The following is a 72,089-nucleotide window of genomic DNA, read 5'->3' as shown; positions in this document are numbered from 1 at the left end:
TCCAACACGACTCTCATCAGATTCCTCTGAAAACTTTTCATCAACAAAGCTTCCATCTTTATCACTCTTCCTCCTCTTTGAGGATGAACCATCAAGTGAAAGACAACCAATCAAGGGAACATTCTTGCTACGAGTTCCGCTAGAAACACCACCAGTCCCACTTATTGTAATCGGGTTTTCAGTTCCCTAACCACACCTTCCATCCTTGACATCAATCTCCCACTTAACTTAACCCTCAAGGTACCCACCATTCGCATACTCGTCGTATGATCATCACTAGGTTTTCTCACCCTCGACGCACACGTCTTCTCCGTTTCCCAGCAACGGTGTTCACTTAACATTCAATCTGCTCCATCGTTCCCCAATGGCCACATTCTCTCTACGGCTAAACAACTTCATTCCGACTCACTCCGAAATGATCATCTGATACTTCCTCCAAAGTATTCTCCAAATAAGAACTCCACATCGAACAACGCTACTCAATCTTAAACAATCCACTTCAAGAACATCTCTATTCGTCCTTACTTCTCGCGTTCGAAACATCTTGGAGAGACAAAATCTTCTCCCCCACTTATCTCAAACCCACCTTTACACTTCCACTAGAACATTCGGTGTAAGCACCTAACCGTCCTATCGATTCCAATTTTATTCCTCCCAAGAGAAATCTAATACCGACAGCATTCACATGCATGTCGTATGCAAAGGGTAAACATAAGGTAAGATATCTAAGCATCTGCTCAAAACCCCGGTGCAGTCCTCTTGACATACACACCACTACAAAATACATAAACACACTATTCCCATCTATGCTAATGTAACAACCTACGTAACAACTAGCATACATAAACACAACAACATGTCAATACATATATTTATAACTAAAATATATGTAAGACAACAAAACATCCATGTACACAAGACATCGAGTCAAGTACATGCATTACATTTCATTTGCCCGCATACTTACAACATCTACTCAAACATGTATAAAACATAGCATGTTCTAAAACAAGTTCTCATCATGAGAATACATTCACATAGTTCAATTAAAGAACCACACTAAGTACTAGAAATCAATCTACCACATGTTATAAACAAACATATAACAACACACATTAGGATCTACTTACATCCTACTCCTTTCTCACTCTAGTGAAAAATTCATTTTCACTTACTCAAAAGAAAATAATCTTATGTTTTCAACAAAATCTTCATCACATGCAGTTTTACATCATGCTGGATCATTAACAATACAGTTTTACATCATGTCGGATCATCAACTATTAGCAATAAGCATCTACAAACCAAAAGTTCAAACCACACAAATTTGTAAAAACTTTAAGCATAAAAATACTCAACCACTACTTGACTTGATAACTTATAACAATGATAAGTATCAATCGCATCAAGTACACACAACAAGAAAAGACAGACACAACTGGCACACACGCTCACTCGATCTGACTGCACAGAACGGCTCTGATTGACACATAACCTCACAGTCCGAAGACGACCTGCTCTGATACCACTTTGTAACACCCAAACCCGTTATTTAATTAACTCTGCCTTTATAAAATCTTTTTCGAAAATACGCAGCGGAAAAATTGAAAATCTGATTTATAAAGCGCTGGTTTGAATATCACAAACTTCATTCAAAGATAATACTAATACATTTATCTAGTAAAATATTCGAATGAACTAAAAACAAAACCTCGCATCGAACGATGCGTTATTAGTTATACAAAACGGATACTTTTCAAATGAAAGCTTAAGACCAACAGAGTATACTAAGAGGACTACATGCATATACATATAAAAACCCCTTTTTCCCGTGTCTCAATCAGAGCAGAGCTTCACCATTGCACTCGGACGAGGCTAACACATAACCTGTCAACCTGGACCCCCAAAGGTCCAGCAATTAACACAAAGCAGAGAGTTAGAAAACATAAACATAAATATAAGTGTGAGTAGTATACTACACACTTCACACGCTATCATACATTTCTAACTCACGCACATACATCGTCAAATACGACTACCAATTAATCATTCATTTACAAAACACACCAATCATATAGTTTCACGTCTTCTCGGACACTACCAAAGTGTTCATTTTATAGTCATGACGGACTCTACACTTGTTCATTTTATAGTCATGACGGACTCTACACTTGTTCATTTTATAGTCATGACGGACTCTGCTCATATACCAAGACATGGCAACAATCACAGTATTAAACAATTAGTAAATACCAAAGCTTAACACATACGGAAAACACATTACAATCCAATCAGATAATGTCACATAACAATTATCAGATACATGTGCATTTACCCTAATGCATCTAATGCCAATTATCCAATGTCATGTCATCCCTAGACACGACTAATGCATGTGGTACCAATTTACATTGTTCAGATTTCAGTCATGACGGACTGTTCAGTTTTCAGTCATGTACGGACTGTTCAGATTATAGTCATGTACGGACTGTTCAGATTATAGTCATGTACGGACTCTACATTAGCAGTTTTACATCATGCAGGATAAGCGTCTCACCAATGGTGGACCAAACCAGTTTTACATCATGTTGGATGCTGCTATTCACCCCATTTAAGATGAACCCAGTTTTACATCTTGTTGGATGCGTCGGAACTTACCGAACCACCTTATCTCCCTTGGATAAGCTCAATAACAGTTTTATATCATGTAGGATATGGTTATCATCAACCATCTCTCCCATAAAGAGGAGTCACACAGTTTTATATCATGTTTGGATATGGGTTCCAGATCTCGGATAACATGATCCCATCTTCGACCACTTTTCATAAACATAAACCATTTTCATCAATTATTGGAATTCACATGATTCCCATAACACAATTATTCATGAATGCATGATTACTTTTAAACACATCAAATACATGACGCTATCTAGCTCGAAGCTATTCATTCACTGATGCGGAAACACAATTCCAACATCTAACACATTAGGATAACACAATATCCTATCACTCAAATCATAATTATTCAGATGATAATTATCTGCATAACCATTTTTATACACATAAAGTTTCATTTACACTTATGTCATAAAACACACATCATTTCCTTAACATTGCAAATTAATGCTAAAACATCACATTGCTCACTTTAAGCTACAACTTATTGCATACACGTTTATCAATCATATAACGATTAACAATAAGCATTAACAGTATCAACATGTATCAATGATCATGTAAGGATACCCTTAAACCATGTTACAAGTGCCTAATTACACTTATAAACATCAACAAAAATTGCTGTCACAGAGGCCTTCGCTAAGCGAGGGCTTAGCGAGACATGGCGAACCTCACCAGGAAGTCACCTGCTCATGGCGAGCTTTGGCGAGCTTCAGCGAACATGTTCGCTACAGCGAACTCCTGGTCGCTTAGCGAACTATACCAGAAAAATATCTGTTCTTGAGTTTCTCTAAGGCGGTTTAACATTGAATCCACTCAAAAATCCATCTAGACATGTTATAAATTCTTATAAACAGCTAATTCAAGCATATATGGTATCAAGGAACATTAATCATCCCTTCCAAACATCCAAATACCTCAAACAATCAAAATCATGCCAATTTATTGGGTTTTAAGCAAGTTTAACAAAACATACAAATCATTGATCAAACATCTACATATACCCACTTTCAACTCCCCAAAGTTGTTTACCTCATCTACCATGAGTTCACTACACATGTTAGGATCAAAAGAGTCCATTTTCCATTAAGAAAATCACCCACAAAACCCACAAGAAAATAGAGTGGAAAGAGTTTGGGAATGGAGGAATCGACATCCTCCCCTCTTTCGAATCACTCACGAATATGTAATCTAACTCTCGTACCTTAGCTCGACGAATCCACAAGCTTGCTCTTCTCTTTCTCTCCCACGAGCTCCTCTCTTACTCTCATGAGCTCCTCCTCTTGCTCTTTCTCAAGAATTGCAACTTATGAGACTATTCATGGTTTGACTTGGCTACTTATAGAGCTCCCATTTTTCTCATGGATCCAAGCCCGCTTGGCTTAGGCCCAATAACCACTTACACGCCCCAAGGCCCAAACAACATAACTTCTCGCTCAATAACTTACGTTTGCGCTAAATGATTATTCGCCGCTTAATAATTTAATTATAAATCAAGCCCTCGCGTAATAAAATAATTAAACAACGAATACTAAATTTTGGGTCGTTACAGTGTACCTCGCGCAGGATGTAGTCGACTGTCTCCTCGTCGACGCATTTTAGGAGTGGGATTGAGAATCCTCTCCTGTATAATTTTCCGTCGAGGATAACGTAGGCGCATGCTCGGCGTCTAACGATTGCTGCTTCCTTCTGGTCGGCCGGAAGGGTTCCATTTGCGAGGAAGTTGTAAACGGGGGTCATCCAACAATTTTTGTCGCCAATGACGTTTATGTCGAGGATGTTGGCCGACTTTTCGATACTTGGAGGGAGTATTTCCTGAATGACGGATTTGTTCCCGCCTTTCTTTTTTGTGCTCGCCAGGTTGGACAGGATGTCTGCCCGTTTGTTGTGTTCGCGTGGAACGTGTTGCACCTCCACGGACTCGAACTTAGTGATTTTTTCCTTCACTAATGATAAATATTCAGAGAGATTATCATTTTTGGCTTGATACTCTCCCAACACTTGTGACGCGACAAGCTGTGAATCTGTATAGATTTTTATTTCTTTAGCTTCCATGTCCTCGGCCAACCGTAGTCCCGCTAGGAAGGCCTCGTACTCTGCCTGGTTGTTTGATGTCGGGAAGGATAGTGCTAGGGATACTTCGATTATGATCCCGTTCTCGTTTTCCAGGATAATTCCTGCTCCTGCTCCTGCTCCCGTGGCGCTTAATGCTCCGTCGACGAATATTGTCCATTTGTCTGCCTCGCTTGTCGTGGAGGATGGACTCGTCATTTCGGCCACGAAGTCTGCCAGGACTTGTGATTTTAGTGCTTTTCTGCTTTCGTAACGAATGTTAAATTCGGAAAGCTCGAGGGACCATTTAAGCATCCTGCCCGCCATATCTGGTCGACCAAGCAGTGACTTGATGGGTTGGTCGGTTCGGACTACGATTGTGTGTGCTAGGAAGTAGTGACCTAGTCTTCTTGCTGCGTTGATCAAGGCAAGGGCCACCTTCTCGATTTGTTGATATCTGAGTTCGGACCCTTGGAGAGCCTTGCTCGTGAAGTACACTAGTTTTTGTCCTTCCGTTGTTTCACGGACAAGAGCTGCGCTGACGGCCTCAGATGCGACAGAGAGGTAAATGTATAACACTTCCTCGACATCCGGGCGTGAGAGGACTGGGGGTTCGGACAGAGCCTTCTTCAGATGTTGGAGGGTCTGCTTGCACTCGTCCGTCCATTCGAACACAACTTCTTTCCTTAGTAATTTGAAGAGGGGCAATGCGTGTTGAGCAAATTTTGCTACGAAGCGAGATAATGAGGTCAGCATTCCGTTCAGGGTTTGGATCGATTTTTTATTGCTCGGAGTTGGGAGCTCGGTAAAAGCACGACACTTGTCGGGGTTGGCTTCAATTCCTCGTTTTGTTAGGTAGAATCCGAGGAATTTTCCTGCTCGTACCCCGAAGGTGCACTTCTCCGGATTGAATCTCATGTTATGTTTCCTGGCCTGCTCGAAGACCTTACGTAGGTGGGCGGTATGATCGATTTCCTCGTGGGATTTGACGATCATGTCGTCCATGTAAACTTCGAGCATGTCGCCTATTTCTCCCCGGAATACCTTGTTCATCATTCGCTGGTAAGTAGCACCAGCGTTTTTCAGACCGAAGGGCATTACGTTGTAGTAATAGTTGCCCGACTCGGTCATAAAAGCTGTTTTTCCCTGTCGGCCACATCCATTGGGATTTGATTATATCCTGAATATGCATCCATAAAAGACAATAATTTAAAGCCAGAAGAATTATCAACTAATTTATCAATGCAAGGTAAATGATAGGAATCTTTAGGGCAAGCCCTATTAAGATCGGTATAGTCAACACACATTCTCCATTTTCCATTAGATTTTTTAACGAGTACAACGTTGGACAACCAGGTAGTGTATCTGGCTTCAGAAATAAAATTTGCCTCTAAGAGGTCTTTTACAGCTTTTTCAGCAGCCTCCGCTTTTTCGGGAGACTGCCTACGCCTACGTTGCACTACTGCACTAGCAAGTGGGTCGACAGTAAGTTGATGACACGCGATGTTTGGATCCAGCCCGGGCATATCAGCAGCGTGCCATGCAAACATATCAGCATTTTCTCTAAGGCAGACTTTCAGCTGCTTCCTCGCCAGGTCGGGGAGCCCTGTACCAATCTTGACTCCTTTGCCTGGATCTTCGCTGAACTGGACTATCTCGAACTCTCCATCTGGAATGGGGCGGTAATGCTCTTTGCTCGCCTCATCAGACTCCCTCTCCTCCTTCCGCAGCTTTTTCTCCTCCTTGTGCTCTTTTTTGGAGGTGCGGCTGTCAAGATCAACAGAGCTCACGTTTGGTGTGGGCAGCTTTGGTGGTGATTCCGGGGAAGGCTTCGGCTTCTTTAGTTCAGGGGCTTTGCCAACAAAGTTGTTGCCCTTACATGCTGCATCGAAGCACCTCCTCGCAGCTTCAATGTCCCCGTGCAGAGTAGCAACCTGCCCCTTAGAAGTATAGTACTTCATCTTCAGGTGAGCAGTGGAGGGGACAGCGATCAGGTCCGCTATGGCCGTCCTGCCGATGATGCACTGATAGAGGCAGGGGCAGTCCACGACCAAGAATTTGACCCTGATCGACTTGACAGTTTCCTCGGAGCTAAAAGTGACGATGAGGTCGACATAGCCCTAAGGCTTAGTAGTTGCCCCGTTGAATCCTGTGAGATCTGAGCCCATGTATGGAGTAAGGTGGGTCTCGTCCAGCTGCAAGGTTTTGAAAAGGCTGGCGTACATGATGTCGCAGGAGCTCCCCGGATCGATGAGGACCCGACGAACATCCATGTTGGCCATGTCTGCCCGGACGAGGAGGGGAATTTGAAAGTTGGCTGTCCCACCGGGCAGCTCCTCGAGATAGAAGGCTAAAGGCATTGATCGCCCCTTCGCCTTGTCCAGCGTTGCATTCATGTTCGAGGACATGTCGATGAGCTCCTCGAATTTTCTTTTGATTGATCCGATGGTGTGCTTGTCCATTCGACCACCGGATATAACGAATGAGTCTGTAAAATAGTCTCACATGCTAAGCGTAGGACCAGTATAGATGTCCCCGAAACAGCTGGGGATAGCAAAATCTTCGGGCCGGGATACACTCATAGCTATCTGCTTGGTGCTGTTCTGCCCGGCTGGTTGGGGAAGTTCCTCCTCGACCGCGCGAGCTTCCACGGCCTCTGGTCGAGGGTCGTTGTTTCTTTTGACGAACTCTTTCAGCTGTTCGTTCCTTATCATAATTTCAATAGCATCCTTCAGCTGGATGCAGTCGTCGGTTCTGTGACCGTAGCTTTTGTGGTATTTGCAATACCTGTTTTTGTCTTGGCCGGGCTTCAAGGGGGTTGGCTTCGGCCACTTAACCCCTGCTCTGTTGAATTCGGAGGTGTGGAATTCGGAGGGCCACGAGGTTCTCGTCGGTCGTTCCGCCTCTGTCACCGCCCCTATCACCGCCCCTATCGTCGCTCCTGTGAGTGGATTCACGGGCAGGGTGGCTGCTCCCAGGTCGTGATAGGCGGGCAACATCTGCCGCCTGGACTTCCTCGTACTGGATGTACGCTTGAGCTTTTTCGAGGAGGTTGTCCCAGGTGGGTGGCTTTTCAATGCCAACAGCTTTGGCAAAATCGCTGCCCGGGCGAAGGCCCCTCTACAACAAGTACTTCTTCATGTTGTCGGTCGTGTCGACCTGCACGGCTTCCTTATTAAACCTCTCGACAAAGTTGCGGAGAGTTTCTTCCTCAGCTTGGTATATGGCCTCCAGGGCAAGCACAGTTTTTGGATGCTTGCGGGAAGCTGTAAAGTGTCTACAGAACTGGTCTGTAAGGTCCTTCCACGAGTGAATATATTGAGGGGGCAGACTTTGGTACCATGCCATTGCTCCCTTCCTCAGCGTGGTTGGAAAAAGTCTGCACCTAATGGCACCGCTAATATTCCTGAAATCTAAATTAGCGTTGACATTAGCTATGTGATCGTCGGGGTCAGTCAAACCATCGTACGCAGGGAGCGTAGGAGGTCTCTCAAAGCCCTTAGGAATATGCGCTTTCAAGATGCCTTTGGAAAGGGGGCATCGGGGATCGCCCTCGTCACTCCCGTTGGGAGAATGTTCCTCGGATGACCGGGGAGAATAATCGTCGGGCATAGGCGTTGGACTACGAGACTTGTGGTTGCGAGGGTGGTAGCTGCCTGACGCGCCTTGCTTGGTCATCAGCGCCAACCCTTGAGGTGAATGGTGGCGCGGAACCTCTTGTTTCCCTTTCTTGCCCGGGGAGAGCCTACCCTCGCGATGAGGAGGAGTACGCTCTCTCTTCCGAGGAGTGTGTTCGACCCTCTCTAGGTCAGGGCGTCGATGTTTGACAGTCGCCTGACAGGGAGGGGATGGAGTAGCATGGTGTCTCCGCGGGGGAGAGTTGGTCTTTCTGCGGCGCCGACTCTTTTCCAACGCGGCGAGTCTTTCGTTCTGCTCGTCCAGTCGACGACCTTGAGCCTGCATGGACTCAGTTGTTTGTTTTAAGGCAGCGATTAAGGCTACGATATCAGAATTGGCCATGGTGGTGACCTGCCCGGCGTTGTCTGCCGGAGTCTCCTGTTTAAGCTGAGGGCGCTTGCCCGATTGACGTTCGGTCAAGACCTCAACGTCTTCTTCATCGGACGAGACGGAAGTTTCTCGTCCATCACGAGAGTCGTTTTCTGGACCACGTGTTGTGGTATTGTCACGCACCGGTGACAAGACAGTATTGTGCTCTGGCGGAGGAGAGCCTGGAACGTTGAGAACGTTTTCGTCGCCGGTAGTGGCGTTGAATTGCTGTGATGAACTAGCCATGGAGAGAATTGTTTGTTGAAACAGAATTGGTTTTGATCTTTGTTTCTTTGAGAAAGAGTAAAGATGGGGAAGAACTCAGATCCCCACAGACGGCGCCACTGATCTAACCTGATGATCAGAAAGGTTGATGGCTGGTCCGTTGAGCAAATCGTCCACACCGAGGGGGGGTTTGTACTTGGAGGTGCTCCGATGCCTAAGTCAGCAAAGAGTACAAGAGATACAAAGAGAAGAGAGAGAAAGTAGAGTGAGTAATGAATCAGAATACCTGGCTCTCCTGTCTAGGAGAGCTTATATAGTTGCCCCCGGCGCTGGGCCAAAAGTTGGTCTATTGTAGGGGAGGCCGTTATTTGCCTCTATCTTGGTTGGAGCCGTTCCGCTATTTGCGGGTAAGGGATAAGCTCTGTGACTCAAGTGTGGCCGGATGGATGAGCATGTGCTAAACGTGCTGCTTAGCTGTTAAGCCATGGATGGATGGACCTACATGCGTGGATGGATGAGCACGTGCTTAACGTGCAGCCTATCCGTTATGTCGAGCAGGACACGTCATTAGCTGACGTGTCGGGGAAGTCTCCCCTTATTGGGTTGTGCTCCAAATGTCGGGCAGAAAGCGATTGGGCCAGCTCTTGGCCCAGTCCAGAACAGTTTCTATTTCCTGGTTATTTTTTATAATTTTTATCTTTTTTATTTGATTTCACTCTTGATTATAATGCAGACGGCTAACATTGATAATGGCATGATATCTAATTGGTATTTCCTTTGATGACTACAAATGCAGTAAAGAGAGACAAAATTTCAGAAGTGTCATTATGTAAGTGTATGATTTATTGGACCAAATGGAATATTTATGCATCGATCAATTATGCACTAGCACTGCATGATACTATTGAACCAAAACAAATGGGAGAATCAATGCTTCATTTTTCCAACATTTTTTTTTAACATGACTAATATTGATATATTATTACTACCAAAAAAATATTGATATATTATTATCTTCTTGTTTACCCTGATCGAATTCACATCTATCTATATCTATATACATAAATCTTAGATAATTGTACAATTGACTATCTAAATCCTAATTCACACCACCCACTTAAACCAATAAAAATCTTTCATTTAGCCACATCACCCACTTACATTCATTTAATGTGTGGTACTAATTGTTGTTGTTGTTATTATTATTATTATTATTATTATTATTATTATTATTATTATTATTATTATTATTATTATTATTATTATTATTATTATTGTTGTTGTTTTTGGGTTACTATTCAATTAATACTTTTGCTGATAATATTTTGTCCAATCTTTGTACATATAGGGAGTTGGTCGACTGTCAGGACTATTTATTGATAATTTTGGTATGCAAATTCATTGTCACGTTCTTTTGGTTGATCCAAATAAAATTCAATTTGAATTGTTAGTAAAAAAAATAGATAAAATAAAATTTACTGATGGTTTGCATGCTTTGCGTGATTTTTATCATATTCGATTTTGAGTACGAGTTAAGTTGGTTTATCTTTGTCCCAATATGTTTCAAATTAATATAAATGACAGATTCAATAATGTAGTAGTTTATTCAACTCAGAATCCTCCAATGAGATTTATAATACAAAAAAAACTTATTATGTTTCAACATCAATTTTTTCCCATTTAGATAATTTCTATTGTTATTATTATTATTTTGATAATACCTATTGTTTCGATTTTGAAGTATGATGTATGCCCAAGTTTGTACGCGTCTGGATATTGCGTTCATAGTTGGGATGTTAGGCAGGTATTTTGGCAATCCAGGAATGGATCATTGGAAAGCAACCAAAAAGGTTATGAGGTATTTAAAGAGATCTACATGAGGTCAAACCAGTTAGAGATCACTCGATACTCTGACTCAGATTATGCGGGATGCCAAGACAGTAAAAGATCCACTTCGGGCTATATCTACATGTTGGCTGGTGGTGCAGTTTCTTGGCGCAGTGCCAAGCAAACTCTTACGGCTTCATCCACCATGGCAGCAGAGTTCATAGCATGTTATGAGGCATCCAACCATGGGATTTGGCTGAGAAATCTTGTCACTAGGCTGCGAATTGTGGAAGGAATTGAAAGACCACTTAAGTTATACTGTGACAACAAATCAACCGTCCTGTATTCCAACAATAATAGGAGCTCGGCCAAGTCAAAATACATTGACATCAAGTTCCTAGTTGTCAAGGAAATGGTCCACAAATGTCTGTATGTATCAATTCTAAGACATTCGTAGCTCTATATGCACCAAATTTCTTTGTTTTGGTCTGTTTACCTTTAACACATTCAACACAAACATCAAAGTTCGATAGGTCAATGGAATCTAAAATTCCATCAGATATTAGTCGTTCAACTCTATTTTTAGAGATGTGACCAAGACGCTTGTGCCATAATGTCCCTGAATTATTATTATCAATTTTACACTTAGTACCACGTGATTCAACATATAAGGATTCGCCATAGGCAGCTATTGTGTCAAGCAAATATAGATTATCATGACTCATAAGTGAACAGTTCCAACAATATTTGAATTAAAAGACAACTTAAACATATTATTTCCAAATGAACACAAATAACCTGATTTTGTTCAAATAAGAAACTGAAATTAAATTCCGTCTAAATGACGGTACAACAAAAGTGTCTTTTAAATCCAAATAAAACCCAATACACAATAATAATCTAAAATGCCCCACAGCTTCCACCTCCACCGACTTGCCATCTCCAGCATTATGCTTCAATCAACTTATCTTTTGAAATATATACTTTAAACTGTCAATTATTTGAACTAAAATGTAACCAAAGTTGCAAGTATAACTTGCAATTTCCATAATAGTACTTAAGTCTTGTTCCAATTCTTTTACATCCTTAAAAAAAATAGAACAGGTTTCTGTATGACATTTAAAGAAAAGTTTAAACTGAATTGAAACAAGAACATTAGCACACTGTTACCAGAAAAATTGGAATTAAATTAAAATCCAAATCAAAAACACCAATACACTTTACTATACTGTTACGGCATTGGTACTGAGTTTAATTCCAAAATTTTGTTCATATACGTAACAGAATCAAAACAAACCAAATGGAAGATCTTAGCTTTAAAAAAAAATTAGTTTGTTTCATTCTGCAAACTCAAAGGAAAAAGAGTAACGCAAATAACCATATGTCCCTTATTGATATTTTGATCACAAACTACACACACCTTGCAAATTAATTGTGGTCTTTTATTTATCGGCGCAACAATATAAAACCATACAATATGATGAATTAAAATACACCAAACCTTAAAACAAAATCATGATTATCTCACGAACGCCGATGAATAATAGAGCAAGTCTTTCAATTTGTAATCGAAATAAAAATATAGAAACTGAAACTGTATATTGATATTGAATACATGCCGATCAAAAACAATTGGCATACAAAAGTTATTTTCTCAATAATCAAACATGATTCGCTCTGATACTACTTGTAGAATTTCAATATATTTTCTTTAAACCCTAGTGTTGATCATGTTAATCATCAAGAAAATACTTTAGCCATAAGCGGAAGCATACCTGAGTTTGAGTTCGTCATAGGTGATGATCAAAGGTCACGTGTATGTGTGATCTTCCAACCGCAGAATTCTTTATTGGCTCCTGAAACCTCCTCTGATGGGGATGAAGAGAAAACTTTTTGTCTGAGCGCCGTTTTCACGTTATTAACCATAGACTTATGTATTATTAATTAGACCACTGATGCTTTGGCTAATTACATAATGGCCCTAACACATGTAACATTACAATTGTGACCCAAAAATCATAACATATATAACCTCTTTTTTATTTTTCTTTTTTAGAAATTTGGTGATACATTGAGAAAAAGCGACGAGAGACTACAATTTTATTCATATTCCTCATTTTATTCATCAATTTTAACATTCAACATTTTTATACTTATCGCAGGTTTTTCAATTCAAGTTTTGGTGTTTTTAATCTCACTCCTTTTCCCACAATTTGATATTCCATCCCTTTCTTTCCGGAATTAGAAGAACAATTTAAACAAAAATTAAGGGCAAGTAGGGAAGAATGGATCCAAAGTGAGATAATGAGTATGTTGTATTGCAATAAAAGTGGTTAACCATTCATAGTGGTGCTTTATTCTTGTAGGTAATTACAGTAATATCTAATTAAATTTTGATCTCTATGTAATTTCTTTGTTTTGTATCACAAAAAAGTTGAAAATTAACATATATATATATATATATATATATATATATATATATATATATATATGATCAAATTACACCGGTGTAACATTTGAGTAATGTTACACCGCTCAATAACGCTTTAACGAATACAAATTTTACAAAATCCACCGTTGAATTGAAAGCTTATATCATATAGATCATCTATGTTGAATTGTATAAAAATCTAAAATCTAACAACGCATAAACCATTAATCTTCATCGGTCTCAATAACATATCAAACGATTTTAGATTTTTGTAAAATTTAATATGGATGATCTATACGATATAAGCTTTCAATCCAACGGTGGATTTTGTAAAATTTGTATTCGTTAAAGCGTTATTGAACGGTGTAATATTACTTAAATGTTACACCGGTGTAATTTGATCCCTCCCCATATATATATATATATATATATATATATATATATATTCAAGTTAAGATTTTGTAACCACAATTTTTGGCTAATATTTTTCCAATAATTTCACTTTTGGTTATTTTTTGAAAAATACTGCAGTTTCCACATAAATAAAAAAATAAAAATACTGGAAAAATGAAATAGTGTTATTTGGCAATATATCTTCCTCTCATTCATGTCTCTCTTGCTTCTCTTTGCATACCATCTTACTTTGGACATTAATTCAAGTTCCTTTTTTTTTATTTAAAAAAGTCCTTTTTAATTAATTTGGGTTTTAATTTGGTTAAATTTTGCACTTTTAATTTTACCGCTTCTAAACTTTCAATGGAGAAGTTACTGCACAATGAGGGTGCATGGGTTGACAATGTAAGGGTACGGTGCATGTTCTTTTTTGTTGTTTTGCATAAAAAAAAAAAAAATTATTTTGTCGGTGCAAACCATAAAATTCAACTTATTTGCAAGCAATTAACATTGTGCTACATGATATTTTTTATTTGCCTTCTTTTTTTAATTCAAAGTTTATTTCCTCTTTTTGTTTAGATGTCAATATGTCATTGTGCATGCATTTAACATGTGTTTCATGTTACCGAAAAAAAAAAAGAATGAAAGAAATGAAAGTCACAATGAAGAGAAAAATAGTAAAGCATTTAATTTGGTAAGTTAAAATTGATACACATCCTTATAATTTTTATTTTTTTTTTGACAAAAACCTCATAATGTTATGAATTCAATTCATGTTTGGATTATAAGAATGAATTATGAAAAAGATTTTGCTCTTATTTAATGTAACCAAACTTCTACTATATAATCTACTATATAAGAAAATAACATACATCTAGTATATAAGAAAATAACATGCATATGAAATTAATTTTTATCGGTTCGGTTACCCATGCATGGATGAGAAAAACTAAACCGGACCCGTCCGTTTCTATCCACAATAAACCGAGTTTTTGGACATTTGGACCCGTTTTGCAGGTTGAATCCGAACCGTTTCGGGTTTATAATATCATTTATGGCGGACTGGAGCGGTTTTCGGGTCTTTGTCCACCCCTAGTTGCGGGAATCGAACTGTGTTCATTCCTACCAAATTCAGCGTCAATCACCACTAAACTAACTAACTATTGGTTATTGTATTTTTACTTTAACCCAAACTAGTTTAAAGACCCGTGCATCTGCACGAGTCAATTGATTTTTATTTGATATTTGAGTTTGTCATGTAGAAAATTAATTTAAAAGTAAATATTTAAAAATTTGTTATCTATATTTATAACAATAATAAAGGGAAAATATTTCTTTTGGTGTAGTCTTTTTTTATTCCAAATATACCCTTTTCAATTTTTTTTGTATTTTATTTAAAATTTAACTTTATAACACCTCATGTCAATTTATCTAGAATATCAACAAGAGTGTACATAACTGAACCGGAAAACTTTAAATTTTCATTACATATCGTCCGAATACATAAATAGGATTACAAAAATCCAAGTGATTGATACTAAATTGAGCTAACAACTGAAAACATAAAGAAACTAAATCTTATTCACAATATAAGATAACATGACGTCAACTCAACTAGCATAATCCAAGCATCTGAACTTCATGCATGCAAACCATGATATCTCGATCAACCTGTTTATCTGAAATCTATAACAATAATAAAGGGAAAACATTTCTTTTGGTGTAGCCTTTTTTTATTCCAAATATACCCTTTTCAATTTTTTTTTTGTATTTTATTTAAAATTTAACTTTATAACACCTCATGTCAATTTATCTAGAATATCAACAAGAGTGTACATAACTGAACCGGGAAACTTTAAATTTTCATTACATATCGTCCGAATACATAAATAGGATTACAAAAATCCAAGTGATTAATATTAAATTGAGCTAACAACTGAAAACATAAAGAAACTAAATCTTATTCACAATATAAGATAACATGACGTCAACTCAACTAGCATAATCCAAGCATCTGAACTTCATGCATGCAGACCATGATATCTCGATCAACCTGTTTATCTGAAATCAAATAAGCGGGGGATGAGACAGTCACTTCGTCTCAGTGGATTCCTACTACCCAATTACTATTGGTGTCTATACCGGGGGCAACTGATGAACTAATGTTCCTTGATCCTGATAGTCAATCTCTAAACATGATTTACATAACATAATTTCATAACATAATACATAAAGGTGTAACACAAATTATTTATCTTGTTCGTTTTATTCATAACAAAGACACTCTGAGGTGAGCAGGTCTTAGAGGTCTGACATATCCGTCTGCGATAATAATGTACATCGACACGGCTGAAGCTCACAATCATAACATGATTGGATTCTAACGAATCCCATAACGTGGTACATAAGTAACCACCATAATTGATTGACTTTCTTGACTTAACTTAATAATCCTGATTGTTATCCTACCCATGAATTCCCTCCCGGGGTAATACTAACTTGTCCTGATTTCCTGATTATCATGTACCTAACGTGTAATTAACATTCTAATTATTTAATGTACTTGCAGTATCCACAGAAAATATCTAGAAGGGTCAGAGATCTAAAAGGAGTGAAAGCATCACATTTTAAAAGATTGTGCAGGATACTGATTTGCTATTATCGCTTAGCGAGGATACCAATTCAACACTCTGTTTTATATAAACAATGCATAAATTCACCTACAATCCCTCTTTCTAATAGTTGTGCACACTATAATGGATTAAATGATTAAAATGGAGAAGAACTTTGGGATTAAGCTCTTCTCATACACTAATCCATCCTAAACCTTAATGTTATCATACTTTTTATCATAAATTGGAGATACTATTATCATATCTAGACTAATGTTATGATGCATAAATTTTGGGAAAACTAATGGAGTTAAACTAACTAGAGTTTAAGGCTCTAAGGGAACCACCTGAGTTGACGCTTGAACAATACAATCGATATTTCTGGAACTCGCCGAAATGCAGAATTTGCAGCAAAAGCAGTTTAAACCGGTAAACAGAATTTTCTGCACAATTTCCATATCAGACCCTCAACTTCAAACTGGTCTCCAGATCTCAATTCTCAGTCAAATTCCACGAATTTGACACCATAACGAAGGTAATTCTGTCAGCTTTCCAAACATGTAAATACCATTCAAAATAAAGTTACGATTTGACAGATACAGATTAATTACTGAATACAGGTCCTACGAAAATTATGCAAAATTTCTTACCTTTCTAATTCTAACTTTCTCCAATTCTATTTCCACAGTCTTTCATTCATTCCTCAACCAACAATGATTCTTTATAATAACCTCAACTTGATTTTCCAAACATCCACAGTTTGCAATTACTCAATCCATCACATGCAATCAAAGTAAATGAAGAGGTAAACATCTATTCATGTGTGGGGTTAAGATTAAATGTTTGGATTCAACAAGAGAAAACTCATGTATACTTTTGTAAATGAAGAGTGAGTTCCTTACCTTACTTTCTGCACAACAACAACTCAAACCAAATACTAAGTACTAATAGTTCATGAGGGAAGTGATGACCACCATACATGCAAGTTTTCTCATAGATGATGAAGAAATTGAATTTGGGTTTAGACACCATGGAAAAGGGTTTGCGGCCAAACAAAAAGGAAGAGAGAAATAAAAATGTCTTTTATTTCCATGGGTTGTTGTCCTCACAATCTAACTTCATGATTTATGCAAGAGGTGTTCACATGCAATTAACTTAAAGAAATGAGTTGGTGTTTGCTCCTTGAAGAAATGAAGAAACGAGAGAGAGAAAGAAAAAGGAGTGAGATTTGTGTTGCTTAGGCGTGAGAGAGAGAAAGATGTAAATGGAGTGTCTTTTCTTTACTGAAAATGGATCAATGAATATGAAAGAGAGTTGTCCAAAGGTCTTAGATAGCCATAACAAGGTAATTACCCTTCACCTTTAGTATTATTACTATTTTGTCATGCTTCCACTTACTACCAAAATGTACTTGTGTTCTCTAATTATTCCTTCATACCTATTCACTTATTTCCATTTAGTTTCCAATAATTATCTTTAATTAATATTTCTCTATTAGTTAAAGTCGGGATGTTACAAACTTCCCTTCAACTTACTATTTCATTGGTAGTTTTTTTCATATCTCTCTGTTATCTTTAACCCTTTCATTGTATATCTTCAACACAAACTTCAAAATAACTGATACATTATCAATTATGCTTCTCTTCATCTCTTTTCCATGTTTCTCTAATATCTATTTTGCTTCACAACGAGGGTACATGTGTTGCAATGTATAGGCACTTGGTACGTGCTCTTTTATTTTCCTTTCTTTTCATCGAAACAAATTTAATTAATTACTTTGTCAAAGGAAACCATAAAATTTCACTTACTTGCAAGCAATCATTTTTATTTCAAAGTTTTTCTTTTTCCTTTTGTTTGGATGTCATGTCATTGTGTATGCATTTAAGATTTCCTTTAATTGTTTTGTAGGCATATTCTATGGACATGTTTCAAATCAAAGATAAAGATTGAAGTAAAGAACTATGTTAAATTTTTTATTTCTTAACTATTTATGTGAATTTGTTCATGGTGCACTTATGTGACTTTGATTTCTTAAGTTCTTTTTTTTTTTTTTTTTTTTACAGAATTTCTAGAAGAAAACTTAATAAACATAGATATGGTTATCCTCCTCCAAACTAACTCTCATGCATTACTGATTTGCCAAAAGAAATTGACCCAATAAAATAGTACGTAACTGTATCAAAAGAAATTGTTTTGTTACTTTTTTGATTGATTTTGCATTTTTTTCTATGTTATTCTTATATGCATATTCACTTCAATTTCATTGTTTTGCATTTTTTATTTCTTTGCAATTTTTGTTCAAATGCTCTGAAGATTCATAGGTAAAAACTTATTCAAATTGTTTTTTTTACCAAAAGTTTATTCATAAAAAACATAGACACGCACTATATCATCTATTCATCTCTATCTTTCCCAAAACTTTATTCAAATTGTTTTTTTACCAAAAAAATATTTTGAGAGAAAAGTCAGAAAAGAAAGAAATAAGATGATGTCTTGAGAGTGTAGAATCCCAACCCCAATTTGCTATTGAGTTTTAACATTTACCATTAAAAAAAAACAATATTTTATCTAGCTCTTTCGTTAATTTTTATTGTGTTTTGTTGATGTTTTGCTATTGTTTTGTCTACCATGGTTCTATAGGGAGTTTTAAGTGTGGATGAATGGTGTTACTTTGCACAAGATCTTTGACAACAAAAATTAATGATACAAAATGTTACTACACATGTAATGAAAGGGATGTACACACCCTTTACTACAATGTAACTCATTGAAAGATCCCCTTAATTGAAAAGGAAATTGTATATTCATAGTAGAGAGGAGATCCTCTCATGTCCAAATTCCCTAATGTTGGATCTCAGCCTTTCATTTCTTTTTTGTTGTTTATTGTTCATTCAAATAAAAAAAATGGATAGTGGAGGATTAAACTGCACCCCCTGCAATCCAATTTGGACATGAGAGGATCTGCTCTCATTCATAGTAAACACCAAGTATGTGTTTCTCTTATTTATTTTTCATCAAAACAAATTCAATTAAATTTGTCAAAGAAAAGTTTAAAATTCTAATATTTTGCAAGCAATAAAGTATGAACCACTTAATTTATGTACTTATTTTTTATTTTTGTCAAGAAACCACTCGATTTCTAAAGACCTATTACATTATTGTGAACATCGACTAATTGATTAAATCATATTCTTTCTTGCCTTTTTTTAAATAAAAAAAAATATATTTTTGTATAGATGTCATTAATTTGTGTTTACATTTATCATTCCTTAATTTTTTTGTTAACATCTTCTCTAAATATGGTTCAATGGTAGTTTATAATTTATATGGATTGTTTATAATTTACATACATTAACACAATAGAAAACCGCGTATCACACAAACGGGCACGAAACGTGCCCGTTTGGCCACTAGTATAATATTGTTAAAATATAAATGAATTATTGTGTTATTTATTTCTTGTAAACTTATTTATTCAATTTTTTATGTTTCGGTGACAAATAATGGTCAATGTATATTCTTAATAAAAAATTATAAATTTTATTATGAATATTTATTGTAATTTAGTAAGTTTGATACTAATTAACTTAATTATATTATTATTAATGGTTAGTAGTAAACTCTGTAATAATATTGTGTATGTTTCGTTTATAAAAAAAATTGTTTATGTTTTGTTTATATATTTTTTTTTATTTCTATAATCCTATTTTAATGTGTTTTATTCTTATTTTTTTATATTCTTTCTATAATTTTTTTTATCGGCAAAATTTTCTAAATTTTTTTATTGTTTTTTTTTTTTTCTATTTTTATGTATAGATCGTTCTGTTTTGTTTCTATCTATAATCTATTTTGTTATTTTTTTTAATAGGGAAATTATAATGAAGTATATAAAACTTGCAACGTAGTTAAAAATAATAAGAATAAATTAGTAGCTTCGGTGGTAATTGATTTTTTTTTTTTGTAAACCAAAAGTATCATCCGCGCGCAACTGCAAAGACCAATCCCCTCGAGTTAACTGAGATCTATTTAATACGCACCAGCCGAGGATCGAACCCAAGACCAAATAGTTAAGGAACCCAAGTATCTACCACTTGTGTCGCACTATGTTGGTATGGTAATTGATTTTAATGAGGAGGGATCCGCTGACTCCAGGAGTAAGTTTCCATTGACTTACTCCGCTTAATAACTCGATATCGGCATTATGTTTCTTCAATCCAACCGTTGAATTCAAAGATCTTATTGAGTAGATCAACTACACAAATTTTTATAAAAATACAAAAAATGTAGTTATGTATTCAGACTATTAAAATTCAACGTTTTTTTTTTAAGTTTGTGGTACAGTTATCAGAAAAAGTATCAAACGATTTTGAATTTTTATAAAAATTTGCGGAGTTGATTTACTCAATGAGATCTTTAAATTCAACGGTTGGATTGAAAAAATATAATAGCGATATCAAATTATTAAACGTCCCGAAATCAACGAATCTCTTATCGATTTTATTATGTTAATAATAACGTGGAAAAAAAAGTATAGCTCGTTTAAATAACGGTACAGAACCAAAACCCAAACAAACCCTACCGCTCAAACCAATCCTGCCCTAAAATAAATTCTGTTGCTCTAGAGTCAAACAGAGCAACCATAACCATGGGCACCTCTTCTGAAAACGCCGCCTGTGGTGGCCGAGGCAACGCCGTCCCCAAAGAAGTCGACTACGCGAACTACTTCTGCACCTATTCCTTTCTCTACCATCAAAAAGAGATGCTCTCAGATCGTGTTCGAATGGACGCTTACTTCAATGCCGTTTTTGAAAACAAACATCACTTTAAGGATAAGGTTATTCTTCTTCTTCTTCTTCTTCTTGACATCAGCCATGTTTGGTTATAACATTAAAAATATTGGTATTTAGTTTTGAAACTGTAATAAAAAGTATTAGATTTATGATATATGAACTGTGTTTGGATGCTGTGATGAAATTTGTGAAAGAATGAAAAGAGAAATTCTAATTTCTAACTTATGGTTTTGTGAAGGTTGTTTTGGATGTGGGAGCTGGAAGTGGTATTCTTGCTATATGGTCAGCTCAGGCAGGTGCTAAGAAGGTTTATGCAGTGGAAGCTACTAAGATGTCAGAACACGCCCGTGCACTTGTTAAAGCAAATAATCTTGAGCAAGTAGTCGAAGTTATTGAGGGATCTGTGGAGGATGTTTCATTGCCAGAGAAAGGTTAGTTAGTGTGCATTAATTTAAGCTTTAAGGTTTTTAACTAAATGGTGGTCATGATATTTGATAGTGCTAAAAACTTTTAAAACAAGATCAACAAAAAAAAAAAAAAAATTTAAAACTGCGGAGTAACTGTACGGTCCTCGGTTTTTTCTCCTGAAGCATGGGTACTTGTAAAATGGTGAAGGCTTCAACTACCCGGTATGTGTACGGTACTCCATTTTTTACTAATGAAACATGGCACACTACTTGTAAAACACTGATGTACATTTTTGAGTGAGATTTGTGGTTTTCTCGTACATATTAATATAATAATTATAATATAGTATTATTTGTGTATCTGAGTTTCTTTGTAACCAAAGACAATTTTTAACTTTTTAAACTTTTATTGTGATGTTTTTGTTGTAAATTAAACCCATGTTTTTATTGGCAATACCTGAATTGTAAATTAAACAAATGATCAAAAACCTTGATTTTGAGAGCTGCAATTACCGACTGTTTTTAAAAACCTTGATGACTTGCAGTTGATGTCATCATATCTGAATGGATGGGTTATTTTCTTCTGCGAGAATCTATGTTTGATTCAGTTATATGTGCTCGTGACCGCTGGCTCAAACCAACAGGAGTAATGTAAGTATTATTTCCTTCACATAAATGAAAAAGAAGAGGGTTATTTTTCTACTTTATTCTTGTAAATGAATTGATGTTTTGTTTTGGTAGCATGCTTCTTGATATGTGCCGACTCCTTAGTCACTATCTAAATATTAGATTTTGTTTCTAATCCATGTACTATATTTGAAAAATGGTGGTAATAGTTCAGTTAAGAAAGTTTAACTTTATTATCATTTTTTTTTGTCTGCACACAAGGCAGCAGAATGTTTTGTTAGTTAGAGCATATTCTTTTGCTTTCAACCAATGTTGCCAAAACTGGGCCGGAGATCAAACTGATGAGACTTCCAAGTCATGCTTCAATTGGTTCAACAGGATCAAACTGATGAGACTTCCGAGTCATGGTTCAACTGGTTGAACCAACTGCAGTTCAATAGGACTTTGAACCAATCGATTGGCTTGATGATTTCTGATTGAACTGGTCATTCTAGTCTGGTTTTGAAAACATTGCTTTCAACCTAAAAGGGTGAATCACAAAATCAGCAGTTAGTCAACAGAGATACTTACATGTATTGATGAGTTGGTTAACTTTGAATGTATCAGTTTCATACAAATGTAATGGTTATGACATGATATGAAAAATCATTTTGTTAATGAGTAAATCTTTGGTGGCTATTGGTGTTACATTAGCAAATCACATGGTGATTTAAGAATATTTATTTTGTAGGTATCCTAGTCATGCTCGCATGTGGATGGCACCTATCAGAACTGGGATAGTAGAACAAAAATTGGGTGATTACCAGTCAGCTATGGGTGATTGGCACAACTTCGTCGACGAAACAAAAGCTTTCTATGGTGTTGATATGAGCACTTTGGCTAAGCCTTTTGCAGAGGAGCAAAGGAAGTACTATCTACAGGCAAGTTATATATTTAGTACACCTTAAGTGAACTGTATAGTTTCAGGTACATGGAATTTTTGTTATGGTTGGAATTATGTCAGCTCCAGATCATGTGCTGGCTTGTAGAGACAGGATTGACATGTTCTACAGGGTTGAACAATCCAAATCCTCACATGGAAATCATTTTGGTTTGATTGCGGGTTGATCCATGCTGGAGTGTAAAACCATGTAGGCGTGCATTCCCAAGAACATTAACATGTGCTTGAAAAATACGTAACTACAGTACTTTGTGCACTGTTTGTACTACAAACTGCCAAAACCTTGCGTCAGCCAATGCTTTTTAAAATCATTTAAACGATGCCGTTTAGCAATATTTATGTTATGAACAGGTTGAACTGTGTCTTAGGCACTGTTGGTAAGTATTCTCCCTTGATCCAAAAGTCCTTGCTTCCATGAAGTCATTCACGTTGCTGTGTCTGTGGACCTGTGTACGTTGCTTTGGAATTGTATTGATATTGTTGTCAAATAGTGGCACTATAGCACTATTTCTTAGGGGATTGAATTTTGATGAATTTGCTATGAAAACCTAAATTCTAATCCTTGTTCCACCGTAAGGGCTATAGCAGCCACTATAGCATTTTTGGTCAGGATGTAACAGAAAAGAGACAATTTCAGGGTTTTCCTTTTCCTTTCAATAATAAAAACTAAAGAGCTAGCATGTCTGCTGCACATGACTCGTTTTTAGAATAGTAAAACTGAAGATGTGTGGTGAAACCACAACCTTTCAATACATTAGTGGATTTTTCTCTACCTCAATTTTGTATCAACACCCCTTCCATCTTAACTCCCTTTCATCATGTCCTCCTCCATCTCCAGTGAGTCTCTAACATATCTCCTTTAGTATATATTTTGTCAAGCCCTTAAAATTTTCTTTTTCCACTATTGCTGCTACATCTGCTAGTTGAAACTGGAATAGTAGCCACAATTTCACTAATAACGAAACTTGGATAGCTTTAAGGTTTTCATAGCGGGTTCCTTAACATTTCGCTATGCTATAGTACCACTATTCGACAACATTGAATTTTCTTCAGCATAAAACAACAAAATCATTTTCCCATTAGGTGGAGCATGTTATGCGGATCAAACAACCCCCTAACCCCAAAATTGATTTAGCTGGACAGTGATTAGTTGGTATTATGGTGACTGTTATACTAAAGTAAAGACAGTAATTTAAGTTTATTTATACTATTCTTATATAAATGCAAAAAAGTTGAAGTTCACATAAAACTAAATAAATATTTATGATTAATAATCAGCAGTCATACTCTTAAGCTAAATACACAAGTCAATGACAACAAAAGTCAAGGAATAAAAGTTTAAGCCTGTGAGAGACTGAATGATGCCATGGCTGCAAAAATTGTATTGTTAAAAAAACAACAATCACAACAGAACACAGATAGAGCAGAATGGTGATTAGGTAGAACACTGCAGAGATTAGAACAGTATGCGAAAGAACCACAAATTTGAGCAACAGGTCGACAACAGAATGTCACAGTTTTTCCTTCTACTTAAAGGACTACTAAAAACTGAAAAAAGCAGTAGACAACATGTGGAAAATAAACAGAATAGAGTATGCGCAGAACCGAGAAATGGGTGTGCCCTAGCTCAGCTGGAAAATACTGTGATTTGATGGGTGCATTGCAAGCAAGCAGTAGGTGTAGGTAATTTGTAAGAGAGTGGTTGGTGTTGCATGTGTAGAGCTTTGAACAAGAATTCTAACACATCCTGATGAGAAAAACTCATTAGTTTACCCATATCCAACTCTCTTCAGATGAGACCATATTATTATCTTCCCTGTCTACAATGAAAGTTATCAAATTTTATCTCCGATTATTTCATTACTAATCCTATTGAGATTTCTGTTGCGTGACACTAATTTAGCTTGTTTTAATTCCTGTAGACATCGTTGTGGAGCAATCTTCATCCACATCAAGTCATAGGAACTGCTGGTATAATTAAGGAAATTGACTGTTTGACTGCCACTGTGGCAGACATAGAGAATGTTAGATCCAAATTTACTCTGTCAATAACCATGGAAAACACAAAATTGTGTGGATTTGGAGGGTGGTTTGATGTACATTTCCGGGTAAGATGCTCCGATGTTTTTAATGGCATTATATATCTATAAAATATCTTAAATAGTTAAATCTTATTGTTTTCTGTTTATGCTTACCAGGGACGAAGTGAGGATCCAGCTGAACATGAGATCGAGTTAACTACCGCTCCTAGTGTAGATTACTGTACACACTGGGGCCAGCAGGTTTGTACAACATCAATTAATTAGTTGATACTAGTTGATTTGGCTATGAAATGAATTTTTGTTATTATTATTATTATTATTATTATTATTATTCATATATTTTACTATGAGACAATTTGAATATCACCGAAGGAGCATATGGTACTTCAAATAAGTTCCATAAAGTGTTTCTTCTATTGTTAAATTATAAGCTTGAAATTTTTATAGATAGTAAGAGAGACAGATGTAACATTCATACTTTCTTTGATGAATTGGGTATTTGTTATTTCTGACTTTCATTCTAGTACAACTGTATGTTAATGTTAGTGTCATATGTTTTAATCACGGACAGGTTTTCCTCTTAAATCCTCCTACACATGTTAGTGAAGGTGATGAATTAAGTGTTAATTTTCTAATGAGTCGCTCGAAGGAGAACCATCGTTTGATGGAGGTTGAGCTTGGGTGTGAGATTCAAAAGCATTCTGGCAAGCTTGTTGCACCTTTCAAAAATAAGTACTACATCGAATGATAGTTTAGATTCCTTTGTTTGTGGAGCTTCAAGCAGTATCCCAGGTATGCTCTAAAGACTATGATGGTTCTTGAATGATAATATTATATAGTTACAATGAATGTCTTTCTTGATCTATCCTTCTGTTTGAATGTTCTTCAACAGATAACTAACCGAAGACCTTAACTATAAACTTTAACCATTAAACACTTTTCCACTTTGCTTTTAATAAACAGCGATATACATTATTGACTTCAGTATAAATAAAATAAAATACTTTGATTATACTTATCAATGGAAACCAATTGTTCATGTGAAAATTGTATACTTAACCAATTGTTCTTAAGCTCTCACTTTTTTCTTGGTAATAATTAATTAAATAAAGTTCCTTGTAATTATTTAGAATAGAAGTTGAAATCCTTGGTACTATATAGAAGAATGCCATCAAACTCTATTTTAAGCACACTTTAATGTTGAGTGTATAAAGGTTCATTATCCATATGTTTTAGAAATATAGGCCTTTATACACCAAAAACTTCATCCATTTCTTTTAAGAAATCAAAAGGATACCTACACCACTTTAATATGCTTTTAAATTTGTCTAATAGAGGAAGTGTTAAAGAGTATGTTGGTAACATTTTTTTCCTTGGAATGTTTAAGTCCTTAACTGATTCTCAACTAGCTATCCTCATTTAGTGTTTGATTATTTTTTTTCTCATCAGGAAGCACTATTGCATGATTTGTAATCTTATGGAACTTACGGTTATTAAGGTTTGTATGAGTTCAATTTTGTATACAGAATAAAGCAGTTGGCGTTGCTTACTTGCTTATAATACTTGGTTCTTCTAATCATTTCGTTGTGTGTGACATTTAACTCATAAAGGATATTGTTCAGCATTATTCGGTGATGATTGGATAAACCTCGTATTGTTACTTGTTCCCAACTTTCAAGCGAAGCTTTTGGCTTTTTTTTGTTATATATATATATATATATATATATATATATATATATATATATATATATATATATATATATATATATATATATGACGTTATTTATTGAAGTTTGTATTTATTTGTTATTTAATTGTGGCACGCCTAAATTTTTGGCAATCCTTAAACCTTATTATAGGATTAGAGTAGAAATGTTGCATTTGTTGGAGATATTTCCTTGTTTGCATAAAATGGTTTAGGATTTGGCAGTGTAGTAATCACTAGAATTGTCAGGAAGTTATGATAAGATTAGTTATCCTATACCCTTTACAAATCTGTTTATTGAGCCTAGAAAATATGATAAGCTTATTCAGGCATCATCATCCTCTTCAGCATTGTAGGTTTTATATTCAGCCTTCAATAGGGTTTGGAATTAACAAGATATGATTGGATCCTTTTTTGGATCTATATCCTCTTCAGTCATGTCTCATTTTCCTCATCTTTTGCTTATCTTAGCCGTCCATCCACCAATTAATATCATTGATTGCATATGGTAGACTGAAATGAATGGTTGATATCGCACATCATTCTGCCACTAGAGAGGATCTAGATCTCCTTTATTTATTTTTTCTCTTTTTCTTGTTACTCGTGACCTTTTTTTCCCCCTTCTAATCTTCCCTATGGCAGCTGCCACCTGCACTTGACAATGTCCACCATCTATTATCGCTCTATTCCCATCCCATTGCTACCTTACACCATCACAACTTCACATCCTCCTTGTCCTTACCATCTCTGATATCGTTTTGTCACTACTCTCTGGTTTTTGTTCTGGGTTGGTGGTAACTAAAAATTAACATGTAAGGTGGGGAAAAGTCTTTCACTTATAAACATATTTTCACTCTAAATTTGAACATCCCCTTCATGCTTGTGGTCGTATATCTAGAATGTGACCTTGAGTAGTTCAATAAAAATTGTACAGTCCCAAGACATTCAAAGAATCAAACATACCTTGCAGTTTCTAAATGTTTGACGTTCTTCTAAGTTCTAACAAAGCAAAGCAACACACTCTTTTACCCCATTTACTCATTTTACTCGTACGTTACAAAAACATTATTTTTTAGTCCCTAACAAACATTATTTTTCCCTGAACTTTTGTTGCCTTATTTTATTTTATTTTGAACGATTGTTCCCCTATTTTAGTTTTTTTATGAATTTTAGTCCCCCAAACCCATTTTGGTCAAATTTTTTATGATGTGTCAAGCTTATTAATGACGTTGTAGTATCCATGTAATCAACTTGTATTCCATGTCATTATTTTTTTTTAAAAAATCAAATATTGCATTTTAAAAATATCAAAACAATAAAATAATTAAATAAATAGTTAATAATAATTAAAAAAAAACTGTATATAATTATATGAAATAAAAAAACGCAGAAGAAACAGAGAAATTGAAACCCAATTCCCAAATTGTAAATATTTGATTTACTCAATTTTTAATACAATTTTTCTACAGCAATAAAAACATAGACAATTTTGTTAATATACGAGTAAAAATATAGATGCCACAGAAATCACAAGAAAAAAAATTGGGTCTTCATATTAATATATTAGTATAAATTACATTCATTATTATAATTATTATACTCTACTACACATTGCTTTTATATTTTATTTTTACTATTTATATGGAACCGATATTTTTACTCATATATTAATAAGGTTGTCTATTTTTTTTTATAATTTCTACGAGACCTATATTTATATTCATATATTAACTAGTGACCATACTCGTGCGTTCGCGCGGATCAAAAACTGTAGATCAATTATATTATATCTCTTTGGGCTGATAAACAAATTAATTCCCACGCGTAGAAACTAAAAATATTTATTGTCTAATTTATTTCCACCAACTTACATAAACAGTAAAATACAAACAATCCTACAAATTACGGAAAATTTCTTTATAAACTACATTTGAAGTGGTATTTGTAAGGTTGTCATTATCATGAACGACTAAAATCTTCAAACCATTTCTCGATGCGACTATTGACACAATAACGTATAAGTGGTGGATGAGAAAATATTGTGAAATGTATAAATGGAAATTGAAAATATGTTTTTTGCATTGCTAAAAATCAATGACTAAAATCTTCAAACAATTTGTCGATGCGACTCTTGAGCTTTTTGGTAAGCTTTTTTTTATTTATAGTTTTCAATACTGTGAAAGGTGTTGGTATGAGTGGTGGATGAGAATATATATATATATACTATATGAGGAGTGCCGGTCACACTCTCTAACACACCCCTTAAACACACTTAAATCCTATTAAGCCACATCATCCATCTTCTTTTATTCTTTACCTGAAAACCGGTTGTACCAGTTTTTAAGTGGACAATTTTATTTTATTTTTTTAACTTGAATACAAAACAAAAGCTATGACATTGTTGTCTTCAAGAGCTCCATGAATCTACCCATCTCTCCATTAGCCGCCGGCAACCACCACTGTCTCTGTTCCTCAACTAGCCAATCACTTTCCTCTTCCCCATCACCCCTCTTACTCCTTTTTCTATACCCATACCATATTCAACCCATTTCGTTTTCATTCCTTTTTTACCCTTTAATTGCATCTGATCTGTGTTTTCAACCACATGTTTAAGAAAAAAATAGTTCTTTTTCAAATTTTTATGTGTTTTTAGCTTGATATAAATTCTGCATTTTGTGTTCTTCATTTTAGAGATAGAGATTCCATTTTCTATGACAGCTTGAGTTTGTTTTTTTAATGACAAATTGTGTGTTGTATTGGATAATTTTTTGTGGGTTTGTTAGATTTCAATTGAAAACAAGTTTAGAGATAGAGATTCCTTCTGAGAAAAAAGATTGTTGATCCATCATTGAGTGAAAGAAAATTGTTTTAGATTTCAATGGATGAAAGAAAAAAAACTGCAAAACGATAAACATAGAAGATGAAGAGTAAATGTAAAAGAAAAGAAGATGAACAGTTAATGTGTATCAAAATAATTATTATAATAATAAAAGTAAAATAAATGGTTACAAAGTGAAATGGTGACAGGTAATAGAAACAAAAAGGAGAGATAATGTGGCTTAAAAAAATTGGAGTGTGTTTAATGAGTGTGTTAAAGGATGTGACCCTAATATTACTCTATATATATATAAATATATATATATATATATATATATATATATATATATGAGGAGTGCTAGCAACACACTCTTTAACAAACACACTCTAACACACTATCTTCTATTAGTTAAAATTTATATGGGTCCCATAAAAGTTATATGGGTCCACATTTTTTTATGGGACCCATGTGAATTTCAACCAATAAAAGAGAGTGTGTTAGAGTGTGTTTGTTAAAGAGTGTATTGCTAGCATTATTCATATATATATATATATATATATATATATATATATATATATATATATATATATATATATATATATATATATATATGTTGTGAAAGGTGCACTTTGCATGTTTATTTGTGGGTTTTATTCGATCTTTTCCCCTTCCCTTGGAAAAATTAAAATTTGGTGGTGACTTATTATTTTACGAGTCAAAGTTAATCAATAGCTTTGATCTCCGAAAATCATCGCGACAAAATTGAATAAAAAATAAAATGAATAAAAAAAATAAAATAGATGAATAAAAAAAAGTTTATTGTTAGAAAAATGATCTTATTTTTTTTCGGTGTCAAAAAAAAAGTTTCTGAAAAATAAAATGAATAAAAAATGTTTTTATTGTCTCAAACACAAAGAGAAACACGTTTAGCTTCTCCTTCTTCGTTTCACTGCTAGAAGGAATTTTTTTTTTAAGTAGTTAGAAGATATTTTTGTTAGTATTGATTATAATATGACTATTTTTTATATTACTTAATTATATTATTTACATTTTAAAAGGATATTATTCTTTCTGAATTTTTTGTTTTTTTCATTAAGATGTCCACTTTTAATATTCAAATTCGGGCCTCTATATTTTCGGGACCGGCTCTGCTCATGATGCTTAGGCACATGATGAACAGTCTCAAGTGCAGAGGTACCCTTGCGTGCCCGCTTCTTAGGAGGATTCCTAGCTGCATTTTTTCTTCGAGCAGATACAGTTACCTTAGTTGGTCATTTATCTTTGTCTCCCTTCTTAGATGTAGATTACATGGCTAAACATAAATAAAAAGCAAACAAACTTATTCATACAATACAATGATCAACCAAAACAACAAAAACGAAAACAACATAAGTAACGTTCGCTTTCTGGAAGGCGAACACCTTACCTGTTCGCCAACCAGAAAGCGAACAACCCTAGTCGTAAAAAAAAAACACGCAAAAACAATCCATGAAACGTTCAAATGCATGCTTACCTTAGGTTAATCCTAACTTCGTTTATGATTTCGACCACGAATTAGCAAGAATGAAGCGATTTTGACGAATTTTGCACCAAATGGGTTTTTTGAAGGGTTTTATTTTATTTTTTCGTTTTTTTTTTGTAACCGCAGGAAATGGGGGGAAGAAGATGAAGACACATTAGTGCCCGTTTGATCCTACTTATTTATGACTTAAAAACTACTTTAATAATAAAGTCGAAAATAAAAACTTTAAGGGTTCGTTTAGTGCATATGATAAGAGATATGATATGATAACTGTATCATATCTTGTCTTAATCCAGTGTTTGGTAACACAACAAGATATGATGAGTTAATCCTGAAGCTTATCATATCCTGTCTCTCTAGTTAAAATTTTTATCCTGAATTTGAGCTAGGTTACCAGCAAGGTAAGATAAGAAATTTTTTTACTGATTTATTTTAAAAAATATATTTTAAAATAAAACATGAAAATTAATAAAATATAAACAGTAAAATAATTTTATAGTAAATTAATAATAAAATAATTAATTTTTAAATATATGTGACTTTCTCACAGGGGTAATTTTGTAATTTACATAATTAACAATCAAAATTCTACTAAAATTACAATTTTTTAAAGTAAAATAATTATTAAACAAGTGCAAAATAGGGATATTAATTTAATTTTATAACAAATTAAATATAAATTCTTTTGCAATGGTTGTTTTATTATTTACGTATGAGATATATCATAAATTATTTAGCTTATCTAACATGTATAATTGAGTTATTTATTTGATCATGATTCATATAAAAAATTAAATTTGTTTATTTTCTCATGATTTTTATTTAAAATTATATAAAGTTATTTGATTACTTATTTATATTTTTATATATAAAATTCAAAGTATTGCAATATAATTTTTAAAAAATAACAATTGTTTTACAAGGATAATTTTGTCGTTTGGTGTACACGATAGAGAAACAAAATATGATAAAATTATTTTATCCTACTCAAATCCTTTTGTTTGGTGCATCATTAAAAATGATAAAACAAACCTATTATTTATCCTATCCTATTGAGCCTATATTCTTTTAATCATTCATTTTGCTGAATATTTTATTATTTATTCACCATATGTTGCCTATGATATGCATATATATTTTTATTTTTTATTTTTCCGACGGTAGCATATATATATATATATATATATATATATATATATATATATTACTGTTTTTGTTGACAAAATATATATTTTACTATTGATCCACACTTGTTGCTTCACTGCTCAAACATATACTATTTTTTATTTTTTTTACTAATCTTTGTATGTTTAAACATAAAGTAGTTGAAGTTGTTTGGTAATTTTTTTTAAACTTAATTATCACTTTTAAGGTAAATCTGTTTGGTAAATTTTTTGTTGATATTTTAATACAAATTTATCATAAATAATAGGCTTATGAAATTCATGTTTTATTTTTTAATAAAAAAAATTACACTACGTAGAGACGTGGCTTTTTTTTACGTAAGATGTGATTTTCTTATAATGCAAATACAACAAAATTATAGAAAATGTGAATTCTAAGAGCTTAAGAAATAATCCATAATTAAAAATATAAATCATCACAAACTTAAACAATTATGTTTTCCAACAACCTAGTGGTTATTTTATGATAAACGATAATTCAATTTACTTTATTTCAAACCGAATGCCTTTAAGCACACAATAGAAATCGTAGTTACAATAAGTTAATAACCAACTTATCATAAATTCATTATCATCTAAACTTAAAAGATATTTATGATAATAATAACAAACTTAAAAAATAAAAAATAACAACTAATAATAACAACTTAAAAAAAAAAAATTATCATAAATTGTTTTTTTTTTACAAAATAAATTGTTTTTTTTTAAGTCACTTATGTTGTTTTTTTTCATTAAAAAAAGACACTTCTTATTTTAAGAATTTTATCTTAATTGTGTTTGACCCTACTTCTTCTTAAACAAAGTAGAGAAGTAAAAAATACGTAGGGTCAAACGGGTACTTAGGCATGTTCGCATCTTAGGATGCGATTACTAAAGACGTGTTTCACTTTTAGGATGCGAAAATTGTGTTTTCGAATTTACCATTGGGTGGAAGATTCCAAACATTCACATTACTTGCAAACTCGCTTTCTATAATGCAAATTAGGGTTCGCTTACCAGAATGCGAGAGGGGCAGTTTGATCTTTTCAAGAGGTGACCGAGATATTTTCCGGGATGCAAAAGTAATTCTCTAACATAAAATCCCCGCAGAAGGAGTTTTTACTTTTTACCCTCTTCTTATACATATTGAGTTGTCCGACTTATCATAAAGTCACAGTATAAGAGGGCAGGTCCTAAGGCAAACCCATCCCCGCGCCCTGGCCCTTCCTCTCCCAGCTCTGTGTTCTACCCCTTTTTTCTTTTTTAACCATTTTCTTTTATCAATATACCTATTTTTTTTGTTAGGTTTTCAATCTTTTTACCAATTTTCTTGTTTTTAATCCAAAATATCCCAGAGCTTCAAGGGTTAGGAGGTGTTGATTCAGTCCAATATTAACCTTCTCGTGTAATTTCAATCCTTTCTTGTTATTACTGTTGTTGTTTTGCTTTTCTTGCCATAGATTTAGGGTTTCGAGTATATTTTCATACTTTCTATCAATTAATAGTGATTTCGTTTAAGAACCAAGAAAATAGCATAAAAATTTGTCAGATTTTAGAAATGGAAAAGAAAAAAGTTACGGTACCTCTTGTTTGTCACGGTCACTCTCGTCCAGTTGTTGATCTCTTCTACAGTCCTGTTACTCCCGATGGTTTCTTCCTCATAAGCGCAAGCAAAGGTATGATTTAGGAATTGTAGATTTTGATTTTGATTGGGTAATTTGTTTTTTTTTTTTATTTCGTAATTTATGGATCTGAATTTTATGTAAGCAATATACCCTAGATCAATGTTAGGATCTTTGTTATTTTGAAATGTGATGCTGTGGTGATGTGTGAATTTTGTTTGTGTGAATAGATGCTAGTCCTATGCTGAGGAATGGAGAGACTGGAGATTGGATTGGAACATTTGAAGGGCACAAAGGTGCGGTTTGGAGTTGTTGCTTGGATGCTAATGCTTTGCGGGCAGCAACCGCTTCGGCTGATTTCTCAACGTATGTAATCGTCTTTTATTATTATTTTTTTTAAACAAAGTTGTTTGGTGATTAAGATTACTAAATGCCCTATTATAATAGTTATTGTTCTTTTTGGTCATGTTTGTTTTGCATTTATCTCATAGTGTCTTGCTTTCAAATAAAATGTATGTTTAATGAGGTATTTGTTACTTCGGGTACATCCCATTTAGGTGTGCTGCTTTGATCCTTTGAACATGTTTTTGACAGTACGTTCACTCATATCCATATGGCGTGCGTACACGCGCACACACACACACACACACACATCTAATATAAATAGGAAAAATAACCCTAAAATCTCCAATTGAAATTGTGGAAAAAAAGTTCGCAGACAATGTTGAAAAACTTACGAGTTGTTGTGGGGTCATCTATAAACTCAGTTCTTCAATTAGTATGAGTTTGCCTAATACTACAGGGGATTCTACCATCATAGATGGTCCATTGTGCACTATCTTTTTCAACCATCGGATCGAGTAATGCCACCATATCTTGCCATAGTCTCTCTGTTCTGGGTTGCACTTGAGATCATGCACGATTTTCAAACTCACAAATTGACTTTGGATATAGACTCGTTTTTGTGTACACTTGGGTAGACTCGCATAACTTTGAGTGATACCTCTTCCACTCTTTGACACTTCACCAAGGGTTTCCTTCGAGCAAACTTCTCCAAGAAGTTGTTGTGTAATCTCCAGCAAATATCTTTTCCATCTTTTAACGTTCATCTAGACCCTGCTACTAAGGTGTGATAAGGTGGCTTGATGGTTTGTGGGAGGGACAATGGGTTAGAGTGATAAGGAGGTGTTTGTTAAGAAATTAACATTTGTCATTTCAAAAAATTAACATTTGTCATTTCAAAAAATAAATGTAAAACCTTCTGCTGCACAGATAAAGGTGCTGCGGATCTAAATTTGTAGTCTCTACTGTTTTCAGTCTCAGCAGTTAACATTTTATTGTCTGTGCTATTATTTTATTCTTTCGGTTTCACAATACAATTTTATTTTTCATTCTTACATATATTTTTTTCATCTGGATTCACCTTTTAACATTTCATGCTTTCAGTTTCAGCATTTAATCTGAATCACTTCTGTTCAGATTTATATCCTTCACTTGACTTTTGTTTTGCGGCTGTTAGTCTGTTACTTAATTTTACCAGATTTATAAAGTTGAAATGTTGAATTATAGTGTCAATGGTGTTCTATTATGTATATATGCCGTTTAGAGGTTTTTTCATGTTATTCTTTATATTAGGAAAACAAATTGAATCTACAAGTTTTGTCTACAAATGCTCCATGAATTTGCATAAACTCTTGAGTTTGACACCTTGACCATATACATAATGGACCTAATCTTAAGTTTACAAGGCTGGAATGTAAAACAAAACTCAAGGTCATATGTTGAAGATGAAGAATAAACAGTAAATATAGGAAAATTGGTTATTTTTGAAACTTAAAAGCATGTTTGTCAAACTCACGAGTAAACTCTTAAACTCGTACGAGTTTACATATCTAGGAAGCAAAAACGAATTGAATCGCGCATAGAATCGATTTTTGATAAACTCGCGTAGACTCGCATAGACTCGTATAGACTCGCGAGTCTATGGCGAGTTTACGAGTCTATAAATTTTTCTAAAAAAAATATTTTGTTTTTTTTTAATAAAAAATCCCCAAAAAAATGCCAAAATACAAAACTTAAAAAAAATTGAAACCCTTTTTCTACTATATATATGATGGTGATGACGGATGATTATATTGGTGGTGATGATTTCGCTGGAGCATTGGATGTTTGAAGCCATTATGATATATGTTTTATGATTTTTTTTTTTATGTAGTAGCTAGCTAGTACATTATTTACATTCTTTGCTGATTTTTTTTTTTGTTTTATTATGGAGTTTTTTTGTTAAAGAGTTTGTTTGGAGTTTGAAATTTGAATTTTTATGTTAAGTGGTGTTCTATTATATATATGTGTGTGTGTGTGTCATTTATGAGTAATTTATAGGCTTTTGAAATTCATTTTTAAGTTTTCATAGACTCGTACGAGTCTACGAATCGAGTCTACTGCCCTGACAACCTTGCTTAAAAGCACAGAACAGATTTGCAGAAAACTATTTTATCGTGCAGCTTAGTTCAATAGTTATGTCCTGAATTTGTAGATAGATAGTTTTTTTTTTATCTTTCTTGAGGCATAACCTGGATTGGTCAGGCCATGGTTAATAAAAAATCAATTTGTTCATATGGCTGGGATAGAATTGCTGAAAGCTATGGTCAAGCTAATTGCCAGGTTTTCAGGGTGAGGGCTTTTGTGCATTTACTTTAATGAATCATTAAACAGTCAGCCAAAACCAGTCATTTTGGACAATTTGGGGATAAAATTATTTCCTCACCTAAGACTGTTTGGGCCGGTTTTGGACTCTCAATTGCAAGTCTGAACAAGTCCTCTCAATTATCTATACCTATATATAAAGAGGATACAAAAAAAATTTGGTGTGAAATTTTCATAATACTAACAATACCCTTGACTTTTTTTTTTGAGCAGCAAAAATCTTTTATTAACAGACTCACCATAACATAAGACTTTTTTTTTGGACATAAATTTGCATAATAAAACATGGATCACACAGACAGGCGCCGAACACGCATGTCTAGCCGCTAGTATGAATAAAGAGCTTTAGAGAAAATGAACATGGTATGCCTATCTAGTATTTATGATCATAAACTCATAGGATTCTACTACTTGATTCACAAGTTTGATAATCATGCTCACAGCTTGATAGGATACCTAGAAATATTCTAGAAGAAAGTGGAGCTATGTGGGAGAGAATGTGTTAGTTAATGGCGTGGAGCTTTGATTCTAAAAGATTTTGTTAGAGTATGAGAATATATTGAGTAGAGAGTGGGGAATGGTCATTGAGAAATATTGTTAAAATTGTTTGGAGGTTTTCTCTCTGGTTAGGAGTCTTTTGACTTTGGTTTATCCTTTCTTTCATTACTTTAAGTGAGCTTTGCTCCATTTTCATACTTTTCCATTATGAATTCACAGGTTCTACCACAACTCAAGTTAAATTTTAGATCTCATAATATAAAATGAAAGAAGATTATAATGCTAAAAAAGGTTATATAGCTTCTGAAGTAGGGCTGAGTTGTTGTAACACCTAAAATATCCAAGGTTTACATTTTTACTTGTAATACACTTTTGGATTTTGCAATCCCACAATGGTTCCACCCAAATGAGTTCTGAACTGTTACTGAGTTGTTCAACACCTAAAACATGTAAAAGTGCATGAATCCACAAGATTGCAAAATCAATAACTTTGTATGCGTTGGGATGTAGAATTAAGGAGAATTAGTCAGAGAAGTTGGTTAGTTAGTTATTTGATTAGTTAGAGAGTATCATGTATAAATTGGAGAATTTAAGGATGGTGGCATTTAGTATGGGGAAGTAATAAACTTCCCCAGCATGGTCCAGTTTGTTTTTTAGCCATTAGATTTAATAAAGAGCATAGTTTTATCATACACTCTCAACACTAGATTTTTTTCACCCTATCTTCCACCACTATTTTGCTTTACTTCTATCAAGAATTGCTTCTCTCAACACTTCTTGGGGTTGTTGTTGAACCTAATTTGATTTTAGTGGTTGTTGATAATGCCATCAATTGTTTAGGATAATTCATTTTTGTTTCTCCTAAAAAATTGGGTTGTTAAGTGTTCTCCTAAACAAACATTTGTTTAAGAAGAAGAAAAACAAGGGTCATGGGAAGAATGTACAGGTGATGAGTTGCTATCTGATACTTCATTTCCGACGGGGCAGGGACCTTAGGGTGAGGTTCATAGTGTTGAGAGAAGCAAATCTTGCAATTGATTCTTTGGGGATTTTGGTTTTTGAGAAAAAACATAAAGTAAAGAAGAATGGTGGTCGAAGATAGAGTGAAAAAAATCTAGTGTTGAGAGTGTATGATAAAACTATGCTCTTTATTTATTTATTTAATCTAATGGCTAAAAACCAACTGGACCATGGTGGGGAAGTTTATTACTTTCCCATACTAAATGCCACCTGCAAGGATAGAGAAGATTCATCGAGTATTTTTAAAATTTAGTGGATATAGTGACTCTATTGTAGAAGGGGAAAGCCTTGGAGGATAGCTTTCTTTCTTATTTTCTCTCTTACTCTATATCATTCTTTTCAATAAAATCGTTCTTTGGCTTCTTTATTTTGAATTCAGTTTCTTGGTTACTAACAGTATGTGAATTGAATACATTTAAATTCCTAAAACAAAAATGCATTCTAGGTGATCCAAACATGAAAGTTGATACTTATTCTTGCATTAATCTTTTAGTAACAGTCTCTTATATGCTTTTATTTGGACATTTTATATTGAAGTAATTGCAGTGTTATATATTGAAGTAATTGCACTTAGTATGCATTTTATATTGAAGTAATTGCAGCGTTATAAAAATTGACGTCATATTCTTTGGTTTGTGTGCAGCAAAGTTTGGGATGCATTAACGGGCGACGAGTTACATTCTTTCGAGCATAAGCACATTGTTAGAGCATGTGCTTTTTCTGAGGTAGAATTGATGCTTGTGTTTCTGTCACTATTCACATTATTGATTTCTGTTAATATCCATTTTTGGTTGATGGGATAAAGTTACTAATTACATAAGCACAAAATGGGCCTTCCTGTAAACAGAAAATAAAAACCATATAAGTATATGCATGCCTAGAATTTACCAAGTGATAATAGTATTTTCATGTTCCAGGTTGCTGACTTCATCCCACGATTCAGGATCTACTTTTTTATGTTTATGAATGTCACATAGTTCTATTATACTGTAGTTATTGCTTTGGCTTTTTAGTTTTTTATTTAATACTTTTTGTCTTGATTTTTTTTCCGATAAATTAAGTGCATCTAGATATCAAGGTAGTGATAGACATCTCAACGTTGTTGGTACCCCTATCCTTCGCATCCTTCACCTTAGAGGACATATCACATGAGAATGATTATCTTTTATGAGAATGATGAGAATAATTATTGGCCTTTAGATTAAAATAGATGGTTGAGATTAAAACATTTTTTAAGTGTGTCCTTTCCACTCAATCACATTCCCTCAACTTCTCTCTCTCTTCCTTCCTTCCTTCCCTGAATCTTTCTTTCTCAACGCCTACCATCGCCGTGGATATTCATCTCGTTCAGACCATCACCCCTACCTCCTCTGTTCAGTTTCATCCCCTCCTGAGTGAACATAAACTCCTCTTCTTCCTCCCGCCCCAGCCTTCCACCATTACCGCCGCCAATGAATCGCCGAATTTCGTCATCTGCACTCCGTCGTTCGCGCCTCTCCGCCGCTAAGTCACCATTGTTTCCCTTAGATCCGCGGAATCGCGACAATTATTGATTAAGCAGCTTGGAATCTCCGATATTCTAAATTTTGCCCAAGTTTGTTTGATTTATTGATTTAATCGGTTCTTTTTTAAGTGATTTAATGAGTGAAGTTTGAAATTTCATTTAATGAGTGAGTTTGACACTGATTTTGTAAATCCAAATTAACTTGCCCTTTATTCAATGTGTAGTAAAGCATTTCAGATCCGGTATAACTCGCCCCCTTTTCAATTTGTTGTGTTTGTACTCCATTAATATGAATATGAGTTTGCTGAAGCTGTCGATGAAGAAAATTATGAAGGGAGGACAATTTGCCATAAAAGTTGTAAAGAAAATACATGACGATGGAATCGTCGGAGAAAAGAGAAGAGAAGGTGAATAGGTTTAGGAGATAGAGTGTGGAAAAGCACATGTATTAGCTTTTACATATATTTTAATCTAATGGTTGAGATTTATTCTCATCATTCTCACATAAGATAGTCATTCTCATGTGATATATATATATGGGTCATGCTAAACAGTGCCCCCGGGGCACTTGTTAAGCATACCTAAAAAGGAAATAAAAAATAAAATTTATATTGAAAAGACAATTTTTTATACTTTTGAGGCATTGAATGCACGCATTTCGAGACAAAATTTCTATTTTAACATGCTTAACTAGTGCCCCGGGGGCACTGTTTAGCATTTTCCTATATATATATATATATATATACACACACAAAAGCGCGTAGGACAAAAAGATATACCAACTTCTAGTTAATTCCTAACAGACACAACAAAAGTTTAGAAAGTCGAGGTGTATGAACCGACCGTCAACACGAAACAGTCCACGTACCTGCTACTCCCTGCAACAAGCAACAAGCGATGATGGCTTTTTCAAGCTAGACAGTCTGAAATAAAAAATGATAGGGATATTTTAATACACTGTAGCTCTCTATCAACATCTAGCGAAACAAGTCTTGTTGAAAGCCCAAAGCAACCGAGAATCAATCGAAAGCCAGATCGAGGGATGATCATTCAATGGTATTGAGCACCCCAAACACAGGATTCGCCAAACAGATCAGCAAGCTCGTTAGCACTTACCTCTTTCGAACAAGAACTGGCCAAATCAAGTCTTGGTGAATCCATATTGTGGAAAGCTTCCAACAAAACCTTGTACGGAGATGAAATAAGCCACTAAACATGGATAACTTCCCTGCTTCTGTCGATCACAAACCAGGAGAATGAAATTTCTGAAGTTTGTGACTGAGATGAAAGCTGTGATTAAAAGCATCTGTGATTCTGCAATTCTGAAGTCTTGTGGGAAGCTTCCAACAAAACCTTGTGCAGAGATGAAATTTGTGACTGATCAAAAGTTCTGCAAACTGTGATTTACGAATCCGAGAGACCATTGATTATGCAACCCTTGCGGTGCGCGTCTCTTTCTTTCCTGTGCCTCCGATCGGAAACTGTTAGTTCAATCTGAGCAACCGACGGCAGATGATGAAGCTACTCCAAGGTAGTCGATCGCACCACCGTCATCCCAGGCTACATCGTGACTGAAGGGTATGGGGTGAAAGGAGGTGTGACCGATGGAGGGACGGCGGCTGTGTTGCAGGGTAGTGGTCGGAAAGTGAAGGAGGCCAAGGGTGGCGGCGGGTGTGTTTGGCAAACCCTCTTTTTTTTTTTTTTTTTGACTTTTTGTCTTGATTCTGTGAGCAAGGACTTTGAGTATATGGGATCTCTTTAGAAATTCTCTTTGCAATTCTCAATTTCTACCTCTACTTTGATTTCTGTCGTATTTTCTCAGCAAACTTTTAATTATGAGTTATTTTAAATACAAAACAAGCTAATTCCAATATAGATTTAGATAAATTGATAATGTATAATATAGATTCTGTTCAAATTTGGATACCTTGTTGATGCTTGTTATTTATCCGAGGCTTGCTGGAAAGCTCTCCTTTGTTCATACGAATTGATTGATGATTGTATACTTGGGAGCAGGATACTCACCTTTTGCTCACTGGGGGAGCTGAGAAAATTCTCCGAATTTATGATTTGAATCGGCCCGATGCACCACCCAAAGAAGTGGATAAATCCCCCGGTTCAGTCAGGAGTGTTGCATGGCTTCATAGTGACCAGACAATATTGAGTTCATGTACTGATATGGGAGGCGTCAGGTATAGCTTATTTAGCCCTGTGATTACAGTTGTCAATTTTTGTGGTTTTTGTGCTTCCTTATTTTTTATTTTAAACTTGTTATATAAATAAGAAGCTTCAATGCAATTTTGTACTGAATCTAGTTGATAATTCACAGGCTATGGGATGTAAGAACTGGTAACATAGTTCAGACACTTGACACCAAGTCGCCTATGACTAGTGCTGAAGTAAGTCAGGATGGTCGTTATATTACAACTGCCGATGGTTCAACTGTTAAGTTTTGGGATGCAAATCAGTAAGTAACAATAAGCTTAGTTGGCAAAAGTTTTTTTTGTAAGATTGTTTCTGCCGTTTTGGTTCTCAACATAACCTGTGATTTCCAGCTATGGGTTGGTGAAGAGCTATGATATGCCGTGCAATGTGGAATCAGCTTCATTGGAGCCCAAGTTTGGGAACAAGTTTGTTGCTGGGGGAGAAGACTTGTGGGTTCATGTGTTTGATTTCCATACTGGCAATGAGATTGGTAAGTTACGTAACATTTTTTTTTTGTTATAATGAGTTGGAGATTGAACCTTGAACCTATAGCGTACTACCAAATCCCTCACCACTAGACCAAACATAGTGGCTTAGTTACGTAACATTTAACTACATGTATATGTTCAAATTAAAGCTTAAATGACATTTTAGTCCTTGTAGCTAGGGGTGTACATGGATTGGGCAAATCCGGTCAACCCGGTCAAACCCACCCAACCCAAAAAAGTGGGTTGGGTCGGGCAATTGGGTGGATATGGATTTTAAAAGTGAAAAACCCATAAAAAAAAATGGGTTACGGGTAAAACCAGACCTAATCCGAAAAACCCACAGATCCACTAGTGTTATGGTTTTTTGAAATATTTTTTATAAAAATACTAAAGGTTTTGTCATTTGATTGTTAAAAATTTTTATAGTGAAAATAAGTTATACTATTTTTTAAGAAAATAAAAATATTGAATAATTTTTATAAACAAATATGATAATTCATTGCACTCAGTGGCAGAACCAGAAAAAATATTGTGGGTGGGCCGAAAAATAGTCAATCTATTTTAAAATTGAATTTTTTGTCCTCTATTTTCATATGTTACAATTTTGGTACCAATAATCTATATTTTTACTCTAAAAATTGTGATTTTTGGCCATAAAGGTGATTTATTGTCTCCAATATTGAATCTAAAGATGAAATATCAAATGTTTAAAAAAAAAAAATGAAATATCAAATTTGATACCAAGATTCATATTTTTTTGGCATTAAAATTCGCTATTTTTACGGCAAAAAAGAAAAAAAAATGAAATAGGATTAAAATTACAACAAATGTGAAAATATGGGACTTAAAAAATTAAATGTTAAACATTTTTTTATGTCATTTCATATTTATATATGCAAGTTGTAGCATACACCAGTATACCAATTTCAACTCTAGTCCCTACAATGCATTTGAGTTGGTTTGAATCCTTGAAAAACAGGAAAAGTTTCTTCTGGTTGTTTTTGTTTTAGTCCGTGTATAATATATTTGTTCATATTGTAATTAATCCATGTAAATAATTGAGGGTCATATTGAACTTAGTCCCTGGAACAGAAAAGAATATGTAAAGACTAATTGAGGGTCATATAGGCTAATATAGGAACTAAAACCAAAACAAGGACCAAATCATATTTCCTATGTTTAGGGATTTATACCAACTAAAATTTTATTCATGCAGAGGAACCACACCGATCCATCCCGAACTTGGTGGTTAAACTCTGTTGTGGTGACGATACTGTAGGGGAGGTCCCGAGGAAAAATAGCTCGGCACCAGGATGTTAAAAAGCTCAATACTTTTCATTGTTATTCCCCTATTGCTATTGGAAAGGGGAATAACAATGAAAAGGTCGTCTTATTTAAAACCTCGATTATCAAATAAAATCTCCCCCACTTCACATCTTGGAATGCACAATTCTGACACATACTGTTTTTTTTTTAACAGCAAATATATTATTATTAATAACCGGTCTCTGATTCAGACACATACTACTAGATAAATTATCTAAGTAATTTTACACTTCTGACCTGGCATCCTTTGATAACTAAACTGATTTTTTTTTTGTTTGTTTTAATTTGTTGTGTGGTATATTGATGAATCTTGTGATGTTCTGGTGATGACAGCATGCAACAAAGGCCATCATGGTCCTGTTCACTGTGTCCGTTTTTCTCCTGGTGGAGAATCATATGCATCAGGATCTGAGGATGGAACCATCAGAATATGGCAGACAGGATCAGAGGGTTTATCACCAAATGGATCCCTGGAAAAGGAGAAGGCAAATGCCGAGGAGGATATTTCACGCAGGATTGAGGGTTTTCATATTGCAGAGGAGGCAAAATCTAAAGGAAAGGAAGAGGCTGGGGAGGAATTATGATACTAATAATTGCGCCCTTTTGCCTCCAATTGTTTTGCAATTTTAGCATGTTATGTGAACCATGTGCCTTCTGATATACATCATAATTAGTAGTATAAACTAAATTTTTGTAAGTTTTAGTCTGTATTGGACATCTACTGAATTGACGAGCTGGTTAAGGATAGTGAAGTTTTATGTTTGCTTTAATTTCAGAGTTTTTGTGGGAACTTGAGGTAACTAGATATTGTTCTTAAATAAATACTCCCTCCATCTTAAAATTATTGTCACAATTTGACTATGTGGACTATTCATACAAGCTATTTTGACCATATTTTTTTACTAATATATAAAGATAAATATTAACATATGGATTCTTGACGTATATCTCATAGTTCGGATAATCGTCATTCTCCAAATACCTTCTAATACACTAAAAATAATTTCAACCCACCAAACATTATTTTCAATTATTTTTCTTAAGCAGATACCATTGCCCAAGTCCAAGTGTGAGTCTGTCTTCTCAATCAAGCAAACTTTTTTGGCCAAAGCGCAACCAAAACACTTCATAAATAAAATCAACCAACCAACAAATATTTTCTATCACGAACTACGATCCTTTGAGTTTTTCATCGCACCAGAAAATACGTAGGAGCAAAATTTAACATCTTGTCAAGCACAATAAAATAGCAGTTTAGAGAAAGAGATTATTACCCGTCAATGGCTAAATGGACATTGTGGATAAAATTAAGATGTGTTGGAAGGTTTTAAGCAGACCTCAACTATAATAAGCAGAATTAAATGAAAATTAGTATAGAAATGCCGGCAAGTGCTACTACCATGGACGGGTTTGTCAAATGGTTCATGATGGACCATGACATTTTATCACATGTTCACGTAACACCATCCACACCTAATCTAAATCTGCCATATCCTCCCTCTCTCCAACTTTCCACAATATTTTTTTTGTACAACTTTTTCACAAAAATTCATTCCTTTTATTGGTCACTAGTGGGTCAGGCGCGTCTGCGTGTGTCTAACTTATGTCTAAAAAAATTTCAAAAAAAACTTATGTCAAAAAAAAATGTCTTATGTTATGTAGAATTTGTTAATAAAAGATTTTTGCTGCTAAAAAAAAAAGACTTGTCTTATGTTATGGTGAGTTTGTTAATAAAATATTATTGTTGCTACTAAAAAAATATCAAGGGTATTGTTGGTATTATGAAACTCTCTCTATATATATATATATAGTATAAATATAGATAATTTAATTTTTAGATCATAATTTTCTTACAACTTCAAGAAAAAACGAGCTCAAATTTTAATTTTTAGATCATAATTTTCGCTACTTTTATCTTGAATTTTTACTGTTTAAAACATTCATATTTAATTCATAACATGTTAAAAAAATATAAATTTTAGTAAATAAATTTTATATGATATTTTAAACATGCCTATAAAAAATCATTCAAAAATTTAAGCGTTTGATCTCAACTAAACAAATTTAGTATTAGTAGGGACTAAAACTATGTGCAAGAAAATTTTTATAGGGACTGGAAATATAACAAAAAATGTCTCCGTAAACTTAGTTCAGTTGTCAGGGACATCGCATTTTATATGCAAGGGTCAGAGTTCGAACCCCGAACATCCCACTTATCCACTTTAAGAGGGAAATTTTAGTCACGAGACTACTTGATCAAAGAAAGAAATAACAAAAAAAATAAGTAAAAATTAAACTTAGAAGGTCTTCATTTTAAGGACAAAAATATATTTAATCTTTTTTTTTTATATGTGATATATATTTGTCATGTGATTGATTCTATGTTTTTTGTATTTTTTCTATAATTATAGGTGATAAATATATTGGTGCAATATATTTTTTTATGAGTCAATGATAAATATTTGTCTTGGATTTTTTTATAGAGATTTTAGTCCAATTATGAGAGTTTGAACGAATTGATTGAAAATTTTTAAATTCTTTAATCGTAGTTAGCATAATTAGGTGTGGCAAGACGATCATTTCCTATAAACTAAATTTCTTAAGTATAGTTAGTCCAGTAAGATGAGATTGAATCATCAAATTGTTGAAGTTCAATTTTCTTAAGTGACTGCTAGTCTAATTAAGTAAGGTTGGACGATTTGAAAATATGAATTCCTTATAGATAACATAGTTAGCAAAGTTTGAATTCCTTTTTATAATTGTCATTAATAATTATAATTTATATAAAAATATACATGTGGCATATTTATCACTAATCAATAAGTTAAATATATTTATTTATAAAAAAATTAAATTTATTGAAATTAATATAATATAGTTAATAACACAATGAAAACATTATTCACATAAAAATATTAATAATCAACTATAAATTTAAGAAAATAATACAATATAGATACAATTTTTATCCTCCAATTTTTCCAAAAAACAACAACATTTTTATTGCGTGCAAAACACAATTTTATATTTTTCAATTCTACTCTATTTTTGTTTACTCTTATGTGAAAAATATATTAATAAATATATTAAAAATGCACAATAACTTTAATAAAACAATTTTAGTTAACCTTAAAATTAAAAATAAATAAATAAGAACTATAAGTTAATTTTTTACAAAATACGTGTTAGTCTAAAAGAATGGATGTGAGAATGACTTGCTTAAGCAGAATATCAAATATGCAGACATATATGGTTTTAAAAAAATTTAAAAATAAAATAAATAATTAATATAAGATTATGTGATTAAATTATTTAATATTTATTTTTTCTATTTTGTGTATGTGTGCCTAAATGTATTTTATTCGAGGTTGTGTCCAAGTAAAATTTTACTACTTGACCAATAAAACTTGAATTTTGAACGAGGGATTTATCCATATTTTGTGTCCATCAAAGTTTGACTAGAATTACCTTTGGTTGACGATGTCTCACCTTATTAAATGATATGGAGTGCTTATGTGGTTGTCATAATTTTTTATTTTTTTTATTAAGTAATTCAGTGACTAGAAATTTCACCTTAAAGGTGAATAAGTGGAGTGTTCGGGGTTCGAACCCCAACTCCTGCATATATAATGCGATACCAACTGAACTTTATGACACTCATTTTTTTATTATTTAAGGCTAATGTTTTTTATTATTTCTTAAATTAAAATGATAATAAGAAAATTAAACCCAGAAGAAAAAAAATCATCTTCATCATGTGAAGGAAGCAAACCCACGACCCATTTAGTATGGTAGTATGCTCCTGTCAGTGTTTCAACACAATCAACTATGGTATTCAAGCTATATCTAGCGGTGACTCAAAGTTGCAACTTTTTTATCCTTCATTGTAATTTTACTAAAATAAATATAAAAAAATATAGAAAGATCATATCCTTAAAAATAAGAACAAAATATATATAAAAAAGAATAAAATAGATTATTGCTTAAAAATAGGGACAAAATATATATATAAAAAAGAAACGAAATAGATTATAGATAAAAACAAAACATAACAAGTTATACATAAAAATAGGGAAAAAAAACAATAATTAATAATAATATAATAAAGTTAATTAGTATCAAACTTACTAAATTACCCTAAATTTCCTAATACAATTTCTAATTTTTTATTAAAAATATATACAGGACCATTTTTTGTCACTAAAACATAAAAAATTGAATAAATAAGTTTACAAGAAATAATTAACACAATAATTCCACTTTATATTTTAACAATATTATATAAAAAATTAAATATTTAATTTAAAATAAATTTTCTACATTAATATAGTGACAAACTAAAATATCAAATAAAAATCAATGTACCCGTGCGAATGCACAGGTCTTTAAATTAGTTTTATAGAGATAAAATTGCTGATTTACCAAAATAGATGACCAAAACTACATTTAAGCCATCAAAATAAGCTCATAGGTACTATTTAACTTTTTGTTAACAATTTTTTATTAAAAGATAAATTGTTAAAATTATTAATTTCAGTTATGTGAATTTAACTCAGTTAGCAGGGACATCGCATTATATGGTGGTGTGTGTTGAGGACAAAATCCTTATTTGATGTTTTAAAGATAACAAACATGTTAATTAATTTTAATTATGATTATCTTGTTATCTACTAATGTGTTTTGTGAGAAATGTTTCAACGATAATGATATCATCTGTCAACGGTAACGTTATGGATGAGCAACTAACGGACAAGCAAAACATTACACGCATGAGTAGAAACAAAGGTCTTGACTTAAATGATGAAGTGCTTCACAAAGATATTATTCCTTTGCCTCATCAAAAGTGATAGTATTTTAAGGAAACACTTATGTAAGGAATATGCCAAACATGGCATAAATTAAATCATGGGCCATAAAGCCTTTTTGGACTAAAGTAATTAAAGGCCCCATTGAACAAACAAAGGAAGCTTCCATCAATGATTGACAAAGATTTGAAATTCAAATGAAAGCCACATCACACAAGATGGCTTGGACGAAAATTGGCCAACAAGGTGAAGTCACACCATAAGCCAAGTTGTAGCTAGTCTCTTTCTCTTCAAGGGAACATAGAGGGGACAAGAAAACAACAAAGGACAATGAGTCACCAAAACAAGTACAATAATTACATGATATTTTTTCCCACTTGCATACAAGTTGTCCAACCCTAAATTAGGAAAGATTCCTTCTTATGGACATATATGTGCCACGTAAATGCAATGGTTGCCATTGGATTAAAAGTGAAGTGCAGATTGCCATAACGGTAATGTTACTGAAGCAACGATAACGCACTATGTTGGAACAAAATTGATTTAAAAAGTTAGCCCCTAAACCTCTTAAGGTTTTGATGATAACAAAGTATTAATAAACAATTGGAAGGACTAAAAATTTATTTTAAGTGTGCAGATATAATGCTCTGAATAAACCTTCAGAAGATGTGTGTTCAGAAGTTCACGCACTCAGAAGATGTTAGACTTCAGAAGTTACAACATTCAGAGGATGAAGACTTCAGAACTTCTTGACTGACTACAAGCTTCATCAAACTCTGAAGAGCTTCTTGAAATCTGTGAAGATTCTCTCTTCAAGTCAACTCTTCTACCAATGAAGAAAAGGACCTTTCAAGCCTGATCAGTTCAGCTACTCTTGTTTTGTCTGTTCTCTTTTGAGAACGTGGGTCTTCAGTTTTGTTAGCTGAATAAGGAAAGTCCACTCTGCAGTAGTCAAAGTAGCTGAAACTCTTACTCAGTTTTGGATACAAACAAACTGCATCAAGACAGGCTGCTTGAAGACAAAAGTTCTCTACTCCAACGGTTCTTTTTGCAACGACTCTTTTCTAGTGGTATATATACTAGAAGGATCAGCTGCATTAAAAAGAATTATTATCAAGGATTGAACTCGTGCTGAACAAACTCTGAACTCTGTGATATACAAGCTCTGAACCTCTGTTAAGTGTTTTTGCACTTTAGTCTAATACTCTGTACTCTTTGTATTGGCTCTCATTAGGTTCTGTTAAGAGCATTTGTATATTGTTATATACTTTTCTGTTACTTGAGAAACTTAAGCTTGTGTGCTTGAGTAAGTTGTCTTAAGCTTGTGTGCTTAAGAAGTTTTGAGAAGTCTCTTGCTTGTGTGCTTGAGCAAGTGTAATCTTGTGTGATTATAGTGAACTCCCTTGGAAGTGCAAGGGGACTGGACTACTCTCGTTTTGTGAGAGGAACCAGTATAAATTGCTTGTGTGATCTCTCTCTCTCTCTCTTGTTATTATTTGTGTTATTTATCCGCTGCCAACGTAGTTGAGTTAAGAACTTGAAAAAGTTTTAACTTAGCTAAAACACAATTCAACCCCCCCCCTTCTTGTGTTTTCACACCTTCAATTGGTATCTAGAGCTCTGGTCTGTTACTTTCACTTAACAGTGAGACAGTAAAGATCTTGTGAGAACACTATGTCTGGAGGAGACGATAGTAGTACTAGAACAACCGGTGAAGCCGGTGAGGCCAGTGGTGCTGGTGGTGGTTCAAGAAATGCTTTTGGTTTTGACTACTTAAGTAATGAATCACATGAACATAGTGGCAATAGAAAAGCCCCTATATTCAATGGTGATGCATCATTATTTGAGTGGTGGAAGGAAAGATTGTATAGCAATATTACTGCTATTGATCATGAGTTGTGGGATTTGGTTGAGCTGGGAGTAACTTTTGAAAACTTAAATGAACATGGAAGATTGTCCATTGAGCATAGAAAGTTACTCACACCAGCTAACTTAAAAACCTACACTAAGCATCATAGAGTAAAGGACATTGTTGTTGGTGCTATTAGACATGAGGATTATGTCAGAATAGAGAACAAGTCTACTGCTAAATCTATCTTTGACTCTATGTGTGCTACCTATGATGGTAATGAAAAGGTTCAAGAGGCTAAGGCTAGTCTCTTGATAAGGCAATATGAACTATTCACTATGCAACAAGATGAAAACATTGAAACTATGTTTACAAGGTTTCAAATCCTTGTATCTGGTCTTAAAGCTCTTAAGAGAAGTTATTCCACCTATGATCATGTTCAGAAGATTCTGAGAAGTCTTCCTATTGCTTGGAGACCTAAGGTCACTGCAATAGAGGAAGCTCAAAATCTCAAGACTCTGAGTCTTGAGGCTCTGATAAGCAATCTCAGAAGCCATGAGATGGTTCTGAATGCTGACTCAGAAGCTAAGAAGAAGTCCAAGTCTGTAGCTTTACAGTCAACTAGGACTCCTTCTAAAGCTCTTAAGACTCAGCTTGTTGACATTGAGGAGGAATCTTCTGCAGATGGTCAAGAGGAGGAAATGGGTGAAGATGAGTTTGCTTTATTCACCAAGTTTCAGCAATGGAACAGATTTAACAAAAGAAATTTCAGAGGTAACAGCTCTAGAAATTTTGTCAGCAAAAAGGATGATCAGAAGAACTGCTTCAACTGTAAGAAGCCAGGACACTTTATTGCTGATTGTCCAGAAATGTCTGCTAAAGACAAAAGCAAAAGATACAGCTCAAAGAAGCAACAATTCAAGAGCAAATTGAAAAAGAGTCTGATGGCTACTTTTGAAGAGCTATCATCTGAGGAAGAAGTTGAGGAAGAAGAAGAGACAAATCTAGCCCTGATGGCTTCAACTGACTCAGATGCAGACTCAGAGGATGAATCAGAATCAGATTCAGAAGTAACTGATGAGGTATTTTCTGATTGCTCTAAATCTCAACTTATAACTGCACTTAACAAGGTCATTGAGAAACATCTCAGAGTGTTAAGTAAACAAAAAGTTTTACAAGAAAAGCTTAACACTCTGACTGAACAAGCAGAACACTTTCAAGGTCTGTATCAAGAAACTCTGAATAGAGTAAATGACTTTGAAAAGGGTTGTGCTGTTTGTCACAAACCTATTGATGAGCAGGAAATAGCTCTTCATCAGTTTGTGCATCTCAACCTTGGTAAGAGCAAAGCTGCTAATCTTGTTTACAATGTCATGAGACATAGAGGAGAGGGACTTGGCTATGAATATGGTAGAACATATTCAAAGCTGAAGACCTCTGCCAAAAAGGTTGGAAAATCTTGGGTTTATTATGTTGTTCCACAAAGTGAAGAGGGAAAGAATCCTGGTAGTGTTGAAAATGACAAAGATGATCTGAGTGATTTAGAAGCTGACAGCTCAGAGGAACCCAGTTCCTCAGGATTTGGAGAAAGAAGTTCAGAAGATAGAAGTTGTTCAGAACCTGAGAATATCAGTTCAGAAGTTCTGAAAGCTTCAACATCTGAGACTTCAAATTCTGGACCCAAAGGAACTTCAGTACCTGAAGCTAGTCAATCTAAAAGATCAGAAGTTTTTAAAAGAAAAAATTCTAAATCTCAGAGGGAGTACAGGACTCAGATTATTTATGATTCTAGAGTCAGTAGATATAATCAATCAGAACATGGGATTGGTGATAAATACAAACCCTGGAATCATAAACAATCCAAATCCTGGAATAATAACAGATTTCAAAAGAAAAAGTTTCAAAAAGGTCATTATTCCAAACCAAGATTTTTCTCTAACACTAGACAACATAGTAAGCATGTATGGACTAACAAGCGTGGACCCAGAAGATGGGTACCAAAAGCTGAAATAATGTATCATTCAGATTTACCAACTAGGAAAGGATATGTCCTACCTAAAGTGTGGAAACAAGTCTTATGCAAAGGAAGAAGGGCTTATGTCCTAGACCAATGGCTGACAAGTTCTCAAGTTAACAAACAGAACTTGATAAATGAAGAGGAAGAATATTGGGATGACTTTATCATTAACCTTGATGAAGAGTTCTATCGCAATGATTAAAGTTGTTTCTCATACAGCCTGCCACTCAAAGAAGTATCATGAAACACTCATGGTATCTGGATAGTGGATGTTCAAGGCACATGACTGGTGACAAACAACTATTTTCTAAGCTGACTATGAAAGAAGGAGGATCTGTTGGCTTTGGAGGCAATCAAAAAGGAAAGATAATAGGTACATGTACAGTAGGTAATTCTTCCCTATCTATTAATGATGTTTGGTTAGTAGATGGACTCAAACATAACTTATTGAGCATAAGTCAATTTTGCGACAATGGTTATGTAGTTGTCTTTAATAAGGAATCATGTACTGTATCTAAACAATCTGATAACTCCATTATATTCAAAGGTCTGAGAAAGAACAATGTTTATAAAATTAATCTTTCTGATTTGAATGAACAAAAAGTGATGTGTCTTTTGACCTTGAGTGAGGAAAAATGGATCTGGCATAAGAGGTTAGGCCATGCTAACTGGAGGTTAATCTCTAAGCTTAGCAAGCTTGACCTTGTCAGAGGTTTACCTAAAATCAAATATCACTCAAACACACTTTGTGGTTCTTGTCAAAAAGGAAAAATTACAAAATCATCTTTTAAACCTAAGAACATTGTCTCTACCTCAAGACCATTGGAACTTCTTCACATTGATCTTTTTGGGCCAGTTCACACTGCCTCTATCAATGGAAAGAAGTATGGATTAGTAATTGTTGATGATTACAGTAGATGGACTTGGGTAAAATTCCTAAGAACAAAAGATGAAGCTTATGATGAGTTTAGCATCTTCTGCAAACAAATTCAAAATGAAAAAGGCTACACTATTTTAAAAGTTAGAAGTGATCATGGTGGAGAATTTGAAAATGAACCTTTTGAAAACTTTTGTGAAAAATATGGCATTCTGCATGAATTCTCTTCCCCTAGAACTCCTCAACAAAATGGGGTTGTAGAAAGGAAGAATAGAACTCTGCAAGAAATGGCCAGAACCATGATGCATGAAACAAATGTAGCAAAGTTTTTATGGGCAGAAGCTGTAAACACAGCATGTTATGTTCAAAATAGAATCTATATCAGATCTAAGTTGAACAAAACTGCTTATGAATTGTTCAAAGGAAGAAAACCTGATATTTCTTATTTTCATCAGTTTGGATGTACATGTTACATCCTAAACAACAAAGTCCATCTAAAGAAATTTGATGCTAGAGGTTATAAGGGTATTTTTATAGGATACTCTGAACGCTCAAAAGCATACAGACTGTATATTTCTGAAACACATACTGTGGAAGAAACTATGCACGTCAAATTTGATGACAAAGAGCCTGACCAAGTGTCAGAGCTTGTGGAAGGTTTGTCTAGATTTCAGGTATCAGAGGATCAATATTCAGATATTCCAAACTACTCAGAACATCCATTCTCTGAAGAACCTCTGAACATAACAGTTCCTACAGACTCTGAACAACAAAGAACTGAAACAACTACTGAACCTGATGTTGTTGAGTTTGAAGATGATGAGCCCCCAAGAAATACCTTCAAATACAAATCATCACATCCAGAGGAACTGATATTAGGCAACAAGGATAGTCCAAGGAAGACAAGATCTCAACTGAGAAATGAGGAATCATTAGTTGGTCTTATCTCAATGATGGAACCTTCAAAGATTGATGAAGCTCTGAAAGATGATGCTTGGATAGTAGCAATGCAAGAAGAGCTGAATCAATTTCAAAGGAATGATGTATGGACTCTAGTGCCTAAACCTTCACACAAGAACATTATTGGAACAAAATGGGTATTCAGAAACAAGCTGAATGAACAAGGTGAAGTGGTAAGAAACAAGGCTAGATTGGTTGCACAAGGTTATAGTCAACAAGAGGGGATTGACTATACTGAAACCTTTGCACCAGTTGCTAGACTTGAAGCTATCAGGTTACTTCTATCCTATGCTGTTAATCATGGAATAACCTTGTATCAGATGGATGTTAAAAGTGCCTTCTTAAATGGTTTTATTTCTGAAGAAGTGTATGTTAAGCAACCTCCTGGTTTTGAAGATGTCTCAAACCCAGAACATGTTTTTAGATTGAAGAAATCACTGTATGGTCTGAAACAAGCTCCAAGAGCTTGGTATGATAGACTCAGTAATTTCCTTCTTGAAAAGGGTTTTGAAAAAGGAAAGGTTGACTGCACACTCTTTAGAAAAACAACCAAAGAAGACATTTTAATCATTCAAATTTATGTTGATGATATTATCTTTGGTTCAACTAATGCTTCTTTGTGCAAGAATTTTTCTAAGATAATGCAGGATGAATTTGAAATGAGCATGATGGGAGAATTGAAGTTCTTCCTTGGAATTCAAATCAATCAGAAGAAGGAAGGAACTTATGTTCATCAATCAAAATACACCAAAGAACTTCTGAAGAAATTCAACCTAGATGATTGCAAGATAATGAACACTCCTATGCACTCAACTACCAACATGAGCAAGTCAGAAGATGAAGGAAAAGTAGACCAAAAGGTCTACAGAGGTATGATTGGTTCCTTACTCTATCTGACTGCGTCTAGACCAGATATTTTATTCAGTGTTTGTTTATGTGCAAGATTCCAGTCAGATCCCAGAGAATCTCATCTTACAGCTGTAAAGAGAATCTTTAGGTATCTGAAAGGAACAACTAATCTTGGACTTCTCTATAAGAAATCCAATGATTATGTACTGAATGGATTCTGTGATGCTGACTATGCTGGAGATAAAATTGAAAGAAAATCCACAAGTGGCAATTGTCAATTTGTTGGTGAAAACCTTATCTCCTGGGCTAGTAAGAGACAAACTACTATAGCTTTGTCCACAGCAGAAGCAGAATACATTTCAGCAGCAAAATGTTGCACACAACTACTCTGGTTAAAATATCAGTTAGAAGATTATCAAGTAAGCAGTCACAATATTCCTTTATATTGTGATAACACTGCAGCCATTCATTTATCAAAAAACCCTATCCTACACTCTAGAGCCAAACATATTGAAATTAAACATCATTTTATCAGAGATTATGTTCAGAGAGGCATTATAGATATTAAGTTTGTTGATACTGAAAATCAATGGGCTGACATATTTACTAAAGCCTTACCTGTTGAAAGATTTGATTTTATAAAGAAACATCTGAACATGTTTTCAATCTCTGAATAAATTTTTTTTTTTTTTTTTTTGGCAATTAAAGTGTAAGAAGTTATGTAATCAGAACTTACGATTCAGATCATCTGAAGCACAAGTTCTGAAATACTTAACTCTGATAAGATATTTTTAAAACCTCAGTGGCTCTGAACTATTTAAATGGAAACGTTTGGTATTTGATACTGAACAGCTGTCCATAAAAATAGCAGTTACCGAGTAATTTTCTGCACGTGGTTTAACGTGTGTCAGGTAGTGGGTGGTTAATGATGACCTTTTGTATTCATAATTTCTTGTCTATTTGCGTAACTTTCCAAATTTGCCATTTTCGTGTTAACTGTACTCATTTAAATAAACTTACACAATACACTTGCACACTATTCACTTTCACAACCTACACTTTCATATTCTCTCTAAACCTCCAACACATTTTCTTTCTCTCTCGTTAGTTTTCCAAACCCTACCCTAATCTCCAACAATGGCCGGACCTTCGTCATCTTCTTCATCAAAGATTCCACCGTTCATGTTCAAGAATCTTCAGATCGTTGGGAACGAAATGGAGTTTCCTGAATCTGAACTCTGCCTTCTGTCTGAGAAGATTGTGGACTTTGATAGTTTGTCTGCTAACGGCTTTGAAGTTAAACAGTACTTTACATCACAAGGATGGGATAAGTATTTCGACATGCTTAACGGTCCTATCTATCCAGATTTGCTTAAGAAGTTCTGGATGAAAGCAAAGGTTTTTGACAAGCATGAAGCTAAGAAGGAAGAGCTTGCTGCTATTGAGAGGGATCCTAGTCTGAAGGGTAAAACTAGGAAGGAGATGGGCTTACTGGAATTTACAGGTGTTCAGATTAGGTCTAACATCTGTGGGATGAATATGGCTTTCTCACCAATTCATTTCAATGCTCTCCTTGGTCTACCTAACTCTGGGATAGAGTTAGATGCTTTTGAAAAGGATACCAGATTCAGAGAAGATCTTCTGCATCTCATCTGCACTGACTTGAAGCTGAAAGGGAAAGTCAAAGGATTGACTGACGAGTGCAGAGTGATGTTCAAGATAATCCTTGCTGCTATCAGTCCAAGAGTTGGAGGGACTGATACAATCTCCTGGACGCATCGTCATCTGCTTTATTTCCTTCTGACAAGGAAGAGAGTTAATCTTGGAGATTACTTCTTTGAAAGGATCTGTGAAGCAATCTTTGCAAGTAAGTCTAAGAGGCAAACCACCATAGTCTATCCCAGGCTATTATCAGATCTTCTGTATCAAGGTCATGTGGTTCATAACCTTAAGAAGTTTCATCCTGAATTGGTTCAGAAGAAGTTCTATCCTGAGATTCTGAATGCTAGTTTTCTGTCCAAGATGCGTTTGATTGCATCTAAGCCTGTTGCTCCTCCTCAAGAATTCTCTGTTAGGCTTGAAGATCGTCTGTACATAGAAGGCTACCCAGTTATATCTGAAGCTGATGCTGAGCATGTAATTCAAGGCTATTTGGAAGTGCTCAGAAAAGAAGGATTCATTGTTGATAGGAGTATGATTCCTCCTGCTCCTGCAAATTTGTATAATCCTTCCAGGAAGCAAAAGAGAAAGGCTGGAACTCAAGAGGATCTACCCAAGCCAGATCTTTTGGCTCAAAAGAAAGTTAAGGTTGAACAATCCATGGCTGAGCTAAGGACGAAGAGAAAGCATGAAGAATCTGCTACCAAGACTACTGAAGAAGCTTCGAAAGAGCCTGTTTTTGTTGAAGTATCCAGCTCATCTGAAGAGACTGGTTCAGAAGATGAGACTGAATCTGATGAAGAGACTCTGGCTACAAGATTGAAGAGAAGACCTGCTCCTATTCCCAAAGATAAAGGTAAGTCTACTAAGTATGTCTTTAATGCAAAAGAGATTGGAATAGGTTACACCAAACCTCTCAGAACTGTTTTACCAGCCTCTGAAACTCCAACCTCTGATAACCCCCTATCAGAATTAGAAAAACATCTTAGTCCAGACCCTCTTAACAATCAAACCTTCAACCAGAAACCTTCATCACCTCCCAAACCTAAATCACCTCAAACTCAACCACAAAAAGAAACACCTATCATATCACCATCTGAACCTATATCACACACTCCAAACCCTGTCAAAGCTTCTCCCACTAAACAACCATCTCCAATTCAATCATCTGAACCTGCATCCCCACAACATCAAACATCTGAACCACCTAACTCTGAACCAACAGATACTCCAATTCCTGAAACAATTCCTGAACCTCAACCAAGTGCTGAATATGCTTCTCCTGAGCGTATTCATACTTGTGCCCCCACGCCTTCAGAGGCAGAAGTTGTCATTATTGACAATCCTGCTAATGAATCAACCAACCTCTCTACCATTCCCAATCCTTCACCCTCATCATCTAACCCCTTCAGTAACCTATCCACTCAGTTGCATAATGACTTAGTTAGATTATCTTTGCTAAAGGACAGGTTTCTAGTTTGTCCTTCTGATGTGGATATGGAAGTTTCAAGCATTAAGGCAAGAATTTGCAATGCTTTGGATGGTGCTGCTGAGAAAATTAAGGCTGTGGTTGGAAGAAGAGACTTGGATGTGATAAGCTTCATGAGGAAAAGTCTGGCTAGGGCTGAGTTGAAGAGGATTACAACTTTCAATCATGCTGAGTCTGAACGTGCTAAGCTGGAAGCACTTGCTGCTGCTGAACAACGTCTGAACGCTTTCAAAGTCATCTGGGTAGACTCCAAGCTGTTTCAGAGTCTTGAAGCTCAGAGGTCTGAGTCTGAAAGGTTAGAAGAAGCTGCTGCAAGAGTTGCCCAGTTGGCAAATGAGTTGCAACCAGAGGATTTTCCAGAGGATGATGTGCTTACTATTCAGAATCAAGAGGGTGTGCTGATGATTGACTATCCAGAAGAAGGTGAACCCTCCTTTGTTCAAGAACAAGCTCCTCAAGTTCAAGAACAGATATTAAATCTGCAACAAGCCTTAAGGGAACAGCAAGAAGGTTTAGAACGTCAAAGAGCTGCTCAAGAGACATTGGAAACCAAGGTGGATGGTTTAGTTTCCAATGTGGGATCCTTGAATGATAAATTCGACCAACTCTTAGCCTTTCTTAAGAAACCTTAGGATTCTATGCACTTATGTTTTTTTATGTTTGTCTGAACAATTTCTTTTCTTGTTTGGTTTATAAAATTTCAAGTTATTTTGGTTATATTCTTGCCTGATTGTCGATTTATATTTCTATTTTATCATTTGACGATTTGAATCTTAAGATGGAAAAGAAAAATAACACAAGAACTTTATTCAAAATTAAAATTTTTTTTTGTTGATAAAGAGGATGTAGAGTACATGATAGCAGAAAAAGAAATACATCAACCTAAATCTACTCAGACTGATCCTCAGAAGAAATCTCAGATTTCTCCTCAGAATCATCTGAAGATAGCTCAATGAGTTCTGGGTTGTGTTCTTCTTCTTCTTCTTCAGCTTCTTGTTCTTCTTCAGGAACTAAGTCAGCAAGATACTCTATATAGTCTTCATCCATATAATCTTCATCTCCCTCAGACTCTGAGTCTGAAGAGATGTCAATGATCTCCGTTTCTTGTGGTAGTTTTTCTTCTTTTTCGTACTTCTGATCTTCTTTCTCGTGTTTTTCTTCTTTCTTATTTGCTAAACGCGCACTGAATCTTCTCATTCTTAATTCTTGTTTTTGATAAAATGTTTTGTTGTGAAGAACCCGTGGTTTTCGTATTCCTTTTATAGCGTGTTTTGTGCTTTGATTTTTGTCTTTTGACATTAATTCACCTTTGTAACTGCCAATTCTTTTCCTTGACTGTCTTGGTTTTCTAAACTTCTCACTTTTTGATAATGACAAAAGGGGGAGTAGGTTTACGCATTAATTGATAAGTTACAAAAGCTGAAACCACAATTTATTGCTTAAGTTAAAAGTTAATTTTTATATGTTGCGTATTTTCAATGTGGAGACTAAGTTAGTTGAAACTGAACTAAATTTCATAAGTAAGGATAAGTTAAGAGTGCAATTTTAACTTAGACTTATGAGACTCAGGGGGAGAGCTTGCAAACCTCTCACTCTGAAGAAAGATATGAAATTTATCTCATTTCAGACCATCTTAATCTTATACTAAATTAAAATATCATGGATAAAACATAAAGTTCAGACTTTATGGAATATCAATCTTAGGGGGAGCTTGCAAACCTCATAAACCTAAGAGAAACATGATAAGTTAATTTAATAACAATTGTCAATTAATACTGATGTTTGTCATCATCAAAAAGGGGGAGATTGTTGGAACAAAATTGATTTAAAAAGTTAGCCCCTAAACTTCTTAAGGTTTTGATGATAACAAAGTATTAATAAACAATTGGAAGGACTAAAAATTTATTTTAAGTGTGCAGATATAATGCTCTGAATAAACCTTCAGAAGATGTGTGTTCAGAAGTTCACGCACTCAGAAGATGTTAGACTTCAGAAGTTACAACATTCAGAGGATGAAGACTTCAGAACTTCTTGACTGACTACAAGCTTCATCAAACTCTGAAGAGCTTCTTGAAATCTGTGAAGATTCTCTCTTCAAGTCAACTCTTCTACCAATGAAGAAAAGGACCTTTCAAGCCTGATCAGTTCAGCTACTCTTGTTTTGTCTGTTCTCTTTTGAGAACGTGGGTCTTCAGTTTTGTTAGCTGAATAAGGAAAGTCCACTCTGCAGTAGTCAAAGTAGCTGAAACTCTTACTCAGTTTTGGATACAAACAAACTGCATCAAGACAGGCTGCTTGAAGACAAAAGTTCTCTACTCCAACGGTTCTTTTTGCAACGACTCTTTTCTAGTGGTATATATACTAGAAGGATCAGCTGCATTAAAAAGAATTATTATCAAGGATTGAACTCGTGCTGAACAAACTCTGAACTCTGTGATATACAAGCTCTGAACCTCTGTTAAGTGTTTTTGCACTTTAGTCTAATACTCTGTACTCTTTGTATTGGCTCTCATTAGGTTCTGTTAAGAGCATTTGTATATTGTTATATACTTTTCTGTTACTTGAGAAACTTAAGCTTGTGTGCTTGAGTAAGTTGTCTTAAGCTTGTGTGCTTAAGAAGTTTTGAGAAGTCTCTTGCTTGTGTGCTTGAGCAAGTGTAATCTTGTGTGATTATAGTGAACTCCCTTGGAAGTGCAAGGGGACTGGACTACTCTCGTTTTGTGAGAGGAACCAGTATAAATTGCTTGTGTGATCTCTCTCTCTCTCTTGTTATTATTTGTGTTATTTATCCGCTGCCAACGTAGTTGAGTTAAGAACTTGAAAAAGTTTTAACTTAGCTAAAACACAATTCAACCCCCCCCTTCTTGTGTTTTCACACCTTCACACTATTCACAGCAAAAAGACAGCACAACATTGTGACATGTCAAGTTGGATTTGAAATTCAGATCCCTCTCTCATACGCTCCTCCAAAGGTTATATTTGCCTATAAATACAATGGAGCTACATGAAGGAAAGATTAAGAGTTTGCAAAAAGAATCAATCATATACTTAGTTGAAGCAAAAATCAACAAGTCATAAACTCTTCAAAAGCAAAGCAAAGCATCAAAGATATCATTCATAAATTTGTGAAAAACAAATAGATAAAGCTTGCTATTATCAATCTCTCACTTGAGTTGATTTAAACCATATTCCCCACAAATATTGTAACCCTCTCAAGTCTTTCTTTCATGTTAGATTGAGTGTTTGTGAGAAAGTCTTTTCGAGTGAAGAAAATCATTTGTGAGAAAGTCTTTTCGAGTGAAGAAAAGCATTTTGAGTGAAAGTCTTTTCGAGTGAAGAAAAGCATTTGTGTAAAAGTCTTTTCGAGTGAAGAAAAGCAGATTGTATTGATCCAGTTGTGATCAAATTTTTGATGCGAAGCAGAAGGTTCTGATCTTAGCATTTTTAGTGGACAATCTCACAAGGACTGTGAGGACTGGACTAGCCCAAGTTGGGTGAACCAGGATAACTTTTGTGTGTTTTTCTCTTGGACTCTAAAAACCTTAAAACATACTAAACTAACTAACTGAGTAATACCAGAGTGCTCTGGGCCTTAAACATTTATCTATTCAGCAACTAACTCAGTATTTATATTGTTCAGTTATATTTTATTGTTGCTACCTATATTTCTCTTTATATTGTTAATTGTTAACTAACCAATTAAGAGAAATATTGTCTTGAGTTATATTAAACTAACTTAAAAGATTTTTAAAAAGGGTCACAATTCAAACCCCCCCTTTCTTGTGACATTTATTGCTACTTCAGTGTGTGTTTAAGATGATGATGGAGAGAACCCAATTTTATTTTATTTTTTATAGGGAGAGCGAATCCAGTTAACCATTATAATGAGGATCGAATTTAAGAACTCATATATACTACCTAAATTTTTCATGCTCAAACCTAAAGGTTTAAAATTAGATTGATTTTCTTAAGTCACATTTAGGGCCCATTTTAAAAAGGTGATTTTCTTAAGTCTAATTCCTTAAAAAAAATGATAAATATTTATATCGTGTTTTTATATATTTGTGATAAATATTTATTTTGTATTTTTTGTCAAATAGCATAGCAACTATAAATTTCACTATCAAAGTGGATAAGTGAGGTGTTCGAGATTTGAATCTTGACTTTTGTATATAAAATGTGATGTTCCTACCAACTGAGATAAGCTTGCAGCGATTATTTTGAATTTTCATATAAAGTAAAAGAAAATAGAATAAAGGTGAGTGGAAAATAAATAAATAAATAAAAGAATGAGAATATAGTTATTGGAATAGAGAACATGAAGAGAAAAATAATTTATTTTTTAAAAAATAAAAATAATGTAGATAGTGAAGAAAAAAAAGAACGTCAGAGATAAAAATGACAATTTAACATATTTTATGAGTTAACTCAACCATTAATTTTACTAAGCACTTTAAATTCAGTTAATTAACTTATCTGTTGTATTTGTGTGCATGTTATTGTCACAAGTTTATGACTCTTTTTGTGTTCATTTTTTTTCACCACTAGTATTCGGCCCACTAGACCGACTAATCTGCTTCGGATGTCAGTTCTGACATCAAGTGATTACAGTTCCCTCACGATCACAATTGCGGAGGATCGAACTGTGATCTTTACTACCAAATCCTGCACCAATCATCATTAGACCAACTAACGATTAATTTTTTGTGTGTTCATTTTACGTTCATCTATTATGTCAAATCTTTGTATGTCCTTAATATGTTAAAAAAATGTCAAGTCAAAATTATGTTCATCAAGGATAAAAAAATATAAATAAAAAAATTTAAGAGATGAATATATATAATTTTTTATTTTTAGGGACTAAAATTAAAATTCATTATAGTTTTAGATACAAAAATTTATTTAACCCTTTTGGTTAATGTATTAACCTTTTATCTTAAAATAATTTTAAAAATAAAAATGTAAATTCCAAACTTAAAATTCACAGTTTTTTTTTGGTACAAAGTTCACAGTTTTTTTAATAAAATAAATTATAAAATTTCAGTTTATGAAAATAAAAAGAGAGAGAAAAAAAGAGACGGGTGATGTTATGAGGGAGAAAGTTAAGAAAACTAATCATATATGAAAGGTGCATGATATTATAGTGGTCTATAGATTCATCTAAAGGTAATTAGTCCTTGTCCATCATGGACCATTTCCTAGCCTAGTCCATTTTAGAATTAGTCTAGAAATGCCACAGAAACAACTAGGAATTCAACATTGAAAGGGGTAATCGATTTGGGGATTTAGGGTTCATATAAATGACAATCAAATTTTTTATTTTTGTTTTATACATTTTAAATTTTGTTATTTTAATTTGTGTTATTTTTAACATGGAAATGGCTAACACACGTGGAGTTTGACACACTACCAATATTTTGCCACGTCATTAAAAAAGTGACATATGAGAGAGAGAGAGAGAGGGGGGGGGGGGGGTAACAATAACAAACAAACAAACTCCCTCGGCCGAGTTTCATAACTTTCATTCAGTCTTCCCTTCGCTTTCTCTCTCCAAACTCAACCAACCAACCACTACCACCACAAAAATCGTAGTAATTCTTTTTGGCAGTGAAACATGTCGGGGAAAGGTGCGAAAGGGTTAATCACTTCTGCGAAAACCTCAGCGGCGAACAAAGACAAGGATAAGAAAAAACCCACTTCTCGTTCTTCTCGTGCCGGTCTTCAGGTCCTTTTTCCCAGATCTCCAATTTCTTTACCTTCCTTATCGATATGCTTTTTATTCTTCTGCTTGTGCAATGTCACTCATTTATTTCCGGAGGAATTACTTACTACTGTATTATTATTATTATTATTAATATGGATTTATGTCAAATGTGTTTGTTATCTTTTGAACTTGTTTATTGCTGCTAATGAGAGGTTTGTAGGTTCTTCTGCCTTCTGTGTAATTTGTTTGCAATACAAAATTGAATGCACCCCATGTTGCTGGATTGTTGATTAAACCTAATTGCTATTAAAATTCACCATTAATATAATGAATGATTATTGTCTATTAGACTGAAGAACCACTTAAAATTCACCTTTGTAGTATTTTAAAATGAAACTTTTCATTTGTCAAAAAAAAAAAATGAAACTTTTCATATTTATTTTTCCCCAGTAATTTTATTCTAACACAATATGGTATAACATGTAATCTGCATTAACCATTGATAAATGATACCTTAGGCAAGTATCACGTTCTTGTCTTACACGAGCTTCTTCTTTAACGCAATTTGCAGTTCCCAGTTGGCCGTATCCACAGGCTACTGAAGACAAGGACAACAGCTCATGGTAGAGTTGGAGCCACAGCTGCTGTCTACTCTGCTGCTATCTTGGAGTATCTTACCGCTGAAGTATTGGAGCTTGCAGGGAATGCTAGCAAGGATCTCAAGGTTAAGCGTATTACTCCAAGGCATTTACAGCTTGCGATCCGTGGTGATGAAGAGCTTGATACTCTCATAAAAGGAACAATTGCTGGTGGAGGTGTTATTCCTCACATTCACAAGTCGCTTATCAACAAGTCTTCGAAGGAGTAGGATTACCTCAATGAATGATAACTGCTTGGTGGGATATTTTCTTTCTTTACTAAATGTGGATTTGTCTTATGCTTTTGGAAAGTCAGTAGGGTATTTTTATTTGAGTTAAGTTGATGTTGTTGATCATATATATATATATATATATATATATATATATATATATATATATATATATATATATATATATATATATATATATATATATATATATATATATATATACTTGATCTTGCTCATCGCTAATTTAGTTTGTCTGTCACAAAAATCTTTAACCGAGTATAATGCTATTTTCCATTTTATTTTTAATTTGCTGTTAATTTGTCAAGTGCAATTGATGTGAAAATGTGATCTATTAAGCATTTGAACCGTGTATTGTTCCGATTGTTGGGGACTAAGACTGGGTTTAATGTGGTTTGTGCGTTATGGAAACAGAAACCAGTTTTGGATATATACTTTTTTGATTGGGAAAATGGGTTATCATCAGACTAATCAATCAATTTTCACATAAATCGTGTGAAGCTTGACTTAAATGAACAATCAAACTCTATTGATGAACATTGAAGAAGGTAAAAGATTCTTGGATTGTTGTGCTCACGCAATGACTCTTTCAAAGGAACTCTCTTGGAAGACATTAAGCTCTCTTGAAATCACTCACAATAGCAATCTCAAAAGTTGCCAAATAATAGAATGAAGTTTGCTATTTATTGACACAATGTGTTAATGAGAGATAAGGCAAAATATTTAGAGATCCTTAACAGACATGCACTGGTTCATAATTGTAAACCAGTTGAAATCAAGAAATGCAACAGACTTGCACCGGTTCAAGTTTGTCTTCATGTATGAGTACATAATCTATGTCTCGATACATGAAATGCCACTGTTGTGAAAATATTTTTTTTGAACAACACTGTTTTGAAAATATGACCATGAACCTGCTTTGAGAAAATTACCATGAACCGGTTCAAACCTTAACCTGTTTTTGGTGGTATTGACTTGAGACCTGTGAGTGTGCTCCTCCTTAAGGTCTTAGGTTCGATTCTTTCTGGTGTCAATTTAGGTGGGCTAATTTAGCTTCTTCAACAAAAAAAAAATGCACCGGTGCAAAGATTATGGGAATCAGATGCATCAGTTCATATACCTTGCATGCACTGGTTCAAAAAGCCTAAACTTGAAATTTTCTAAGTTTCAAAAGCGTTTTCAAAAACAAGTTTAGGATCAAACTTTTGCCTTAACTAAATCAACATATTTAGCCTATTTTTGACATCATTCAAAAACAAGCAAAAATGCATGTGCACTTACACCGACCACAACCTTCATTCCGTCACTGCACACATGTCGTTGGCTTCTTTCTTTGCAACTTGTTCTTCATTTTCTCCAGAAATTTGTACTGCTTTTCTCAAATTGAATAAAAAAAACACGAGGCAAACATATCTAAATTTTAAATAGACCCCTTTTAATGGATTTTAAATCTGTACTACCACCTGTTACTTAGTTCCAATGAAGAAAATACAAGGGAAAGATTGAAGCTTTATACAAAGCAGTCAGAGATAGAGTAAAACAATAAAAGAACCGACGAATGACGCAACTGACGATAACCGGCAGTGCTTGACGGCGATCGGCATAGGACCTCGAGCACGAAAGAGTCACTAGATGAAGAAAAGTTAGAATGCGAAGAGGTGGATGGTGAACACACTTTTTTTTAATTGAAATGTTTAATCTGAGCCATTGTTTTTTTTCTCTAGCCACGTGTCTTTTATTTCTGTCTAGAAATGGAGATGCCCTTTTTCTCTCCAAATGGAGAGGATTCAGACTCCTCATACTTTACTGAAACGGTCTAACTTACATAAACTAACTTCTCATAAATATTTCTTTATAGTTACTCTTACCACTCCAAATGTCATGTACTCTCGGTTCGTTTTTAAGTGTCGTTTGAGAATCGTGTAATATTGTTCATATAATCTACTTTAATTGTAATTTTATTATTAATATATAAAAATAAATATTAACATACGTTCAATTTGTATCGACAACTATTTTTAAAATATAAAATTTTCATAATTTTTTATAATAGATAATTAAATATATTAATGATCAAAGTTGTGCATTGACATATATGCAAAAATCTAAAACGATAGTTAAAAAGGAACTGAGGAAGTATCTTTTACTAGTAAAAGGAAGGTTGAGTTGCATATTGTGATGATGTGGCACCTCTAAGAAAACTCCACTTATTTGATAAAAAAAAAACTCCACTTATAAATATTTAATTTAATTAATTTTTTCATAAGAATGAATTGCACAAAACATGTTTTTATATTATTTCTAACTTTCCACTATCATAACCGTACCATTAAGTATTTTCCACTATTACACTTCTCTAACCTTAGAGCTTCTTGCAAATGTAACCAACATAGAGTAATAAAAGAAATATTGCTTAATTTTCAGTTTCACTCTAACCTTTATAACCACCACTTATCACATTTTTTTTCTTCATATTTGTTCTATACATTTGACACTTGCAATGGTACTCATGAGATCATATACATCTTCAAGTTGTACACTATGTCTATTATTGATAGCAATATCAGCAAGATATGTAGACATTTTTTCAATATACCTGTATTCATTTGTCTTTTATAGTAAACTTAATTATTGTACATTCTTTTATTCTTTTGTTATTTTTATATTCATTTATTCTTTAATGTCATGAAGGGAAAACATGATTGATTGCTTATGTTCGGAATGTGAGAAAGATTTGAAGGAGAACTTAAGTGAGTTTTGTCAATCCCTTGAATAATTTCCTAACTTATCAGCTACACTCAAAACAATGTCAACAAGTAAGTAGATCACCTTTTACCAACTTTTTATCTATTGTGTTTTTAAATTTACATATTTGTTGTTTTTATATATGAACACATAGATGAAGACTTATGGTTTTATGGACAACCTCACCATTAACACTAATATTCATTGCAATTTCATGTTTTTCATCAAGTATAATTTTTAATTTAGTTTTATATGTATAGTCCCATTCAATTTTTTCTACATAATTGTTATATATTATTACTGTAATTTTTATTAAATATATGGCTAATCTTTACTTTTTTTATTCATTGATAGCAACATCTCTATTTAATTTTAGGTATAAGTAAAATTCAAAACACGGAACTCAAGAGTCGTCCCCACGAATTTTGATTATGTTAAAGCAAGCATAATCAAATTTATCCATCATTCATTCCACAAATTAGTTAATTAACACTCATTTTTCTATTTAATTTCATTTATAGAATAAAAAATTTAGTCAAATTTTTTATTTATTTATTTATTCATAAAAATAATAAAAAGTTCAAATTGATGAAAGGTCAATGAAAAGTCGTAAGTTACAAACTATTTTTATTTTATTAAAATATCAATTATTTACATTTTTTTATTAATAGTATAGGAAAAAAGTAGTTGAAAAATTGCACAAATGAAAAAAAATGATCAAAAAAAAAAAGAATAAATTTTAATAATAAATAAAACTCAACTCAACAAAGTCAATATATCAGCAAAAGGCAAGCATGACTACCTCTAACATGCAAAAGTAAAAAAGCAACGGTAAGAAAAAAAAAAGTAAAAAAGCAAAGCAAGTTGCGACTATACTACCACGATGCATAAAAAGAAAATTAAGTTTTCATACTATTACACTATTAGAATAAAATATAATGCACCTCTTCAAACTTATGAATATTAACAGATATTCACTAAAAATTATATTAATTGTCCTTAATATACACAAATCTACTATGTAGGTTAATATTAAACAATTTTTTTTTTAAATAACCTTCTTATTTTTAATATAGATTTATATTAAATATTACCATGTTACTATATTTAAAATATTAACAATCATTTAATTATTGTCCACGTATGAGAACATAAAGTGAATACAATGGGTGAGCTGCTCTTGATATATTTCAAGAGCACTACTGAAGTTTAAGTACAATGTTTGCAATAGAATGGATCTCCTTTCTTTTCATCCTAAGTGTCTTCTTTTATAGTCCACATTCCTTGATCTATTGGGCCTTTTCTTGGTTGAGGTGCACAGGCCCAATAAGCTATAATATTGAGATCCATAAGCAGCTCGTCCGTACAGGACGCTTGGAGTTAAAGCATGTGTAGCTCACGTGACTTCGTGCAGATCACGTGGGCTGGAACATGCGTAGCTCACGTCATTATGTTTCTTCGTACGAGACACGTTGAGCTTGTAGTGATGGAGGTTGGGCTGACCATGACATGAATGGTCTAGATGAGCTAAACATGCTGAAGGCGGAGCTCGTGATGGGGTTGAGCTGAGTTGGAGATAGAGCTCATGATGAAGTTGAGCTAGGCCTGCGGAAGTGGAACTCACAGCATCATCAGTCGAGAAGTCATATCGGTATATATACATGATTTGGTTGCACATATATATATACACGATTTGATTGCACAAAACTTTTCTTTATTTTTTAGTTGAAATCATGCTTAAGTACATTCAACCCATAATAATTAATTGGATATTTCTAATTGATTTTATGACCAATTGTTATTAATCTTTCATCAAACCAGTGGTGTTTGTTGATTTATATCAGCATAAGTGCCATAAGGATACTAATACTAATAGTAATATTAGTATTAATTTATTTTAAAAGTTGTTAAGAATCACTAGTTCCTTCAAAATTAAGAATGGTCTTAACATCATTATCCCTTTGATTTGAGATTGATCTTAGTACCATATTAGAATGACCTCAGTGTCATTATATTAATTGATATTGTAGTATCAATACGGTTGGTATCGTAGTACCACATGTGGTATCATAGTACCGATGATTCATAGATTGATGTCGTAGCATCAATTTGAGTGGTATTGTAGTACCAGTGAATCACCGATGAATCATAGATTGATGTCGTAGCATCAATTCAAGTGGTATTGTAGTACCATTCAAGAAGGTGTATTCTTTGATCGATTTCTACCGTGCAGTAGCATATCGGTATACAGTTGTAACTGAGCTGTTTTATCCTGGGGACGGCGTGGTTGATAGTCTGCTTGCACAATTTTGGGCAGTGCCACGAAACGTCTTAAAGAGAGCGACCTAGTCCGCGACTCAACCCAATATTCTCTTCGGTGGCTATAAAAATTATTTTTTAACTGTTTTTTAAATACGAAAACTACACCTAATAGTCAAGATTCATCAAATGGGCCATCAAGTATTCCATTGAAGATTAAATTGGAACATGGCGCTGTTATGAAGCTAGATCAAGAGATAAAGGGTTTATTTTCATGGTTTACTTCTCCTCCGGTATAAACTTGGTTTGCTTCTTCAGTATAAACTTTTTCATTTTTACGTTGTTCTTGGTATTGGTTTTTGAGAAGAAACTTTGATGGAATACATGGTTTGATGGCAATTTGGTATAAAGAACTATAATGGTTTGCTTTGTTTGGTCCGTCATTGTCGCGACAGTTGTTGAAGAAGAAGTTTGATAAAGGAATTCATTTGTTCGGTGGGAGGAGGATCACTTGAATTGCGTATCTTAATTTTAACAGAAACATGACAGTGTTAAATGAGAAGGGAGATATTCATGTATTTAATTATAACTCAAGGGAGGTTTATGTCTATTTTAAAACTAGAAGGGATGTTTGTGTCATTTAAAAAGAACTCAGGGGAGGTGAGTGTATTTTGCCCTAATATTTTTCTTATTGAAAAATTCATGAAATGGTAAGCGATAGTGAGAGAAGTTTTATAAGAAAGAAATGAAGAATGAAGAACTCTAAATTTCAATATAACTTTTTTTTTACAAATTCAATGTTTTTATATTCTATTTATATATATATTTTAATTTAAAAATAAATTATATGTTATGTGGCAGCCACAAGTGATGATACATAGTGTCATGTCATTTAATAAGTGCTACTACAACATCAAAATTACAAAAATAATAGGAGGACTAAATGTCTCGAATTTTGATAATTGGGGATCTAAATTACGAAAAAGAAAATAGGGGGCTAAAATTATGGATTTAGTAAAATAGGAGGACCAAATTGCATTTAAGCCCAATAAAATTACACTCCTCTTTCTTGAAAAAGTTTGAATTTCATTATCTATTACTTTAATATATTAAAATCGACTACCACCAAAGTTACTGATTTATTCTTATTGTTTTTAACCACGTTGCAAATTTTATATCATTCATTGTAATTTCACTAAAAAAAATATAAGATAAACAAAAAAAAATACCAAAAAATATAGAGAGAATAAGATGAGTACAAAAAAATAGGAAAAAAAACAACAAAAAATAGAAAAATAGTCAATAAAAATAAATTACGGAAAGGATATAGAAAAAACAAGTTGAATACCTAAAAATAGGAATATAGAAATATAAACATAAACATAAACATTAACTATATTAAAAAAAAAACAAACATAAACAATATTTTTCAATAAAAAAATATTTTTCATCAAAAATAAAATATATAATAATACTACTACCAAGTTTACTACTAACTATTAATAATAATTTATTACTAATTAATAATATATTAAAATTGATTACTACCAAAATTACTAATTTATCCTTATTGCTTTTAACCACATTGCAAATTTTATATCCTTCATTGAAATTTCACTAAAAAAAATATAAGATAAATACACAAAAAAATACCAAAAAATATAAAAAGAATAAGATGAGTACAAAAAAATATATTATATATGAATCTATGCATAAAAATAGGAAAAAATCAAAAAAAAAATAGGAATGTAGTCAATAAAAATAAATTATGGAAAGGATATAGAAAAAACAAGTTGAATACATAAAAATAGGAATATAGAAATAGAAACATAAACATTAACTATATTAAAAAAAAAAAAAACATAAACAATATTTTTCATTAAAACAATATTTTTCATCAAAAATAAAATATATAATATTACTACCAAGTTTACTACTAACTATTAATAATAATAAAATAAATTTAATTACTATCAAATTTACTAAATTATCCTAGGTATTCCTAATAAAATTTCTAATTTTTGATAAAAAAAATATTTACGGGACCATTATTTGTCTCTGAAACATAAAAAATTAGATAAAGAAGTTTTACAAAAAATAACACAATAGTTTCACTTAATTTAAGAATATTTTATAACAAATTTAAATATTTTATTGTAACTAAATTTTCTACTTTTTTTTTTTAACATAAATTTTCTACATTAATATAATGATAAACGTAAATATCGACTTAAATATCGAATTAAAGTCAATGACCTGTGCGAATGCATAGATCTTTAAACTAGTAATATAATCAAACTTTATTGCAAATATGTTTAGGAAAATGCTAAATAGTGCC

At 33.8% G+C, this 72,089-nt stretch overlaps 3 protein-coding genes and 1 long non-coding RNA gene across 5 annotated transcripts; 3 read left to right on the top strand and 1 right to left on the bottom strand.

Annotated features, from left to right (window-relative positions):
* Positions 1 to 15,494: 15,494 nt before the first annotated feature.
* Positions 15,495 to 17,568, bottom strand: LOC123915672. 2 transcript variants are annotated; one of them, XR_006811950.1, is made up of 4 exons: positions 17,172 to 17,557; positions 16,920 to 17,038; positions 16,617 to 16,817; positions 15,495 to 15,718 (listed from the first exon to the last, which is right to left on the bottom strand). It is a non-coding gene; the product is annotated as an uncharacterized LOC123915672 (long non-coding RNA). The 2 variants fall into 2 exon arrangements; XR_006811951.1 differs by having other exon boundaries at positions 16,920 to 17,568.
* Positions 17,569 to 20,798: 3,230 nt separating this feature from the next.
* On the top strand, positions 20,799 to 26,722 carry LOC123915671 (protein arginine N-methyltransferase PRMT10). Its single transcript, XM_045966869.1, has 8 exons — positions 20,799 to 21,103; positions 21,298 to 21,490; positions 22,012 to 22,117; positions 22,824 to 23,013; positions 24,956 to 25,141; positions 25,232 to 25,315; positions 25,647 to 25,867; positions 26,525 to 26,722. The coding sequence occupies exons 1-7, from the start codon at positions 20,915 to 20,917 to the stop codon at positions 25,821 to 25,823; spliced, it is 1,125 nt and encodes a 374-aa protein (XP_045822825.1). The 5' UTR covers positions 20,799 to 20,914; the 3' UTR covers positions 25,824 to 25,867; positions 26,525 to 26,722.
* A 6,565-nt stretch (positions 26,723 to 33,287) lies between these two features.
* On the top strand, positions 33,288 to 44,422 carry LOC123915670 (serine-threonine kinase receptor-associated protein-like). Its single transcript, XM_045966868.1, has 7 exons — positions 33,288 to 33,959; positions 34,136 to 34,271; positions 38,773 to 38,854; positions 41,650 to 41,825; positions 41,963 to 42,100; positions 42,189 to 42,328; positions 43,986 to 44,422. Exons 1-7 carry the CDS (start codon positions 33,842 to 33,844, stop codon positions 44,234 to 44,236), a joined length of 1,041 nt encoding a protein of 346 aa, XP_045822824.1. The 5' UTR covers positions 33,288 to 33,841; the 3' UTR covers positions 44,237 to 44,422.
* A 19,210-nt stretch (positions 44,423 to 63,632) lies between these two features.
* On the top strand, positions 63,633 to 64,965 carry LOC123915669 (probable histone H2A variant 3). Its single transcript, XM_045966867.1, has 2 exons — positions 63,633 to 63,882; positions 64,433 to 64,965. Exons 1-2 carry the CDS (start codon positions 63,772 to 63,774, stop codon positions 64,727 to 64,729), a joined length of 408 nt encoding a protein of 135 aa, XP_045822823.1. The 5' UTR covers positions 63,633 to 63,771; the 3' UTR covers positions 64,730 to 64,965.
* Positions 64,966 to 72,089: the final 7,124 nt, after the last annotated feature.

The sequence above is a fragment of the Trifolium pratense genome, linkage group LG3 (assembly GCF_020283565.1).
Source record: "Trifolium pratense cultivar HEN17-A07 linkage group LG3, ARS_RC_1.1, whole genome shotgun sequence".
NCBI lineage: Eukaryota > Viridiplantae > Streptophyta > Magnoliopsida > Fabales > Fabaceae > Trifolium > Trifolium pratense.
This window is presented reverse-complemented; position numbering and strand designations above follow the sequence as displayed.

Bases quoted from the DNA above. Each gene is read 5' to 3' on its own strand.
- LOC123915671 (XM_045966869.1), top strand. From the start codon at position 20,915: ATGGGCACCTCTTCTGAAAACGCCGCCTGTGGTGGCCGAGGCAACGCC. The intron at 21,104-21,297 runs GTTATTCTTCTT...GGTTTTGTGAAG, and splicing joins AACATCACTTTAAGGATAAG to GTTGTTTTGGATGTGGGAGC. The intron at 25,142-25,231 runs GTAAGATGCTCC...TATGCTTACCAG, and splicing joins GGTTTGATGTACATTTCCGG to GGACGAAGTGAGGATCCAGC.
- LOC123915670 (XM_045966868.1), top strand. From the start codon at position 33,842: ATGGAAAAGAAAAAAGTTACGGTACCTCTTGTTTGTCACGGTCACTCT. The intron at 33,960-34,135 runs GTATGATTTAGG...TTGTGTGAATAG, and splicing joins CCTCATAAGCGCAAGCAAAG to ATGCTAGTCCTATGCTGAGG. The intron at 42,329-43,985 runs GTAAGTTACGTA...TGGTGATGACAG, and splicing joins CCATACTGGCAATGAGATTG to CATGCAACAAAGGCCATCAT.
- LOC123915669 (XM_045966867.1), top strand. From the start codon at position 63,772: ATGTCGGGGAAAGGTGCGAAAGGGTTAATCACTTCTGCGAAAACCTCA. The intron at 63,883-64,432 runs GTCCTTTTTCCC...CGCAATTTGCAG, and splicing joins CTTCTCGTGCCGGTCTTCAG to TTCCCAGTTGGCCGTATCCA.